This window comes from Populus nigra, chromosome 9, assembly GCF_951802175.1.
Source record: "Populus nigra chromosome 9, ddPopNigr1.1, whole genome shotgun sequence".
Taxonomy (NCBI): domain Eukaryota; kingdom Viridiplantae; phylum Streptophyta; class Magnoliopsida; order Malpighiales; family Salicaceae; genus Populus; species Populus nigra.
The window spans coordinates 1,830,392-1,899,593 of record NC_084860.1 but is presented as its reverse complement, the minus strand read 5'-3'; the positions used below and the strand labels follow the sequence as shown (position 1 = coordinate 1,899,593).

At 33.0% G+C, this 69,202-nt stretch overlaps 12 protein-coding genes across 12 annotated transcripts; 5 read left to right on the top strand and 7 right to left on the bottom strand.

Annotated features, from left to right (window-relative positions):
- The first annotated feature begins 1,265 nt into the window (after nucleotides 1-1,265).
- Nucleotides 1,266-2,476, top strand: LOC133703564 (polyubiquitin). The gene has a single exon (XM_062128163.1). It carries the CDS (start codon nucleotides 1,437-1,439, stop codon nucleotides 2,352-2,354), a length of 918 nt encoding a protein of 305 aa, XP_061984147.1. The 5' UTR covers nucleotides 1,266-1,436; the 3' UTR covers nucleotides 2,355-2,476.
- A 7,218-nt stretch (nucleotides 2,477-9,694) lies between these two features.
- LOC133703565 (MYB-like transcription factor ETC1) lies at nucleotides 9,695-10,693 on the top strand. Its single transcript, XM_062128164.1, has 3 exons — nucleotides 9,695-9,850; nucleotides 10,066-10,150; nucleotides 10,236-10,693. The coding sequence occupies exons 1-3, from the start codon at nucleotides 9,799-9,801 to the stop codon at nucleotides 10,321-10,323; spliced, it is 225 nt and encodes a 74-aa protein (XP_061984148.1). The 5' UTR covers nucleotides 9,695-9,798; the 3' UTR covers nucleotides 10,324-10,693.
- Nucleotides 10,694-13,243: 2,550 nt separating this feature from the next.
- Nucleotides 13,244-14,205, bottom strand: LOC133703886 (major allergen Pru ar 1-like). The gene is made up of 2 exons (XM_062128610.1): nucleotides 13,935-14,205; nucleotides 13,244-13,816 (listed from the first exon to the last, which is right to left on the bottom strand). The coding sequence occupies exons 1-2, from the start codon at nucleotides 14,116-14,118 to the stop codon at nucleotides 13,521-13,523; spliced, it is 480 nt and encodes a 159-aa protein (XP_061984594.1). The 5' UTR covers nucleotides 14,119-14,205; the 3' UTR covers nucleotides 13,244-13,520.
- A 1,693-nt stretch (nucleotides 14,206-15,898) lies between these two features.
- LOC133703979 (major allergen Pru ar 1-like) lies at nucleotides 15,899-16,735 on the bottom strand. The gene is made up of 2 exons (XM_062128738.1): nucleotides 16,527-16,735; nucleotides 15,899-16,413 (listed from the first exon to the last, which is right to left on the bottom strand). The coding sequence occupies exons 1-2, from the start codon at nucleotides 16,708-16,710 to the stop codon at nucleotides 16,118-16,120; spliced, it is 480 nt and encodes a 159-aa protein (XP_061984722.1). The 5' UTR covers nucleotides 16,711-16,735; the 3' UTR covers nucleotides 15,899-16,117.
- A 1,792-nt stretch (nucleotides 16,736-18,527) lies between these two features.
- On the bottom strand, nucleotides 18,528-19,625 carry LOC133702606 (major allergen Pru ar 1-like). The gene is made up of 2 exons (XM_062126915.1): nucleotides 19,190-19,625; nucleotides 18,528-19,075 (listed from the first exon to the last, which is right to left on the bottom strand). Exons 1-2 carry the CDS (start codon nucleotides 19,371-19,373, stop codon nucleotides 18,780-18,782), a joined length of 480 nt encoding a protein of 159 aa, XP_061982899.1. The 5' UTR covers nucleotides 19,374-19,625; the 3' UTR covers nucleotides 18,528-18,779.
- Nucleotides 19,626-27,664: 8,039 nt separating this feature from the next.
- On the bottom strand, nucleotides 27,665-28,570 carry LOC133703894 (major allergen Pru ar 1-like). The gene is made up of 2 exons (XM_062128628.1): nucleotides 28,304-28,570; nucleotides 27,665-28,189 (listed from the first exon to the last, which is right to left on the bottom strand). The coding sequence occupies exons 1-2, from the start codon at nucleotides 28,485-28,487 to the stop codon at nucleotides 27,894-27,896; spliced, it is 480 nt and encodes a 159-aa protein (XP_061984612.1). The 5' UTR covers nucleotides 28,488-28,570; the 3' UTR covers nucleotides 27,665-27,893.
- Nucleotides 28,571-32,189: 3,619 nt separating this feature from the next.
- Nucleotides 32,190-33,182, bottom strand: LOC133703878 (major allergen Pru ar 1-like). Its single transcript, XM_062128594.1, has 2 exons — nucleotides 32,887-33,182; nucleotides 32,190-32,772 (listed from the first exon to the last, which is right to left on the bottom strand). The coding sequence occupies exons 1-2, from the start codon at nucleotides 33,068-33,070 to the stop codon at nucleotides 32,477-32,479; spliced, it is 480 nt and encodes a 159-aa protein (XP_061984578.1). The 5' UTR covers nucleotides 33,071-33,182; the 3' UTR covers nucleotides 32,190-32,476.
- Nucleotides 33,183-36,159: 2,977 nt separating this feature from the next.
- On the bottom strand, nucleotides 36,160-37,202 carry LOC133703898 (major allergen Pru ar 1-like). The gene is made up of 2 exons (XM_062128633.1): nucleotides 36,904-37,202; nucleotides 36,160-36,787 (listed from the first exon to the last, which is right to left on the bottom strand). Exons 1-2 carry the CDS (start codon nucleotides 37,085-37,087, stop codon nucleotides 36,492-36,494), a joined length of 480 nt encoding a protein of 159 aa, XP_061984617.1. The 5' UTR covers nucleotides 37,088-37,202; the 3' UTR covers nucleotides 36,160-36,491.
- A 572-nt stretch (nucleotides 37,203-37,774) lies between these two features.
- LOC133702566 (probable xyloglucan endotransglucosylase/hydrolase protein 8) lies at nucleotides 37,775-39,622 on the bottom strand. The gene is made up of 4 exons (XM_062126877.1): nucleotides 39,293-39,622; nucleotides 39,035-39,135; nucleotides 38,653-38,855; nucleotides 37,775-38,306 (listed from the first exon to the last, which is right to left on the bottom strand). The coding sequence occupies exons 1-4, from the start codon at nucleotides 39,483-39,485 to the stop codon at nucleotides 37,898-37,900; spliced, it is 906 nt and encodes a 301-aa protein (XP_061982861.1). The 5' UTR covers nucleotides 39,486-39,622; the 3' UTR covers nucleotides 37,775-37,897.
- Nucleotides 39,623-49,430: 9,808 nt separating this feature from the next.
- Nucleotides 49,431-50,805, top strand: LOC133703514 (probable dolichyl-diphosphooligosaccharide--protein glycosyltransferase subunit 3B). The gene has a single exon (XM_062128093.1). The coding sequence runs from the start codon at nucleotides 49,480-49,482 to the stop codon at nucleotides 50,539-50,541; it is 1,062 nt and encodes a 353-aa protein (XP_061984077.1). The 5' UTR covers nucleotides 49,431-49,479; the 3' UTR covers nucleotides 50,542-50,805.
- A 4,875-nt stretch (nucleotides 50,806-55,680) lies between these two features.
- On the top strand, nucleotides 55,681-56,300 carry LOC133703515 (nuclear transport factor 2B). Its single transcript, XM_062128094.1, has 2 exons — nucleotides 55,681-56,061; nucleotides 56,142-56,300. The coding sequence occupies exons 1-2, from the start codon at nucleotides 55,696-55,698 to the stop codon at nucleotides 56,214-56,216; spliced, it is 441 nt and encodes a 146-aa protein (XP_061984078.1). The 5' UTR covers nucleotides 55,681-55,695; the 3' UTR covers nucleotides 56,217-56,300.
- Nucleotides 56,301-62,915: 6,615 nt separating this feature from the next.
- Nucleotides 62,916-65,573, top strand: LOC133703700 (pectinesterase). The gene is made up of 2 exons (XM_062128306.1): nucleotides 62,916-63,912; nucleotides 64,703-65,573. The coding sequence occupies exons 1-2, from the start codon at nucleotides 62,931-62,933 to the stop codon at nucleotides 65,392-65,394; spliced, it is 1,674 nt and encodes a 557-aa protein (XP_061984290.1). The 5' UTR covers nucleotides 62,916-62,930; the 3' UTR covers nucleotides 65,395-65,573.
- The last annotated feature ends 3,629 nt before the right edge of the window (nucleotides 65,574-69,202 follow it).

The following is a 69,202-nucleotide window of genomic DNA, read 5'->3' as shown; positions in this document are numbered from 1 at the left end:
ACTTGGTTTGACGAGTTAACCTGAATTTTATTATTTTTTTTGCTTTTTTTTTCTTTTTAATTATTTTTTTCATTTAGTTTAGTTTGTTAATGTTAAATTTCTTTCTATTTAGTTTTTTTTCTTCTTAGAGGTTTGTTTTCTTTTATTTTTTCTTTTTAATTAATTTAGTTTATTAATGTTAAATTTTTTTCGAAGTAGTTATCGGCTGATGCCTTTAGTTTTTTTTTATGCCTTTGACTGTGGACTTCACAGTGCAGTCCACAGTGAAAAGGCTGATGCCTTTTGTTTTTCTTTTCTTTTTAATTAATTTTTTTCGTTTAATTTAAATTGTTAATGTTAAAATATTTTTCTATTTAGTTATCAAACTTTCATTACACGGATTCCGGGTTTGATAGGTTAACCTGGTTTGACGAGTTAGCCTAGTTAATTCTGGGTTAACCCATTAATTTGTTTTTTTCTTTTTAATTATCAAAATTTCATGATGCGAATTCAAGGTATGACGAGTTAATCTGGTTTGAAGGGTTAAGCCAATTAATTCATTTTTTTTTCTTTTTTTCATTATTTTTTTTGTTCTTGTTGGTTTTTTTTTCTTTTTAACTAATCTATTTAATTATCACACTTTTATAACACGACCTTGCAGCCAGACCCACGTCTAATGCTATTGGGTCTGGTATTGCAGTCCAGACACTTTTATGCTAAAGGTTAACCCAAGTTTAATATTATTATTAATATTATAAACATTACTCTTAGTTCAGGCGCTGCAACTAAACCTGAGACTCTTGAGTATAACTTTACAAAAAAATCTAACACTTTTAGATCTTGACTATTTTTAAAATATAAAAAATAATTGACCCGCGGCATCGTGCGGGGCATGTAACTAGTTGATTCTAAAAGTTATTTGGTGGTAAAATTTAGAATAGTAAATGATGAGGAGGGTATTTTTAAAGATTTCCTTTTCTTCTTCACTTTTCCTTTCCCAACTCATAATTAATGAATAAAAAAAAAAGCAACTTGCATATAATTATATGCTTAGGCCCACCAATACTGGCCGAAGCCGAACCCATAATTAGTTTCCTAAAAAATCCAAAAACAAACGTCTTCCCACTGTTACAATCCACCGTCACGAATCCCTGTGATAAACCCATCCAAATACAAAACGGCCACCAAATCCCGTCAAAACCAACTTCACTCCGTCAAAAATCGGTCACCAAATTCTTTGCAGAAACGAAAGGCTATCCTATATTCCAAACCTTGCCGTCTCAGTTAGGCTTAACAACACGTGGACCAACCCCATTAGCTCTTTCCATCACCGCCTCTCCTTTGCCGTAACCATCTGGGCTTCCTTCACTCCTATAAAAATCGGTCCGCGGACTCTTCTTCTCACACAATTGCACCCTTACAAATTCTTCTTTCTTTGAATTTTCTAAAGAAAAAACATGCAGATCTTCGTGAAAACCCTCACCGGCAAGACCATCACTCTGGAGGTGGAGAGCAGCGACACCATCGACAACGTCAAGGCCAAGATTCAAGACAAGGAAGGCATCCCACCGGATCAACAGCGTCTAATCTTCGCTGGAAAGCAGCTCGAAGATGGCCGAACTTTGGCCGATTACAATATTCAGAAGGAGAGCACCCTCCATCTTGTCCTCCGTCTCCGAGGAGGTATGCAGATATTCGTCAAGACCTTGACCGGGAAGACCATTACTCTCGAGGTCGAGAGCAGCGACACCATCGACAACGTTAAGGCAAAAATTCAAGACAAGGAAGGAATCCCACCAGACCAACAACGTTTGATCTTCGCTGGGAAACAACTTGAGGATGGTCGGACTCTAGCTGATTATAATATTCAGAAGGAGTCGACCCTTCATCTTGTGCTCAGGCTCCGTGGAGGGATGCAGATTTTTGTGAAGACCCTAACCGGAAAGACTATTACGCTGGAGGTGGAGAGCAGCGACACCATCGACAACGTCAAGGCGAAGATTCAGGACAAGGAGGGGATCCCACCAGATCAGCAGAGGTTGATTTTTGCTGGGAAGCAGCTGGAAGATGGCAGGACTCTGGCGGATTATAATATTCAGAAGGAGTCAACCCTTCATCTTGTGCTCAGGCTGCGTGGAGGGATGCAGATTTTTGTGAAGACATTGACGGGGAAGACCATTACTCTGGAGGTGGAGAGCAGTGACACCATTGACAATGTCAAGGCGAAGATTCAGGACAAGGAGGGGATCCCACCGGACCAGCAAAGGCTGATCTTTGCTGGGAAGCAGTTGGAGGATGGAAGGACTTTGGCTGATTATAATATCCAGAAAGAGTCCACTCTTCACCTTGTCTTACGCCTTCGCGGTGGCATCTAAGGGTCTCTGGTTCTGCTCAATGTTTTCTATTATGTCATGTGTGATTGGCCATCTAAGGCCTTAAGAATACTGTTTTTAAGTTTCCTAATTATTGAATAAAAGTCTCAGCAATTTCTGGTTCATATTGATTTCTATTCATGCTCCTACGATGATTTATCTTAATGTTATAAAAATCCAAAATTGTGTTGGACTTTTAGTTGGACCTTATAGAGGATCTACACATATTCTTTTCATCTACAAAAAATCCTACTTGGATCCCTGTTTTTCCCTTAACTGGAGTTTGAACTGTCCAGAAAACCAGATAGAATCCTGCAATTATAATATAGTAATTTAGTCCCAGTTATATATTTGATAAATTTCGAGTCTTGAATGCAAACCATCTACAAAAAGAGGGGATCGTCCTCCAGAATGGAAATCAAGGGAGCTGGATCTCCGAGAATCCTAAGGTCGAATTCTAGGTCAGAGTTTGTTTGTGTGTGATGATGATAAAGAGAGAATCTCACCAACATAAAAACAGAGCTGTGGCGGAAAGCCATATTTCCATTTTCTCACTTGTCTCAAGATCAGGTACTTTTTTTCTCAGATTAAAATCGTTACTTTTGTTCTAAGGTTCATTTGGGCTATAATGTTTTCATCTTATGCTTTAACATCTATAATGTTTATGATACTGTATTTTATTTACCTGATTGATGTAAGAACAGTTTAAATCAAATACCAAGAAGAGTTTATTATTTCTCTTGTTATTGAATGAAGAATACATGTAAATATATATAGTACTGGATCAACAATTCTGCCTATAATATTACTCCTGTAACTAGGAAAAAATTAGTGTTGTTGCTATAATCATTTTATCCTACAATATACATTAATACTATAATTAGGAAAGAATCATAAAAAATCCTGCAGAGGAGGAAAGAATCATAATATTTCAACTAGAACTTCGTCTTTATTGAATCACTCAAGTTTTTTTGTGGCCTATCATCTAGTGGTTAAAATTGCATGGACTGTTAGAAACAGTTGATGGGGTATTTTGTTGCCAGGAATTTGGAAATCTCAGTCCTTGGAATACGGTTTTGCATTAGGTATGCATTCGTGCAAATGAATTGTTAAATACTTGGCAAAGGGACAAAAAAAGACTTGTAGATTGTAAGCCAGTGTAGGCTTTGAAAGAAATCCATTAATCAGGAGGTTTAATCATTTACCAATTTCTATATAAAACTTGACAAGAAAAGATCTTTTTTCCCACTAGAAGATTCGTTGTTCCAGGCATGGGGCTCAAAATTTGCAGAAATTGCAAAGCATTGTTTTCTGCTGACAGAAATGGATGTGTGCTATTTCTATTGAAATCCAAACTTTATCTGGATTATGTGTGACCTTAGCCATGAGTTCCTCTTTGAAAGCATGAGTAAAGTAACACTAAGCAATAGAATAGGTCGATGGTCACAGCACATTCATCTCGGATCTATCAAGGTTGGAGATGGTTATGCCATTATGTCAAATGCTGAAGTATGTTCCTTCTAGTTATCATTCGGAATGCACATTGACATGGTCATCAAGCGAACTCTCATTTTGGATATAGGGGAGTGGCCATTGTCTACATCTTACTGTTTGCATTTATTTATCACTTCGGTAAAAATATTGGTGAATTCATGTCACTGGGGAGCTAAATGGACTAGTTTCTTTTACTTTATTGCAGCAGGGAGTGTCTCCTTTTATTTAAAAGAATATGGCATATTTGCTACTACCCTGCAGCTGCTGACAACCAAGATAATGTCTGAACTTCACATTTCTGACTCGCTATCCTTTTGGTATGTCCTCCTCTCCCTATCATTCATTTTTGCTGGTGCATGAAAACCAATGGCAGGCCCTTATCATGGAGCACATGTATGCCATCCTCTTAAATTCAATCCATGCATTACTACTGCCATTGTTTTGATCTCAGCCAGAAAGGGAAAAAAATTATCAGCTAAAAGAACAATAACAGTCACTTTTGCCATGACAGCATAGATAATTTGACCTTAATCAGGAAACCCATTTATCAAAGTCAAGGATAAAACGAGCATGCGGTATATCCTCTAAGGAATCAGCTGAAGTAAATGCTAAGGATTCAGGTGCGGGGAGCAGGGAATATGAGCGTGCTTCATCCCTCGTATCCATTAGCTGAAGCATATTGATATTGCAGGAGGAAGTTATGCAACAACAAACAAAGAAAAAACACATAAATTTTAATAAGCAAAAGAGACTCCAAATATGAATCAAGTTTACGAGTTTTATTTTCTCTAGAAATAATAATTTTTAAAAGTTACTTTATAAAGGGTTAAATAAATCAAAAATTTTATTTTAACTCGAAAACAAAATAAAAATTCAAAATTATAAAGAAAAGAAGCATAAAACCTAAAATAACAAAGAAAATCATAAAAATTTTCAAAATCAGAACTTTGAGGCAAGATTTTCAAAATCTAAAGATCCGACAAGTAGCGTTTCCATAAAATCTATAGGAAAATAGTCTTTGAAAACTACTATAAAAATCTAAACGTAGTCCAACGGTTAAATCAAAAGTTATAGTTTTTTTTAGTCATTATTCTAATTTAGCACGACCTCCTCTTGAACCTCTACTTATCCCACTAGATTATAAATATATTTACTAAATCATTTATATAATTTGTTAGAAACAAATCCTTATTTAATTATAACATACCCACACCTAACTATTCAAAATCATTCATTATCTCAAACCCAGGTAGATCACAAATTATATGGTTTCAGGAGCGGAGAGCATGAAATGTGAGCGTGCTTGCATCCAGTGTTAATGGTAGGAAAAGCCTAACAACCATCAAGGGTCTTAAGATAAAAACTTGGTTATAATAAGACCAAGAGTTCTTCTGGAATTGTGTCATGGTCCAGGAAATCCTTTGCTGCTATTGTCTGTAATATCACAATCTTCCCTTTTCTTGTTTCATTTTTTACATGCAAAGGGAAGAAAGGCAGATCCTCATATTCATGGCTTTTAAGCAACCGCGACAGCCGCGCGGAATATGAGCGTGCTTGCATCCACCGTGAAATGGTGGGAAAAGCCCAACAACCATTCAGGGTTTGAAGAATGAACATAGCTATAATAAGACCAAAAGTCCTGCTGCACCATGGCCCAGGAGCTCCTTTGCTGTTATTGTCTGTTATATCACACTCTTCCCTTTTCTTGTTCCATTTTTTAATATCGAAGACAAGAAAAACAGATAATCAGATTCATGGTTTTTAACAATATATTTAGAATTTCTCGAATTGAATTCAACTTCGATATTTTAATAAAATTTCATGTTTAAAAACTTTCTAAGTGTAAAGAATTGAATTTCAAATGAAATTTAATTTAATCTCTGAAAATTAATACTACAAAAGTAAGCTAGAGGGCAACCTTTCTAATTTATAGTTTCCCTTTTATTTAAAATTTCAAAGTGAAGATATTAAATATTAAAATTATTTTAAAAAAATATTCATTTACTCTTTTTTATATATATATTTGATGAAAATAATAAAGATAATATAGAGATCTCCATGCATGTGATTCTGCCATTGCTGATACAATAAAGTTTTAATAAAAGATTGTATGGACTCTTTGACATTACCATCCCTCAAGCATTACATACTGCTGTTGACCTCATAAGTTCTAGTTTAAATTTGTTGCTAATCTTAACACTTTTTTTTCTTTATTAGATTCCATCCTTAAGACATTAGCCTTCGTGAAAGGGAACTGTTTTTTCCCTTATTTCCATGCGATGATTATGTATATCAGTGCAATTTTGTGTTTGGTTCTACTGTTCTAGTACCATAGAAGTCTGTAACTTAGGTTGAGTTAATGATCTGAATAACTAGATTAAGTTTGGCTCATAAGCCTGTAAATTCTATCAAATTATGCTTGAGCTTATTGAAAATCTTAGTGCTATGAACGTATCATCTTTACAAATTGAGATGTGATTTCAGTTCGCAGCTTGTTTTCTAAGTATAAAAATGGAGACGGGGCGCCTGGTCCGTGCTGAAAATGATGCGTCGAGCAACTAACTAGCAAGATTGATTTCTTCGTCGTTGATGGCCTACAACAAACTTTCAAGGTTGTGATGAGAAGCTAGGTTAATAATTAATTATCGAGAGGAGAAAATAGTCAATGTGAAAGTAGGAGTGAAGGATAAAAGGGGTTTATTATTTGTATTAAAATCTTCAAAAACTGACAATGGAATAAATTTTAAAATACTTAATTTTATTTATTTATATTCTCGATTGTTATAACATAAGAAAAACTAGAAAATCCTAAAATAATAAATAAAAAAAAACTAGAAAAGCTTATGAAAAATAAACTAAAAAAATATATCTATTTTTCTAAAAACCTGAACATCAAGTTCAGTTTTCAATTAAAAATTATCATCTATTAAAAATACTTTTTAAGTGTGAGTTATTCTATTATGGGTTCCTAATATATTTATATATGCCACCCTATTATAGATTCATAACACATCAGTTATTATTGTTCTGTAATACACAACAAAGCAATAATCATCAAGTATAATGGAACTCTAATATTAATTGACGTAGATGAGAGTATATGATAAAAGTGTTTATTACATATTAAAATACTAAAATATCAAAAACACCATAATATAATATAAAAAGACTCTTAAAATATTTAATTTTATTTATTTATATCTTCACTTTCCACAATTTTATTACAACCTTTTATATATATAAAAAAACTAAGTTTCTAAAATACTGAATAAAAAATATAAACTAAAAAAGGTATTTCCTTAGAATAAAAAAAAACTAGAAAAATATAATAAATAAATAAAGTAAAATTAACTAAGAAAAACAATTATTTTCCTAAAAAATATCATTATATGTGCCTCGTTCATCTTCTCTTCCAACACTTACGATGAAAAAACCATTCGCAATTTGTGGCTACATTTTTGTTTCATTGATTGGTGCGGGATACGAGTAAGAATTTATAAGATTTTAGCAGAATTCCAGGCTAAAGTTTAGTTGCTTTCGGTGATTTCAATAAAGTCATGTAGAAAGTGATCAAGCGTGCTTCAATTGCCTCTTTATTCAATTATTTATCCACTGTTGTCAGGTAAGAGTAATATGATGTTTAGATTTATACTTAGATTTGTGATTTAACAATAAACATTATATTATATTAATAATAATAATAATAAAGGTTATCTTCAATAATGATGGAACTGTGATTTTCAAAAACAGTCTTGATTCTATATTATCTTTTAAATTGACTAAGTTTAATTACTTATAAGTTTTTCATGACTGGTATTGGTTTAATTATATGATGTGAAAGTATTATAGTTTGATCTATCAACATCAAATCAAGATTTTAAACATGTTGGATCAGCTTCTTCAAACCTGATGTCCTTTCTCTTTTTTTTTTTTTTTGGTAACCCGAGGTGTCCGGACCAACTTACACGCACCACAACTAATCCCCGGACACACTGAACACCCTGCAAGCCCAGTAGACATGTAAGACACCGCGGAGGTAACAAGCGTGCACGCTAGGGCTCGAACCCAAGTAACAGAGGCAAGGAAACCTTACCTCTACCACTGGGCTAGAAAGCTTGGTGCATGATGTCCTTTCTTTTACTTATATTTATTGTTTTTTTCCTTTTTTTGTCTGTTTTCTGTTTTTATGATTTTTTATTTCTACTTCAATGTTTTTTTTTATCTTACTTTTGCGTGCCTTCCATCAGCCCCTTTAATATATCAATTATTTCCATAATAATAATAATAATAATAATAATATGCTCAGAAAGTTGATTTCTGAAAAATTTTAATCCTGATTGGACTATTAAATTTGAATAAATAATAAAAATAATTCGTTAATGGTAAATCTATAGTCTTCGCGATGTTGACATGACAGCGGTTTTGCTGTTAGCTTCATAGGACCATATCTCGTATCAATGTGCAGTAAAGTTAGATTTTCCTTCTTAAGGAAATAAAAACAAGGCTGAAACTGAAAACTTATTCTCATGTCTTGTACTGTTTGTTTTTATATTTGAAACTAGTTTAATTAAAAAAATATTAAATTGATTTTTTTAATATTTTTTGTTATAATTTTGATGTGATAATATTAATATTAAAAAATTTTAAGAAATATTTTTATATTAAAAAAAAATTAAAACACAGTAACACAGAAACTTATTAGCTGGTGATTTCAGTAATCAAAAGAAAGTAAAAAACTGGCTGTTCTTTTATCTTCCCAATCCTGAAGCCTGGAAGTTTCAGCATGACACTAATGATTTGAAGTATAAGTAAAGTATCCATGGCGTGACCTTCCACTAGCTGCCATGAAGAAGTCTCGAAATGATGCTCACATGTCTACAGCTGGTTTCTTAATTTATAGCGACCCAGGATCTATCCATTTCCTTCAAATGATACGGGAAACGACAGAAGTATTTCCAAGGATATTTACGAAAGAACATGTCCTTATCTTTACAGGGCTTGTACAAGATTGATGCAATTGATAGGTTGTGGGCTGATATTATCTTTTTTTAGTAAAATATTTAGATGATGCAAGGGTGTTTTTTTACCAATAGCTTGGATTATAGTTTTATATAATTAAATAAATTGATTTTATTTGAATTATATAGCTAAAAAAAAGACAACGAAATGATCGCGATAAAAAAAAAACTTTATCTAAAAGCAAAACAATAAGTCATTTATCTAATTGTGATTAATAAATTTATTTATTAAAATTAATTTGCAATATAAATTGACACATATATAAAATTTATTGAAAAAATCAAAATGAAAAAAAATCAATATTATGCCATGTTGTATATATTAAAAATATCATAAAAAAATACTATGTCATGTTGTGCATATAAAAATGAGACCATACGTTGTGAGCTTGGTAAACCAGGCCAAGCATCTAGGCCACCAAAAAACAGCCCGTGCATGGGCCTGCAAGTCCAAACACCCACGCATGACCTATATTTTTTTAATATAATAGGCCAAACAACACGTTGTCAACCCCTAATCTTTGATAAAAAAAAAAATTGATGCATCATTTATAATTTCCTAGATGAAACAACAGTGGCTGTAAAACAAGATTCTTGTTTTGTCACTGAAAAACATATTTTTAACCTTTTTTTTAAGCAAAAACATTTAGGAAATACTCTTGGAACCTTATAAAACCAATCTATTACCTCACAAAAAAAACCCCTAAAACCTATGATCAACTCGAAATGTAGCGCACAACAACCAGTCATCGCATCTTGAGCACCATCCATTCTTTGTTTTGTATTGTTTTCTTTTTAAAAAAAAATAAATAAATAAAAGAAAACGTGCCATCCTTTGCTATTAATATATCGGTACTCTAATCCCTTTAATACTATCCCAGAAGCTTTACTTCTATTGTTTCTTCACTAAATTCCTATTGGCAACGTCGTTCCCTATGGCTGACTCTGAACATTCTTCTTCTGATGAAACTTTTGTGTACTCGAGAGGTACTGTACTGTTGCCACTCACTTTGTGGTCTCTTCTTCCTTACCTACACAGCTTGTTGGTAAAAATATTAACGGTATTTTGTCCCTTCTAAGTTTTGTTACCTTTTGCTGCTTATACTTGAAATGTTTGTTCAAGACAAGGGTGGGTGTTTCTTTGTTGGACTATTTGTTCAAAACTATATTTGGGTTTATTGATTTTGGGATGTTTTGTTCAGAGGAAACAAGTAAGGAATCAAAGCTTGCATTCTCTGAGGATGAGGAGACACTTATAATTAGGATGTTTAATCTAGTTGGAGAGAGGTTTGTCTGTTGCCCTTTTGTTTCTCTATTTCAATGAGCCTTCAGATTCAAAATATCTAACCTCAAGTTTTAATAATTTGATCAGGTGGTCTTTGATTGCTGGAAGGATTCCTGGAAGAACAGCTGAGGAAATAGAGAAGTACTGGAACACTAGATACTCTACAAGTGAATGAAGCTGTAAAAGCATGAGTTCTGCTTTCTTTACCTCTGCTAGAGCAAGTTCTGGGTCTGTCATTCATAAGCAGAAGATGATGGGCTAAGTTGAGTCTAGCTGTTCTGTAGCTATGCTGTGTTTCATGCAACTGTTGTCTTTGATTGCTGAAGGAACTGCAATCATTTAGTAGTTGCTATTAGATTAGTGTCCATTGTGAATATCACCAAGTTTCTATGCTTCCCTTTAATTTTTTTTTAACTGTTTCTATGTTTTTCTTGTGCATCGGTAAGTTTTGATGTACCATATCTTGTTACAAGAAGTGGCTTGATTCATTGGCCATTTCTTGATTTTCAGCTAAGACTTTACTCCTCCCCTGTTCTTGTTCAAAATCTCTAATGTTTAGGGTTTTTCTACTATTACGAATTTATCTTTCCATGAAAACGGAAGGTAACAGTAAAAAAGAAGTTGATAGATAATATGATGGCTTTTTTACCCGGATGTTCTTTTATAAAAGAGTTACTAAAAATAAGATAATAATCCTGATATATACAAATTTGATGAGTTATCCGAGATAATATTCTTTATTTAAGTTAAATATTGTAAGATATATATATATATATATATATATATATATATATATGACAAGTTATTAGGTTTATTATCTTTAAATTCAGTTAAGTATTGAGCTATCTTTTTTAACTCTGAAGAATCTTAGATTTCATGATTATTCTAACTTATAAGTTAGAGATATTTTACTTAATATAGATATTTATTTTAATAAGTCAAAAAAAAAATATTACTTACACTTTAACAACTTTTTATATATATATATATATATATATATAAAAGCCAGATGGGCTATTAAAAAAAATCAAGATCTCTCTCCACGACAAGGAGGTTCTCCTTTTTCTTCACTATTTATTGTATATCTATTTATTAGAATTTTTCTTTAAAATATTTTTATATTTTTTCTTAAACAGTATTTAATTAAGTATTAGAAAGTCTTTAAGTTTATAAAAAAAACATTTTGTAAGTATTATTCATTAGTCATTTTAACTAGGAAGAACGACTTAAAACATCATAAGAACTAGGAAATTAAACCAATATCCAAGATATTAAATTAGCTCTGAAGCGTATTAGGTAAATTTGAACCTCATTAGAATAATTATTAGAATCAGTTTGAAATTTGACTTAACTCAAGATTTAGGTAATGGGTTAATCAAGTCCATTTAAATTAATCTTAGAACAATATTATTTGAATTTTTGTTAATGAAAATAAAGTCATTTTAGATTAAAAAAAATTAAAATTAAAATTAATTTGAGTTGAGTTGATATGGTCAAATCTCACATTTAATCATAAAGATGGTTGATCTAACATGTCATCCGAATTTGGCATATTCACTGCCCTTTGATGGCGATGCTGATAACAATGGATTCTTTCAGTCCGATCGAGATTGAACAAACGAATATCAGAAGCCTAATGGGCTAATAGCACAATTTGCGTCTAAAGATCAGTCACTTTTTTTTTTTATTTCACGCAATTCAGCTAAGACTTTTTTATTTCACAACAAATTTTACGAGATAAAGTTTTAAATTATTGTTAAAAAAATAATGAGAGATGAAGGACTAAAATTGGCATAAAGAAAGCACCAAAGTCCATTTCCACATAAGGCACACAACTATAATTTGGAGCCTCAGGTTTAATCTTTTTTAATTTTTTTATACACTTTTATGGAAATAATTAATAATTTCTTAGAGAGGAGTGTATTCTCGTTGATTTTCCGGCCACGGCCTTCGGTGGTGTTGCTAGCTCCTTCCTTCCACTTATCAGGAACGATCACTTTAGCTAACTTCTTTTCACCTAATTAAACAAATTAAATCTCATAAATCAAACAAAATTAGAATAATTAATGACTGATTAAGTACATTGGGATGGGAGATTGAGTACAAACCCTCAGGGTTTGTTTGGCGGTGTGATTGCGGTTACTTTTCAAATAGTTTTTCGTGCCAAAATATATGTTAATAATATTTTTTTATTTTTTAAAAATTATTTTTAACATCAGTACATCAAAATGATTTGAAAACACTAAAAATATATTAATTTAAAGTTAATAAAAAAATAAAAAAATTTAAATTTTATTAAAAACGTTTTAAAACGCAGAAACAAACATGTCTGAGAGACTTACACCTCTCGCAAACCATTTTTGCTGTTTTTTCTCTGATTTGGGGATTATAAGATTCAAGTCGTTGCTTTGTATGCACAGAGTTTCTGGATTGGACGATTTAATTGACTAAAGTGTCCTTAGTGCGAAAGGGAATTTCCAGCTGCGGCAAGTAATGTATATTTTTTAAATACATATATTTTTATTTTTTAATAATTAAGACGTTCAAAGCCATCTTGAATTCAAACTAATAACCTGGAATTCAAACTAACACACACACATAACAAAAAGAATATAAACTTATCTAAAATAATTAGACATAATTTTTTAAATAAATATTTTTATTAAATTTAGTTTGATTCAACAAGTTAACTTGAGATAGTTGATTCTTATAAATAAAAAAAATTAAAAAAAAATTAAACCAACATGCATTTATAAAAAATCTGAATTGACATGCATGTGATCCAAATAATTTAGTTAAAATTTATTGATTTTGAAAAAATTAATGTTTCCAAAATAATAATATTTTTTTTAAAAAAAAAAATTTATCTCGTACCAATCAATTCCAATTATCACATGACTTGTTATAAATAAAATGATAGCCCATCCTTGTGGATGGATGAAAGATGCAGCCTACCTGCACCTAAGAAAGATTTTATGAAGCTTCATTATTCCTAGAAATTGGTATGCATATATATTATCATTTCGAGGGTTAAAAAAAAATAAGGAAAGAAGAGAAAAGTCTATAAACTCAAGTCATCTCTAAAAATATATATTAAAAAAAAAACTCGATCTCAAGTTGATTTTTATTATGTATATTGCAAACAATACAATAATGTTTACTCGCGAATAGAAATGGTACATTACAAATAGGCAAATGACCGCTTCAACAAACACTAATTAGTAATTGTGGATGCTCTCACGTACTTGGAGCTTTTCCCAAATAACAAAACACAAAGAAAAAACTATTGCCAAGCAAAAGCCACCATTTTTGATTGAAAAGAAGAAGAAACAAACACACCAAGGAGACCATAAAGCATAGGAATTCTCATATTTAGGCATCTGGATTGGCCAAGAAGTAGGCTTCAACAGCCTTGAACAAGCCTGCTGTCTTTTTGCCATACACATCCTTGATTTGATCTTTGTTGATCTCGGCATCACCCTTGATGTAGTATGTGCTGGTTCTCTTGCAAATGGATCCTCCCTCAGGAGTTGGGACGAACTTGTGCTCGTAAGTCACCTTTTCAACTGCATCCTTCCAAACATTGGCTTCAATCAAGCTGAAGCTGTAGGTCAAGTTCTCTTCGTCAATTGCCTCAATCTTCTGCTTGGCATAACTGAGATCTTTTCCTGCAAGTGCAAAATCAATTTGTTAATTCTTTCTGCGGTACATATAGCGAGTGTTATGCTGATTTCAATATAGTTAATTAATATAATTACAAGTAATTGCAACATATAATATACTAACCTTCAGCAAAAGTGATCTTCCTGACGGTTCCAGGCCCTCCATTTCCTTCAATTATCTCAGAGCTCTTAATGTGCTCTGGTAGAATTTTAGGCAAAAGGGTGTCAATTTCAAGGCAGTATGCCTTGAAAAGCTTGGCTGGGGCGACAGCAACAGCAAACTCATTTTCCAAAGTGATGACACCCATTTTAACGTAAGATTTTAAAAGACTGAGAGGGGGGGGGGGGGGGGAGATTTTGTTGATTTGGAAGATTTTTTTTTTTGGTGCTGAAATGAGAGGAGGAGAGGTAGTATTTATAGGATGAAATTGAAGGTTAGTGGCGTGAAAGGATCGCATACATGTATCAAAGAGTAGCCCTAAATTCTTCATGCACTGTTCATGGTCATTCATTGTTCTAAATAATAGATGCACTGGTCAAATAAAACACCTATGAAACCATATTAAATTGTTAATTGACTATGTTTATACACTCTATCATTTATTCAATAAAGAAAAGGGAAATCCCAGCATATCAATTTCAAGGAAAAATACTTCGAGAAAAGGGGATTTGAAAACTTAAAAGTCAAGCCTAATGTTTGTATTTAAGCAATATTTTTCCAATTTTATTAATCTTCTTTCACTCCCCATATCGAAAAAAAAATGATTATTGAGAGATTGAAGGAAAGTCACCAGAATATGATCACAATAAAGAATGGCCATGATCATTATCAATTGTTCAAATGAAGCGCCTATCAATGTCGATGGTATAATAAATTAATAATTTGACAAAAAAAATAAAATCTAGAAGGTATAATTTGGTAGGCTTCCAAATAATGTGTGTGTGTGTCTATATATATATATATATATATATAACTAAGAGTGCTATGTAAAACATTACAGAGCAAGATTCGTTTAACTATGAGCTCTTTTAATATTATAGTAATAATTATTTTTAAAATATTTTTATTTAGAAATATTAAAAAAAAATTGAAGTAAAGAAAAAAATTATTTTTTAAAGAATACTTTTAAAATACAAAAATAAATAAACTTTATATATTACTATAATGTAATGATGATTTTGTTTTTCAGAGTGTAAGCTAATGAAGTGTAAATTGAAAAACAAAATAGTTTTTTTATAAAGCTCAATTGATGACATTATTAAATTGAATGAGATAAGCGAGTTTGTTTTTTTGTTTTTTTATAGTGAAATTATTAATTTATTTTTAATTAAAATACTAATTGTAGGCAAGGAGTGTTTTTGACCTTTTCATTTTTTAAAATATTTTAAAACATAATTATTATTACAAAATCAAATGTAAAGAAAGAAACTCTAAAGAGGCTTAGTTTGGTCACTCCATAAAAGTTTGGAGTAGGAATAATAATAGAATGAATAGAACAGAGCCAGTCAAAATAAGATGCTCCATAATTATATTAAGGCTGTATTTAATACAAGGTTAAAAAATTGAAGGTGAAATGTTAAGGGGGTGAGCTTTAAAGGCATATAAATTATCAAAGGGTGAATTGTTAAAGATGTTTGATAATAATTGAAAAACTTACGTGTTATAATTGGAGCCGTATTAGTCTTTAGATTTATAAATAATATTAATTCTCACACTTTCAAACAAATTAATATTTTAAAATATAATAAAACATAAAACCATACAAATTCTTTAAACATAATTCTTTTTTTATGTGCATTTATATCTATTGATTGACCAATGAAGTGTTGGTTTAGCGGTTAAGGCATTGTTATATTCCTGTAAAGGTGAGAATACAAGTTCGATCCATAGAAAGTATATTTATTAAGAGAGATAGTCATGAACCTCGAACGGGACTAGTCCCATCCTTTAAAAGAGTATAAGAATATCCGAATAAAAAAAAACTATTGATTGGATTCTACAATTGTTCTTTGATGTATTATCATTTTAAAAAAAAAAGGGAAAGAGAAGAAAGTTCCATAAACTCAAGTCCTCTCGAAAAAAATATATAAGGAAATAAAAAGCTTTTTATTTTGTATATTGCAAACAATACAATAACTTAATAGAAATGCTTTCATACAAATGACCACAAAATCAAATACTATCAAGGCAGAAAAAATTTATCCAAAAAAAGAAGAAAAAGCATTTGCTACACTGCCAAGGCCAGAGAAAAAAAAGAAACAAACAAGCCACACCAAAAAGACTATCAAACATGGGAATTCTCATATTTAGGCATCTGGATTGGCCAAGAAGTAGGCTTCAACAGCCTTGAACAAGCCCGCTGTCTTTTTTCCATACACATCCTTGATTTGATCTTTGTTGAACTCAGCATCACCCTTGATGTAGTATGTGCTGGTTCTCTTGCAAATGGATCCTCCCTCAGGAGTTGGCACGAACTTGTGCTCATAAGTCACCTTTTCAACTGCATCCTTCCAAACATTGGCTTCAATCAAGCTGAAGCTGTAGGTCAAGTTCTCTTCGTCAATTGCCTCAATCTTTTGCTTGGCATAACTGAGTTCTTTGCCTGCAAGTGCAAAATTAATGTGTTATTCTTTCTGCGGTATATACAGTGAGTGGTATGTTGATTTCAATATAGTTAATTTAATTAAAAGTAATTGCAACATATAATATACTAACCTTCAGCAAAAGTGATCTTCCTGATGGTTCCAGGCCCTCCATTTCCTTCAACTATATCAGAGCTCTTAATGTGCTCTGGTAGAATTTTAGGCAAAAGAGTGTCGGTCTCAAGGCAGTATGCCTTGAAAAGCTTGGCTGGAGCGACAGCGACAGCAAACTCATTTTCCAAAGTGATAACACCCATTATAAACTTAAGATTTTAAAAGACTGAGAAGAGGGGAGAGATTTTATTGATTTGCAAGATGTTTTAATTTGTTGGTGCTGAAACAAGAGGAGGAGAGGTAGTATTTATAGCATGAAATTGAAGGCTATGTGGTGTGAAAGGATCACATATATGTGTCGATGACCAGTGCTAATTAGTTCTTCACATTCTGTTCAAGGACATTATCTGGTTTAAATCATTTATGTCCTAGTCAAATAAAGCACCTACGAAACCATATAAAATCCTTAATCGACAATTCTCCATCATTTATTCAATACTACAAAAAAAAAGGGTGAATTCTAGAACATCAATTTCATGGTAGTAGAAGTCATTACAAAAAGAAGTCTTACGTTGTCATTATTTCAAGTGCCTGGTCGGAAGGAGGCTGAAAAAAGAGGCAGCCCTTCATGCCGGGCGCAGCCCCATTAGGTGGTCTTTTAAAAATCAATAATACAATAATAATAAATAAAAAAGGGCAGGGGATACATAAGAAAAGTAACAAGTCAAAACCCTTATCCACAGATCTAATTATATGTTCGATGCTTATAGAGATGGGCTAACTTTTTTTCACCCTATATATATAAGCGTGAAACATTAATTTCTCACAACTTTTATTGTAAGTCAACGTGCCTGCTCTCACAGGGAACTTCTCCTAAACCTATTTCTAATTAATTACCTGAAAATTAAAATAAATGTTCGTAAAAAGACAATAATTAAAATTAAATAAAAAATTATTTTTATGTAATTTTTAAATAAAAAAAATCATCTCAACCCAATATCTTAAACTATTAGGTGAGATCTTTCCCTTCAAGTGAAAGCCTTTAGACTTGAAACTTGCACAAACTCACATTACCTCGTGCTTAATTTTTATCAAATAAATGAGGATTGTAAGATTCGAACTTGAGACCACTTGGTCATCAAGACTCTAATATCATGTCAAAAAATCATCTCAACCCAATAGCTTAAACTGTTAGGTGAGTTTCCATTATATGATTTATATTATTCTTTAACACACCCTCTTAAGTGAAAGCCATTTGGGCTTAAAACTTGCACATGCTCACATTACCTTGTACTTCATTTTTATCAAATAAATAGGGATGGTGAGATTTGAACTCATGACCACTAGGTTATAAAGACTCTGATATCATGTCAAAGAACCATATCAATTTAATAGCTTAAACTATTAAGTGAGGTCTTGGGATATAATTTATATTATTCTCTAACAACTACCCCCATGGAACTCATAATTATAATATAAACTCATTTATATAAAAAATATTTATATATATATATATATAGTTAAAATGTGCTTAACGAGCACCTTTTTTTATGAGTTTTTCTTTCATCTCTCAGCATGCAGGGATGAAAGCATGAAAAAAAGAAGTTTAGGATATAGAATTAGAATAACTAATGTCGGATTAAGTAGATCGGAATGGGAGGTTGAGAGATTCACACTTTTCGCAAATCCTTTTAGTGGGTTTCCCTTTAATTTGGGGATTTTTCCCTAAATCGTGATTCCTTGAGAAGCAGAGAGATTGGAGAGATGAGTCGTCGCTTTGTATATATAGAGTTTCTGGATTGGACATTTTAATTGACTGAAGTATATATCCTTATGGAATTTCCTGTTGCGGCAAGTAATGTATATTTTTGAAATATTCATGTTCTTAATTTTAATTAGGAATTTTTACTCTAATAATATGGAATTCAAACAAATACACACACACAGAGAAATGAAAAAAAAAAAACGCTTATATACACTGTTGATAATCAATCAATCGATGTTCATAATAATACAAAGATAAAAAAACTTAATCACAAGTTGGATTTTATTTTATATTGCAAACAATACAATAATGTTCACTCACGGATAGAAATGGTACAGTACAAGTAACCACACCAACAAGGAATACTGGATGCTCGACGTGCTAGAGTTTTTCCCTTATAACAAAAATAAATAAACAAAAAACTATTGTCACCCCAAAGCCACTCTCCTTTTGATTAAAAACAAGCAAGCAAACAAAAGAGACAATCAAGCATAGGAATTCTCGTATTTAGGCATCTGGATTGGCCAAGAAGTAGGCTTCAACAGCCTTGAACAAGCCTTCAGTCTTTTTGCCATACACATCCTTGATTTGGTCTTTGTTGATCTCAGCATCACCCTTGATGCAGTATGTGCTGGTTCTCTTGCAAATGGAACCTCCCTCAGGAGTCGGCACGAACTTGTGCTCGTAAGTCACCTTTTCAACTGCATCCTTCCAAACATTGGCTTCAATCAGGCTAAAGCTGTAGGTCAAGTTCTCTTCATCAATTGCCTCAATCTTCTGCTTGGCATAACTTAGTTCTTTGCCTGCAAGTGCAAAATCAATGTGTTACTTCTTTGTGCGGTATATACAGAGAGTGGTATGTTGATTTCAATATAGTTAATTTAAATAAAAGTAATTGCAACAAATAATATACTAACCTTCAGAAAAAGTGATCTTCCTGATGGTTCCTGGCCCTCCATTTCCTTCAATTATCTCGGAGCTCTTAATGTGATCTGGTAGAATTTTAGGCAAAAGGGTGTCAATTTCAAGGCAGTATGCCTTGAAAAGCTTGGCTGGGGCGACAGCGACGGCAAACTCATTTTCCAAAGTGACAACACCCATTATAACTTAGGATTTTAAAAGATCACAAAAAGATTGAAAGGGGGAGAGATTTTGTTGATTTGCAGGATCTTTTTTTGGTGCTGAAATAAGAGGAGGAGAGGTAGTATTTATTGGATGAAATTGAAGGCTATGTGGTGTGAAACGATCACATACATGTAAAGCCATTTTACATTAGTTGGCATAATTGATGGGATTTGAGTGGGAGATGAGTTGTAATTGGTGGAGTGTGAGTGGAGGATGAGTTGGTATAATTGGTGGAGTATGAGTGGAGGATGAGTTGTTAGGCATATATTCCTCCTAAATTTATGACCATTATACCCTCACTCTTGCCTATAAATAGGCAATGCATTCAAGCCTAAATGCACACCAAGATAGAGAAGAGAAGAGTAGAGTGAAGAGAGAGTAATCCCACAAAATTGTGAGGTATTTGTAAGAGAGTAAGTGAGGTGTTTTCTCCTAATAATAGAGAGATTCTTAGTTGTTCTCCTATTATTTGAGAGAGGTTGTAATTCCCACATTACTTAGTAAAATCCTTCTATACTTGCCTGTGGACGTAGCCCAATTGGGTGAACCACGTAAATTCTTGTGTGTCTCATTTCTCATTTTATCTTATTCCTTGCCTTTTGTCTTGTCGGGTTTGCATGCCAGTATCCTAACAGTGGTATCAGAGCCTTCTTGGTTGGTGTTGTTAATACACAAAAGTTATTCGTGTATACAGTTACTATTCACGTCTACGGCACTATTCACCTATACGGCACTATTCACCCATACGGTACTGTTCACATAAGTTACTGTTGGCGTATATAGAAAGTCAGTGCGGTGATTAAATACAGTCTAGGAAGTTCTGTCTAAGGAGATTGGGTTTTAAGCGGGACCGTTTGTGACCCCTCCAATCTTTCCTGGGAACTTACTTAGTGAAGTATTATTCACACGATACTATTTCTGTATACGTTACAGTTCTGTGAAACGGTGATAGCTGAATAGATCACGGTGAATAAAATGGCAGCAAAGTACGAGATTGAAAGGTTTAATGGGAGCAATTTCTCACTCTGGAAAATGAGAATCAAGGCAATCTTAAGGAAAGACAATTGCTTGGCAGCAATTGGGGATCGACCCGCGGAGATCACTGATAATGCAAAATGGAATGAGATGGATGGCAATGCTATTGCTAACATACATTTAGCATTAGCCGATGAAGTATTATCAAGTGTGGCGGAGAAGAAAACAGCTAAGGAGATATGGGAGACTCTAACAAAGCTATATGAGTCCAAGTCTTTGCACAATAAGATTTTCTTAAAGCGGAGACTTTATACCCTTCGAATGGCAGAAACCACGACGGTGACTGACCACATCAATACAATAAGGACTCTATTTTCACAACTCACTACGTTGGGTCAACAAATAGAGGAAAGTGAACGTGCAGAGCTTCTATTTCAAAGTCTTCCAGATTCGTATGATCAGCTCATTATCAACTTGACCAATAATATCCTCACAGACTATTTAGTCTTTGATGATGTTGCAGCCGCCATCTTGGAAGAAGAAAATAGGCGTAAAAATAAAGGAGACAGAAATAGTTCAAACCAAGCAGAGGCATTGTTGGTGTCAAGAGGGAGATCAACGGAGCGTGGCTCTAGTGGGAGTCAAAGGCAAGGGAGGTCCAAATCAAGAAGTAAGAAGACTGTGAAATGCTACAACTGTGGCAGAAAAGGGCACTTCAAAAAGGATTGTTGGTTTAAAAGGGGTATAGAGAATACTGCAGAGTCATCAAAACCTCAAGGATGTGTCGCAAGCACCTCAGAAGATGGAGAGGTTTTATATAGTGAAGCAGCGACAGTCTCTACAGATAGAGAAGAGCTCACTGAGGTCTGGCTAATGGATTCAGGAGCAACATGGCATATGACTCCTAATCGAGATTGGTTCCATACATATGAACCCATCTCTGGAGGCAAAGTGTTCATGGGTGATAATCATGCTTTGGAGATTGCTGGCATTGGCACCATCAAATTGAAGATGTATGATGGCTTAATTCGTACTATTTTAGAAGTGCGGCATGTGAAAGACTTGAAGAAGAATCTTTTGTCTGTAGGACAATTTGATAGTCTTGGCTGTAAGATCCGAACAGACAATGGAATAATGAAAATTGTCAAAGGAGCGCTGGTGGTTTTAAAGGCGAGAAAGACAGTTGCAAACATGTTTGTATTAATGGGAGAAACACATCATGGGGCACAAGCGTCAATCGCATCAGCCAGTCCTGCAGAAGAGAAGACGATGATGTGGCATCAAAAACTAGGCCACATGTCAGAGAAAGGTTTAAAGGTTCTCTCTGATCAGAAGTTACTCCCTGGGCTTACAAAGGTTACTTTACCTTTTTGTGAGCACTGTGTTACAAGTAAACAGCACAGGTTGAAGTTTGGCACATCAACAACTAAGAGCAAATGCATCTTAGACCTGATTCACTCTGATGTTTGGCAAGCACCGGTTGTATCCTTGGGAGGAGCAAGATACTTTGTATCATTCATAGATGACTTCTCCTGGAGATGTTGGGTGTATCCAATTAGAAGGAAGGCAGATGTGTTCGCAGTCTTTAAAACTTTCAAAGCGCGGGTGGAACTTGAATCTGAAAAGAAGATCAAGTGTTTGAGGACTGACAATGGAGGAGAATATACCAGTGATGAATTTGATAACTTCTGTCAACATGAAGGTATCAAAAGGCAGTTCACAACGGCATACACTCCACAACAAAATGGAGTGGCAGAGCGGATGAACAGAACTCTATTAGAAAGAACAAGAGCAATGTTGAAGGCTGCAGGTCTAGAAAAGTCATTTTGGGCAGAAGCAGTCAATACCGCCTGTTATGTGATAAATCGATCTCCATCAACTGCAATTGAGCTGAAGACACCGATGGAGATGTGGACTGGGAAGCCAGCTGATTATTCTCGATTGCATATATTTGGAAGTCCTGTGTACGTGATGTACAATACACAAGAAGTTAGCAAACTGGATTCAAAATCCAGAAAATGTGTATTCTTGGGATATGCTGATGGAGTGAAGGGGTATCGCTTGTGGGATCCCACTGCCCACAAGGTAGTCATCAGCAGAGATGTCATATTTGCAGAAGGTAAAATGCAAATGGAAGAACATAATAGCATTCTAAAGGAGACTACAGCAGTCCATGTGGAAAATACTCAGAATCATGCTTCTTCTGAAGTTGTACCAGAGCATGAAGAGCAAGAACAAATAGAGACTGAAACTCCTGAAGTTCGGCGGTCGACTCGTGAAAGAAGGCCACCGACTTGGCACTCAGAATATGTTACTGAGAGTAACATTGCATACTGTCTTCTAACAGAGGATGGAGAGCCTTCAACTTTCCACGAGGCTATCAAAAGTACAGATGTATCTATGTGGATGACAGCAATGCAAGAGGAGATTGAAGCTCTACACAAGAATAACACTTGGGATCTTGTTCCGCTACCACAAGGAAGAAAGGCCATTGGCAACAAATGGGTTTACAAGATAAAGCGTGATGGCAATGATCAAGTGGAGCGGTATCGTGCAAGATTGGTAGTGAAAGGATATGCTCAGAAAGAAGGAATAGACTTCAATGAGATATTTTCTCCGGTGGTACGACTTACTACAATCAGAGTAGTCTTGGCAATGTGTGCTATATTTGATCTTCACTTAGAGCAGTTAGATGTGAAAACTGCATTTCTTCATGGAGAACTTGAAGAAGAAATTTATATGCTCCAACCAGAGGGTTTTGCTGAAACAGGCAAGGAGAACTTGGTTTGCAGGTTGAACAAATCTCTATACGGTCTCAAACAGGCGCCGAGGTGTTGGTACAAGAGATTTGATTCCTTCATAATTAGCCTTGGGTACAACAGACTCAGTTCAGACCATTGTACGTATTACAAGAGGTTTGAAGAAGATTTCATCATTTTGTTGTTGTACGTGGATGACATGTTGGTGATAGGCCCCAACAAAGATCGAGTCCAAGAATTGAAGGCACAGTTGGCTAGGGAGTTTGATATGAAGGACTTGGGACCAGCAAACAAGATTCTAGGGATGCAAATTCACCGAGACAGAAGTAAGAGGAAGATTTGGCTTTCTTAGAAGAATTATTTGAAGAAGATCTTGCGACGCTTCAACATGCAAGATTGTAAGCCAATTTCCACCCCACTTCCTGTTAACTTCAAATTATCCTCAAGTATGTCTCCTAGCAATGAAGCAGAGAGGATGGAGATGTCTCGAGTACCGTATGCATCAGCAGTGGGAAGTTTAATGTTTGCCATGATATGTACAAGACCAGACATTGCACAAGCAGTGGGAGCAGCTAGTCGATACATGGCAAATCCTGGTAGAGAGCATTGGAATACTATTAAGAGGATCTTGAGATACATCAAAGGTACCTCAAATGCTGCATTATGTTATGGAGGATCAGAATTTACTGTCAGAGGTTATGTTGACTCAGATTTTACTGGTGACCTTGAGAAAAGAAAATCCACTACAGGCTATGTGTTCATAATTGCAGGAGGAGCTGTGAGCTAGGTCTCTAAACTTCAGACTGTTGTAGCATTGTCCACAACAGAAGCTGAGTACATGGCAGCTACACAAGCTTGTAAAGAAGCAATATGGATGAAGAAACTTATGGAGGAGCTCGGGCACAAACAAGAGAAGATTCTTTTGTATTGTGATAGTCAAAGTGCCTTGCATATTGCAAGGAATCCAGCATTTCATTCAAGAACAAAACACATAGATGTTCAATATCACTTTGTTCGCGAAGTGGTGGAAGATGGAAGTGTGGATTTTCAGAAGGTTCACACAAAGGAAAACCCAGCAGATGCTTTGACTAAACCGGTCAACACTGATAAGTATTTATGGTGTAGATCCTCTTATGGCCTAGCAGAAACGTAAGCAGCATGAAGATGGCAAGTATAGAAAGGATAGAAGAAGAATCACAGATAATCAAGTGTAAAGACTTGATTAAATCATCAAAGTCTTCAAGTGGGAGAATGTAAAGCCATTTTACATTAGTTGGCATAATTGATGGGATTTGAGTGGGAGATGAGTTGTAATTGGTGGAGTGTGAGTGGAGGATGAGTTGGTATAATTGGTGGAGTATGAGTGGAGGATGAGTTGTTAGGCATATATTCCTCCTAAATTTATGACCATTATACCCTCACTCTTGCCTATAAATAGGCAATGCATTCAAGCCTAAATGCACACCAAGATAGAGAAGAGAAGAGTAGAGTGAAGAGAAAGTAATCCCACAAAATTGTGAGGTATTTGTAAGAGAGTAAGTGAGGTGTTTTCTCCTAATAATAGAGAGATTCTTAGTTGTTCTCCTATTATTTGAGAGAGGTTGTAATTCCCACATTACTTAGTAAAATCCTTCTATACTTGCCTGTGGACGTAGCCCAATTGGGTGAACCACGTAAATTCTTGTGTGTCTCATTTCTCATTTTATCTTATTCCTTGCCTTTTGTCTTGTCGGGTTTGCATGCCAGTATCCTAACAATACATGCATCAAAGAGAAGTCCTAAATTCTTCATATTCTGTTCATGGTCATTCTTTGTTTTAAATAATGCATGTCCTGGTCAAATAAAAAAAATTCTTAATTGACTATATATGTTCTCCATCATTTATTCAATAAATAAAAGAACGATGGAAAATCTCAGTATATCAATTTCATGGAAATATATTTTAAAAATGGGGATTTGAAAACTTAAAAGTCAAGCCTAAAGTTTAAAATAATTATAAGAGAATAGAGATGGAGATACGAGGGGTTAATTTGAGATTGATTTTCAATTTATTTTTTTTTAATATTTAATTTTTCAATTTTATATATTTTCTTAATGTTTCTAAATTATTTTGATATTGATATAAAAATATTTTTTAAAAATATAAAAAAATATTATTTTAATATATTTAAAAATATTAAAACACCCTGTATCTACTGCCAGAAAAGAAGGCAACCCCAAATCCACTGCAACAGGATAAAAAACAAAGAAGGCAAACAATCATCAGCAGATGGTCAAGTGAAGCGCCTACCAATGTAGAAGGTATAATTTGACAGGCCTCCAAATAAAATAATCGTCAAATATATAATAAATAAATAGTATTCCTTCTCTCTTTTGAGATAATTGAAAAGGGAATTCCAAGTTGCATTATTTTTAAAAATAATCTTGAGGCACGACTGCATCCAGCAATAATAATAATAATAATAATAAAAACATCTTAAATTAGTTTTCAAACTATAGCCCAAATCTCAATTAAGTTCCTGATTTTTTATTTTTTGTCTCAATTTAGACTTGTAAAGTTTTCTTTTAAATTCTCAAATAATTGTTTTATCTTTTTTTTTCAGTAATATTTTTTATTAAAAAAATTAATAATTTTTAGAATGATATTTTTCATTTATGATCTCATTTATTTGATATGGGAAATAATAAAAAGAATTATCACAGCATGTTTTTAGTGTCCTTTTTTATAATATTATTAGTGATTCCAATTTAAATAAATAGAGATGTGCTTGGATATTTTTTTAAATTAAACGATCCAATTATAATCATTCCTATCTAGTAATTTCATCTAATAATTTCTTACATTATTACAAGACACCTAGGGAGAACATGATTTTTTGATGGGGTGTCGTAGATTGTGAGACTAATAGGGTCACAGCTAAGCAAAGCCCTTCCCAAATCAATAAATTAATTTTGCTAAAAAATTAATACGGATAATACATATCTCTTCATGTATGGCACTTACTTTAATGTGTTGATTTCTTCGGGCCTACACACTCGAGATTTTTCATTTTATCACCATGGCGCACTGCACATATATTTTTATGGATGCTATTGCTTCACATTATTATTATTATTATTATTATTATTATTATTATTATTAATATTAACATATATTAAAAGGTTTTATCATTTTATTATTGTAGCAATGAATAGTAAAATGTCAAAGTATTTTTTACTTTAGTCCTCAAAATTTTTAAGGAATTTTTTTAATTTTGTGCTTTACTGAATGTATTGGAATTCATAATTTATTTTTATTTATTTATTATTATTTCTTGAATTCTTCATTCAAATCCCCTGTTCTTTCTCATTTCAGTATACTATAAGAAAATTAAATGAAATTTCTCTTGGATTCAATCTGGTTTTCATGATCATACAACAAATTTATTTGTTTGTGATAGTTAAGTCAGAATTATATTTTGATGGTTCTGACGACCGATCAGGTATGTTGCTTTGATAGATGCATGAGAAACAAACAGTGCAAAGATTATTACTTGGATCAACAATTCTGTTGAGCATTCCATATGTATGCGGTTGTTGAAGTATAAGACAACAAAGAAGGTTTGGGATCATCTGCAAAGATTATTCATGCAATCAAATTTTGCAAAGCACTATCAATTAAAAAATGACATAAGAACTCTTCACCAGAAGAATATAAACATTTAGAAGTTTTATTCTGCTATAACAGATCTTTAGGATCAATTGACTCTTACAGAATAGGTAGAATTAAAGGCATATAGTACTTATATTGATCATAAAAAGTAGTAATGATTGATACAATTTTTAACAGCACTTCGCAGTGATTTTGAAGGACTTAGAGGTTCAATTTTGCATCCTTCTCCACTGCCATCTGCTGACCTATTGTCAGTGAGTTATTAGCTGAAGAAATACGTTTTTAGTGTCTCAACTTGAGACAACAAAATCAAGTTTGAAAGTCTGGCAGCCAGTCACAATCTAATGCTCATACACTACCTAAGGGTTATAAACCACCACACCACAATACTGCAGCAGGAGTTTTCATCAGGCTCTATCACCAATTCTAGTACTCAGGTTGAGTAATTTCAGAAGTTTGTCTCCTCAATAAAAAAAGTCGTTTTTCCACTAACTTGCTTATATATAATCTTTTTTGTATTTAGATTAAAATTATAAACTTAAAAATATTGTGATTGATGAAATCCTAGCTTCCTTTTCTTTTATGTTTGTAATTTTCTTTGTTTGATTTGGATTGTTTAACAATACCCACTTACAAATAAAGTGAAGTTTAATAAAACAAAATTCTTTAACCATCTTGATCATATAAATTATTTTTTTAGGTGCACACATTCAATTGGTTGGATTCTACAAATATAAAATCTTTCCACATGGCCGGATAGTTGTGCATATAATCGACAAGACAAATGTTTTTGTTCTTCAATGTATTATCATTTTTTATTTTTTATTTTAAAAGGAAAGAAAAGAAAGTTCCATAAACTCAAGTCCTCTAAAAAAAATATATAAGGAAACAAAAAGCTTTTTATTATGAATATTGCAAACAATACAATAACTTAATAGAAATGCTTCCATACAAATAACCACATGACCACAAAATCAAATACTATCAAGGTAGAAAAATTTATCCAAAAAGAAGAAGAAAAAACATCTGCCACACTGCCAATGCCAGAGAAAAAAAAAAGAAAGAAACAAGCCACACCAAAAAGACTATCAAACATGGGAATTCTCATATTTAGGCATCTGGATTGGCCAAGAAGTAGGCTTCAACAGCCTTGAACAAGCCCGCTGTCTTTTTTCCATACACATCCTTGATTTGATCTTTGTTGATCTCAGCATCACCCTTGATGTAGTATGTGCTGGTTCTCTTGCAAATGGATCCTCCCTCAGGAGTTGGCACGAACTTGTGCTCGTATGTCACCTTTTCAACTGCATCCTTCCAAACATTGGCTTCAATCAAGCTGAAGCTGTAGGTCAAGTTCTCTTCGTCAATTGCCTCAATCTTCTGCTTGGCATAACTGAGTTCTTTGCCTGCAAGTGCAAAATCAATGTGTTACTTCTTTCTGCGGTATATACAGAGAGTGGTATGTTGATTTCAATATAGTTAATATAATTACAAGTAATTCCAACAAATAGTATACTAACCTTCAGCAAAAGTGATCTTCCTGATGGTTCCAGGCCCTCCATTTCCTTCAATTATATCAGAGCTCTTAATGTGCTCTGGTAGAATTTTAGGCAGAAGAGTGTCGGTCTCAAGGCAGTATGCCTTGAAGAGCTTGGCTGGGGCGACAGCAACGGCAAACTCATTTTCCAAAGTGATGACACCCATTATAACTTAGGATTTTAAAAGACGGAGAAGGAGGGGAGAGATTTTGTTGATTCGGAAGATGTTTTTGTGATGCTGAAACAAGAGGAGGAGAGGTAGTATTTATAGCATGAAATTGAAAGGATCACATAAATGTGTCGATGACCAGTGGTAATTAGTTCTTCATATTCTGTTCTTGGTCAGTATTTGTTTAAATTAAATAATATATGTCCTAGTCAAATAAATCACCTTTGAAACCATATAAAATTCTAATTGACTATGTATGCTCCCCATTATCTAGGAAAATCCCAGCCTGTCAATTTCATGGATGATAAATATTAATTTACGACTTGAATAATTCCAAACTAACGGGAATTTCTTCGGGTGGTTTACTTGAGTTATTTTGTATTTATATAGTTAATCCAATACCTTGATCCTTACTATGAGTGAGTTATTACTTTCCCTTTCAAAAGAACAAAAAGGAATGCGTTAGTATTATATTAAGTTGACAAATCTGAAACTACTTGGTAGTAAAACAAAATTTCTCATTAAGTTCGGCTGGATAGTGCAATTATCCTTTTGCAAAATTTTAAATTTTTTATTTTAAATTAATTTTTTTATATTTTTAGATATTTTAATGTTTTGGTGTAAAAAATAATTTTTTAAAAAAAATTAATATATTTTTAAATAAAAAACCACTATCATATTTCAAAATATACTGAAAAAGGCTGCTCTCTCATGTGATTGCAGTCTCATTTCTTACGGGGAAAAAAAAAACTTACGCAGGCGGCCTAAATTTAAGAAATTGAGATTGGAGAACATAAAAGTCAAACTCATGATCCCCCCATATCTACAAGTTTAAAGCTTACACAGGCGGCCTAAATTTTATATTTAAGCAATATTTTTTCAATTTTTATTAATCCTCTCTCTCTCTCTCTCTCTCTCTATATATATATATATATATATATATATATATATATAGGCTGAGAGAGTTGAAGAAAAGCCACCGGACGGGATGACAATAGATAGGGCCCAGATCATTAGCAAATGGTCAAATGAAGCGCCTACCAATGCAGACAGTATAAAAACTTGACAAAATTTGAAAAAACAATTTGAAAAATCTAGAAGGTATAAATAAATATATAGTATTCCTTTTCTCTTTTGAGAGAATTGAAAAAGGACTTATAAGTTGCATCATTTTTAAGAATAATTGTGGATGGACGACTGCGTACTGTGTAAATAAATAAATAAATAAAAGATATAACTTAAATTAGTTTTCAATCTATAGCCTGAATCTCAATTAAATACCTAAGAATTTTGTTGTGTTATAAAGTTTTTGAAAATTCTCAATTAATTGTTTCATCCATTTTTTATAATAATTTATTAAAATATTAATATTTTAAAAATGACAATTTACTATCCATTTATCATATTTTTCATTTATGATCTCATTTATTTTATATGGAAAATAATAAAAAGAATTATCATAATATGTTCTTAATGTCCTATTTTATAATAGAATTAGTGATGTCCAATTTTCAATTTAAGTAAATATTGATGTGCTTGTACATTTTTTAAATCAAAGGATCAAATTGAAATAATGAGAAGTGTTGATTAATTTTGCAAGTGCATGAATCATAACAAGTAATAAAATGATGAGTAGAGTATCTTTCTACGAGGATTTGTAAAAATTACTATTAATTATCAAAATCTTTTAATTTATGATCTATTTGAAGAATCAAATGAGATAGTTTACGAAATAAAAATTAATGATTAAAAACAAACAACCAACTAATTAAATATTATTGAACTCAATTCAACTGATTCTAGGACTTCTAACTTACTGTAACTATTTTTATGTGAATTTTTTTAATTGAATTAATTATTTCTAGCATTGACAATCAAGTTTTTCTAATTTAAACACTAATCTCTCTCGAGTATCAATGAATTATTTCGACAAGCAAACTTCATAAACTCTAGGAAATTTTTGAACTTGTCAAAATTTATTCAGAACCGTAAAACCTTTAACGATTACAAAATTTCATAGGAAATCTCTATCCTATAGATTTCTTAAGGTATTTTAAATATTGTCTAAAACAATAATTATTTCTCATTCTCAAATTGAACCCCAAACCATGCAAATGTTGGTCAAACATACACAAGTATTAAGCATAGAATGAAATACTCAACAACTAATGTAATAATTCAATCAAAGAAATTGTTCACATATTCATAGTAAGATTACATAAAAAATCACAAAATAAAAGTCTACTACATGGTTAAATTAAAGAGAAACAAACTTGATATGATGAATATCACTCAAAAGCAGAGAATGACAGTAGAATAGCTAGGTGTCTTCCAATCTGCTCTGATTTATTACCCCCTGTTTTTCTCTGTTTTTGACTCTTATTTTGTCCCACCTCTTCTCTTTTTTTTGGTGTATTGAAGGGTCTCTCTTTGTTTTTTTCGTTTCCCTAGCTAATCCTCCCTTTTTCTCTTATACTCTCGCCTTTTTACCCCCTGCTGAATTAAGAAAGTTCCCTTCTTTGTTTTGTATTCCTTCCTATCCTGATATTACGGGCTAGATTTGAGGCAGAAAATGTGTGAATTCAAAAATCTCTATTTCTGGAGAAATTGTAGAAAATCAAATCTTTTCTCTAGCAACTCTAATCTTGCAATTTTTGGACCTCTGAGACTTGAGATATGTGCCATAACTCAAGACAGTATTTGAAATGCAGGAATTTCAGGTCCGAATCAATCCTTATTTTTCGACTCGCTCTTTGGGCTTCAAAACAAAAAAACTGAGTTTTGTGCCCTTCGTATGTTTTGTAGATCTTCATCTTAGATTTTGAAAATAGTGATAAACACATGGAATTGAGTTGTATAACTTTCTTTATAGCCCAAAATCAATTAGTGTTCCACTTCATTGCTGGATTCTGCCTACTCAATAATCTAGTATCTGAAAACACATTAATTTTCCACGAGGTCAATAGTTCAAAAAGGGATTAAAATTCTAATTAACTTATGCAACACATCTAAAATATTTCAAAATCAAGCATGAATAGTAAAAAATATACATGCTATAAATTCCCTTATCAAGAAGATAATTAAATTGCTTGTCTATTTTGGATCAAAATGTATTTGTATGTTTGCGCATTATATGTAATGAGTGTAACATTTTCACTAATACTTCATTTCATACTATCTATTTTAGATTATATTGATGTAAATTACCAACAACTAATCTAATGATGATGATCGATGAAATTAAAAAATAAAAAATAAAAATGACCGAACCTAACCTAATTCAATTTTTAAAACTTTTGACACTAATTATGAAATCGGATCCCAACAACAAAAAAAATTTCAAAAATGGATCATGAGATTGTGACTAATTTGAAAATCTAGTCTTAAGAGCAGTCCAGACTTGTTTGAATGTGTTTAAACCATACACTATTCCAACATGATATAGACTATAGATCATAATATAATGCCCAATGGATCTTGTTCTTTCTTATACCACGTTGTATAAGATGGACTGGGTGAATTATCAGCATTGGTTTTCAGGGGCAAAACCTTTAACAACTAACTCTACAAGATCATTACTGTTTAGAATGGGCAGAAATTGGGACTGCCAGCTTAGATTATTTGATCCATCAAGTTTAAGGGATGGTGGTGGTAAGGTATGAGAAAGATTGAGGCATCTGTGAGCTATAATGGCTCCGATTCAATGTAAACACTTGACGACATGGTGATTTTTATTATGTATTTTGCAAACAATACAATAACATCAACTATTGAAAAGAACTGCTTCAATACAATTAACCAAATGTCCACAAAATCAAATACTATTAAACTAATAGAAGATATACTTCAGTACTCTCGAGTTTTTTTGCCAGTAACAAGGATGGAAATTTTACCCGAAGGAAGAAGAAAAAGCAATAACCACACTGCCAAAGACAACCAAGAAAAGGCCACACTAAAAAGAAAATGAAACATGGGAATTCTCGTAATTAGGCATCTGGATTGGCCAAGAAGTAGGCTTCAACAGCCTTGAACAAGCCTGCTGTCTTTTTTCCATACACATCCTTGATTTGATCTTTCTTGATCTCAGCATCACCCTTGATGTAGTATGTGCTGGTTCTCTTGCAAATGGAACCTCCCTCAGGAGTTGGCACGAACTTGTGCTCGTATGTCACCTTTTCAACTGCATCCTTCCAAACATTGGCTTCAATCAAGCTGAAGCTGTAGGTCAAGTTCTCTTCGTCAATTGCCTCAATCTTCTGCTTGGCATAACTGAGATCTTTTCCTGCAAGAGCAAAATCAATTTGTTACTTCTTTGTGCGGTACATATAGCGAGTGGTGTGCTGATTTCAATATAGTTAATATAATTAAAAGTAATTGCAACATATAATATACTAACCTTCAGCAAAAGTGATCTTCCTGATGGTTCCAGGCCCTCCATTTCCTTCAATTATCTCAGAGCTCTTAATGTGCTCTGGTAGAATTTTAGGCAAAAGAGTGTCGGTCTCAAGGCAGTATGCCTTGAAAAGCTTGGCTGGGGCGACAGCAACAGCAAACTCATTTTCCAAAGTGATGACACCCATTATAAACTTAGGATTTTAAAAGACTGAGAAGGGGGGAGAGATTTTGTTGATTTGCAAGAAGTTTTTGTTGGTGCTGAAACAAGAGGAGGAGAGGTAGTATTTATAGCATGAAATTGAAGGTTATGTGGTGTGAAAGGATATATGTGTCGATGACCAGTGGTAATTAGTTCTTCATATTCTGTTCTTGGTCATTATTTGTTTAAATTAAATAATTTATGTCCTAGTCAAATAAATCACCCTTGAAAACATATAAAATTCTATTTGACTATGTATGCTCTCCAACAATATGGAAAATCCGAGCACATCAATTTCATGGAAGATAAATATTAATTTACGACTTGAATAATTCCAAACTGACGGGAATTTCTTCAGATGGTTTACTTGAGTTGTTTTGTATTTATATAGTTAATCAAAAAACTGGGTCTTTCAAAAATCAATAATGGAAAAAAGATTTTAAGAAATGGAGATTGGAGAACATAAAAGTCAAACTCATGATCCCCCGGTATCTACAAGTTTAAAGCTTACACAGGTGGCCTAAATTTTATATTTAACCAATATTTTTTCTAATTTTATATGTATATATAAAGAGAGAAGCCACCGGTCAGGATGACAGTAGATAAGGCCCAAATCATTAGCGAATGGTCAAATGAAGCGCCTACCAATGTATAATAACTTGACAAAATTTGAAAAAACAATTTAAAAAATCTAGAAGGTATATTTTGATAGGTCATCAAATAATATAATCATCAACTATATAAAAAATATATATAGTATTCCTTTTCTCTTTTGAGAGAATTGAAAAGGGACTTATAAGTTGCATCATTTTTAAGAATATTAATATTTTAAAAATGACAATTTACTATCCATTTATGATCTCATTTATTATATATGGAAAATAATAAAAAGAATTATAATCATATGATCTTAATGTCCTATTTTATAATAGAATTAGTGATGTTCAATTTTGAATTTAAGTAAATATTGATGTGCTTGTATATTTTTAAAACCAAAGGATCAAATTGTAATAATGAGGCGATAGTTAAATTTCTTATCAATTTAGGATCAAATTGTATTTGTATGTTTTCGAAATATGAGTGTATCATAACACTTCATTTCATATTATCAGTTTTAGATTATCATATTATCAATTTTTAAATTATTACTAGACAGGAAATACACCACGAGCTTTTTTTATTGTAAAAAAAAATCAAGATGATACAAATATTTTTTAAAAAAATAATTTAAAATTATGGTTATTGACTCGAGATTAAAAAAATAATAATTAAAAAGTAATGAAAAAAAAACTCAATTCAAACTTAATAAACTTGTTGAATTCATAACTTAGAACATGATATTAGAATAATTTTATAGGAAAAAAAAAAAGCAAAAACAAAACAATACAAATTACCAACGAATCTAATAATGATAGATGAATTTAAAAATTAAAAAATAAAAATGATTGAAGCCAATCTAATTCAATCTTTAAAATTTATGATAATAATCATGAAACTGAATCACAACATGAAAAACAAATTTAAACAAGAATTATAAGATTGTGACTAATTAGAAAATCTAGTCTTAAGAACAGACTTGTTTCGATGAGGTAAAACCATACACTATTCTAACAAAATTTAAACTGAGAGGATAATATAATATCCTATAGATCTTGTTCTTTCTTACACCATGTTGTATAAATTTTCAGCATTGGTTTTCCCAGCGACAGGGTCAAAACCTTCAACGAAACCCTAGAAGATCATTACTGTTTAGAAATGATAGAAATTGGGACTAACAGCTTAGATAATTTGATCCATCAAGTTTAAAGGATGATAGAAGTGAGGTATGAGAAAGACTGAGAGGGTTGTTGATATCATGTGAAGGTAATAAAGGAGACATTATGTGGAAGCAGAATCAAAGAAAAGGTATCTGTGAGCTATAATGACTCTGATGCCAAGTTAGGAGAAGAATGTTTTTGTATGATTCTTATCTGATCAACTTAAATATTGTAAATCAGTTTGTATTTATATATAGGAGTACATTATAGAAGAGTAAAAGAAGAAGATAAATGTGGAGCTAATTTAGTTTACAGTTGTACATAATCATAACAGATATTCTTAAGGAATTATAGCACTAGATTATGCAGGATTGACTGCAGATCATAAGGAAGTTTGATCTGAAAAACTTCCTGAATAGGATTTCCCTTATCAGTAACCTTAGCAGTATTGCGACTCTAAGTTTAGACATTCAGCTGAAGTGTGTGTGCGTATTACCTCACCATCCAAAATCTTAGTAATCCAAGTCCATGGATCGGATCAGATGAAGTCGATCGGTTAGTCATGAAGCCAAATTCTGACTTGAAATCTCACCAGCAAACAATTGAGGTAGCCCTCATGTTTTGTTTGGGATAAAATTACGAAGAAGGAGATTTAGATTTGTTTTATTTCCTCTTGTAATCAACTTGCAGATATATATATTTTTACTAAGTCACTTCCTACTATTTCGTTTTCTATTTTTCATTTTAAGTTTTGATTTGATTCTCCATCCTCTGCTTAAGAAAACATATAAATATATCTATATAGCAAATATTGTAAGCATATTGTATAGAAAATATTGTGGTCATGCTTTTATGTTGTAATCTCTACCATTATTACTGTATATTCTCTCTCTCTCTCTCTCTCTCTCTCTCTCTCTATATATATATATATATATATATATATATAAAAAAAAATGAATAACCAATAAGTTAAATCTTCTAATTATTCTCAATTTTAAATTCTCAACTTTAAAGAAGTTAGCTATATGTGATATTTAGGAACCAGCTGAGGGAGGAAGTGTTGAGATTATTATTTTAAAAATAAAATAAAAGAGAAAGCGAAGTTTGATTAAGAAAATCATTTATCCACCCCCTGGTCATATAAATTATTTTCTTACGTGCATACATTCTTTTCGTTGGATTTTACAAACATAAAATCTTTCCAAAACGATAGTTTATGTGTACATAACCAGCATGGCAAATGTTTTTGCTCTTCAATATATTATCATTTGAAAAAAAAAGGAGGAAGGAGGAGAAAGGTCAATAAATTCAAGTGCTCTGTAAGAAAACAAATTATGTATAAAGAAAACCTTCGATACATCGATTCAAAGTTAACACTTGACGACATGGTGATTTTTATTATGTATTTTGCAAACAATACAATAACATCAACTATTGAAAAGAACTGCTTCAATACAATTAACCAAATGTCCACAAAATCAAATACTATTAAAGTAATAGAAGATATACTTCAGTACTCTCGAGTTTTTTTGCCAGTAACAAGGATGGAAATTTTACCCGAAGGAAGAAGAAAAAGCAATAACCACACTGCCAAAGACAACCAAGAAAAGGCCACACTAAAAAGAAAATGAAACATGGGAATTCTCGTATTTAGGCATCTGGATTGGCCAAGAAGTAGGCTTCAACAGCCTTGAACAAGCCTGCTGTCTTTTTTCCATACACATCCTTGATTTGATCTTTCTTGATCTCAGCATCACCCTTGATGTAGTATGTGCTGGTTCTCTTGCAAATGGAACCTCCCTCAGGAGTTGGCACGAACTTGTGCTCGTAAGTCACCTTTTCAACTGCATCCTTCCAAACATTGGCTTCAATCAAGCTGAAGCTGTAGGTCAAGTTCTCTTCGTCAATTGCCTCAATCTTCTGCTTGGCATAACTGAGTTCTTTTCCTGCAAGAGCAAAATCAATTTGTTACTTCTTTGTGCGGTACATATAGCGAGTGGTGTGCTGATTTCAATATAGTTAATATATAATTTAAAGTAATTGCAACAAATAATATACTAACCTTCAGCAAAAGTGATCTTCCTGATGGTTCCTGGCCCTCCATTTCCTTCAATTATCTCAGAGCTCTTAATGTGCTCTGGTAGAATTTTAGGCAAAAGAGTGTCGGTCTCAAGGCAGTATGCCTTGAAAAGCTTGGCTGGGGCGACAGCAACAGCAAACTCATTTTCCAAAGTGATGACACCCATTATAAACTTAGGATTTTAAAAGACTGAGAAGGGGGGAGAGATTTTGTTGATTTGCAAGAAGTTTTTGTTGGTGCTGAAACAAGAGGAGGAGAGGTAGTATTTATAGCATGAAATTGAAGGTTATGTGGTGTGAAAGGATATATGTGTCGATGACCAGTGGTAATTAGTTCTTCATATTCTGTTCTTGGTCATAATTTGTTTAAATTAAATAATATATGTCCTAGTCAAATAAATCACCCTTGAAACCATATAAAATTCTATTTGACTATGTATGCTCTCCAACAATATGGAAAATCCGAGCACTTCAATTTAATGGAAGATAAATATTAATTACGACTAGAATAATTCCAAACTGACGGGAATTTCTTCTGATGGTTTACTTGAGTTGTTTTGTATTTATATAAACCGGGTATTTAAAAATCAATAATGGAAAAAAGATTTTAAGAAATGGAGATTGGAAAACATAAAAGTCAAACTCATGATCCCCCCGTATCTACAAGTTTAAAGCTTACACAGGCGGCCTAAATTTTATATTTAAGCAATATTTTTTCCAATTTTAGATGTATATATAAAGAGAGAAGCCACCGGATTATTAGCGAACGGTCAAATGAAGCGTATAATAACTTGACAAAATTTGAAAAAAACAATTTAAAAAATCTAGAAGGTATATTTTGATAGGCCATCAAATAATATAATCGTCAACTATATATAAAAAAATATGTAGCATTCTTTTTTCTCTTTTGAGAGAATTGAAAAGGGACTTATAAGGTGCATAATTTTTAAGAATAATTGTGTAGGCACGACTGCCCATCAATCCCATGGGCTCAATTTGCACTCCACTGGCAGTGCTGGGAATCTTTCAGTGTCTTTGCAATAATCATAGATCACAAGGTTTCTTTGGACCCAGGCATAGTCCATTTTCTGTTCATCTAAGAGATGCCAAGCATCGTATTGATCCCACCAGTATTTAGTCGTTGTTGATACACAGGCAGGGTATGGATCTTCCCATTGACAAGCTTCAACAGTGAAGTCCTTGTAAGAGGACACAAATGGGGCCTTTTTCCAGTCTGTCTTCTCTAGCCCTCCTCTAGTAGCCCAATCATCTGCGTTCCAGATACTTGAAAATAGGTACACGGGCTTCTCATTGCCATTGGGGAAGAAATTATTTGGTTCTCCGTTGTTCTTGTGCACCCTTATTGCTACTTTATCAACAAAAAACCTGCTTAGCGTATGAAAAATCCAAGTCAGTACTGTCACTGTCCATCTAACCCAAGTTGCAAGCAAATCTCATAGGCTTATTTATTGACTGTCCCCACAATGTTTATCTCTTCCTGCAGTAACTATTGCTTTTCTTGATGTTTTTTAAATACTTTTTTTATGATTTTGATGAGTTAATATAAAAATGTAATTTCGATATGTATTTTCAATGGATCACACCAGGAGGCAACCAGCCCTTTAATCTACTGTTTTTGCCATTTTCTTTTGCTTTTGTGCAAGATTGCAGCATGAAAACTTGAGTCATCAGGTGCCTTGATCTAGCTGTAGCATAGAATCGAGGGACTTACACTCTCTGGAGATTGTTCCAGAGAATGGAATAGGTGTGGTACTCCTCGGTAGGGTCGAACCAGAGCATGTGCCTCATTTCACGGTTACCAGTACCATTCTTGTATATATTTGTTTGTATCAAATATGGTTCTCCAGTTCTATTCCCCAAGAACTCAAAGTCCAACTCATCTCTTGTTGGCCCTGCCCCATTCTCTGTACACATCTGCAAACACAGATGAATCCACTTTAGCCTCCCTCCCTGATAATTTCCTGTACTTACTCTCAAACTAGAATTAAGTACAAAAAAAATAGTTTAAATATTTATGAAGTCTTTGATTAAGCTTCACAGCCATGAATCTTTAAGGCATTTTGAGCGTATGGGGCGGTAGAAGAAAGACTTACATAATAAGCTGTCACAACACCCGCAGAGTCACCTCCAACCAATTTCAGCTTCATGCTAAACAACCCAAATCTATATTTATGCTTGGTTTGAAATCCACAACCTGATAATTAAGAAAAAAGTGATTTAATAAGACTGCAAATCTTGAACATTAAGCAAGGAATATATGATATATTCATCCCATTCAATCAATGAACGAATAAAGAACTCTTTAGTTTGCTCTGATTGAAGATTATATAAATGCATAGAGATGTGTGTACCTGTTTCTTTGTCCAATGAGAGATACCAGATCTGCCCATCTTCAGATGTTTTGAAATGATCCTCAGACCACATTATGCTAAAGTTATCTTCAAAAGATGCTTTTGGTTGAGCTGCTTCAGAGGATACACGGGAAGCAGCCATGAAAGCTGCAGTGTAGAGAAGAGCTGCCATTGTAGAAACCCTTCTCTCCATTTTGCTTGAAGAAGGCAGGGAATGAGTTTTCTCAACTAGCAGCTGGATCTTTGTGATCAGATGATTTGCATCTAATGATAAGTATTGGAAATGCAGTGCTTCCAATATGAAGGCTAGAACTGGAAAATCAAGCTGACATTTCATTGTTGATAAATTATTTGATGATGATCACGTAATGCATTGTCTACTTACCTAGTTTCTGATGATGTCAAGTTAGGGTTTTTTCCGACTCAACAATTTATTTTTTTCATTTATTTTTATTTAAAAACATCTAATAAATATCTTTATAATATCAATAAAGTAATCTACCAACTCAAATCACTTTTAAATCATTTCAAAAATACAAAATCAAAATGGTAAAAAATTATCTCTCAACCTTAATCTATTTTTTAAAAAAATAAAATAAAAATAAAAAAATATTTCAATGATTATTCTCATATTAAATGAAATTCGCTAATACCAACTACCAAAATTGTGCTTTATTCTTATTGGAATATGGTTAATTGAACCTTTTCTTTTCTTTGTTATTTTTTGTGATGTTTTTTCTTAGATGTCAAATCTAATTAAAAAAATGAATTTTTAAATCAAAATTAAAATTTTAAAAACTTTAAAACTAGCCATGATTTTTTTTTATGTTTTACATTATTGTCATTTCTCTTTGAATTTTATCTTTCTGCAACTTGTTAAAACGTTATCTCATAAAATTTAGTCACAAAAAAGGATTTAATAAAAAACGTTTCAGGATGAAATTTAAAAAAGAAAAGAAAATATAAGAATGAAAAGAAAAAAGAAAGAGAGTACATTGCAATCTACGGGCTTTTCAATGTAATCACTTTGTTCGTTTCTGCTGGTTTGCTTCACTTTAACCTAGCAATGGAGGTTTATTCAAACTATAAAGAAAAACTTTTACTAGGAAGCAGAGCTTGCTTTCTTCGAAATAAAGAAGACCAGCATGCTAATAAGTTAATAAGAATGGCCAGGAAAGGAGGCAGATTATATTACACAGTGACAAAACAATATCCTGGATGGAATATTGATAGCCGTTTGATCATGCAGGCAACCAGTGGGATGCCCTCAAGTATGCTGAAGGATGGAATATTGATAGCCGTTTGATTACAAGTCAAATGCTTGAAACATTGGGTTTTAATGGTGCACACTGCACATGACATGCCTGGGAATTCTGAGGTGAGTTCATGGATGATGATAAAGGGTCCTACCCAATTGCTATTTTTTTTATTTTTTTTATATTCGGGTCAGCTTGCGTGCATGTATCTCGACTAATTTTACGAATCCTGAAATTAACGATCATATAAATTTTCAATAACTTTAAAGTTTATAAAATTCGAACTACTAACCTCTAAAATATAAACTTAAAATCTAACCAGTAAGCTATACCTCACCTCCTCAAGGTTTGCATTATTGTAGAGCTCGGTACTGGACTGATAGAGATAGTGAAGATTAATGAAGTATAATCATATCATGTAAAAGAAAAGCCACATGCAACTTTTCAATAGTTAAATTGCAAAGCATATTAGAACCTTTTCCTTTTATCTATTTTTTTATTTGAAAGGTAGCCAAGAATAGTAGTATTTTCAACTTGAACATTTTTTAATTTCACTATTAAAGTGTTCTTTGGGCTGACTTCTTGTGCCCCGTAAAGTTAAAATTCTTACTGAGTATTTGTTTTGATTAAAGTATTTTATAAAAAATATATATTTTTATTTTTCTTTCCTAAAGTATTTTAAAGAAATTGGTTTGTGTAAAATAGTGTATAATCAATCTTAAAAAATTTTATTTATTAAAAAATATTTTCATTTTATGAAATTTTACAAAATATTTTATAAACATTAATTCATTCACAATATTATCCAACAATTTTCTCCACCATTATTTTGGCACTCCAACACTACCACCGCTATAATCCTATCCTGACTTCACAATCACCACCGTCGCTTCATCTTCATTATAATATCAATCATATTTTTCATATCATTATCCTGAAGACTTCTTAAATATTTTACTCAAAATAAAAAAGGTACTCTGAGTATACAATTCTAGCCACTTTCAATAAAAAATCATATGGGAGAGCTGAGATTTATACATCTTCAATAATAAAAACACAAATTAAGCAAAGGTGAAATTATTTTTATAAATCAAGGACCAAAATAAAAAAAAATTATTTTCAACCTCAAAACCATTCTAGCCAGATTTTTTAGCAAAGTTTAAACAAATTTCTTAACCCATAAAAAATCAATTAAATAAATCAATTAATTAATTTTTATTTTTAACAATACACCTAAAATCAATCACTAAACTTTAAACTCATAATAATCATGAATCAATCTTAATAGCATAAACTTAAAATCTTTATAAACCCTTCCATAAACAAACCTTAATAAAAAGTAACATAAGAGAGAACCACTTACTTGCTATGTGTATCTTTTTTCAACTCAAAAACTCAAGATCAAAAACTAAAATATTTAGTTTAATGAAGAGAGGGTTACGGTAGCTATAAGAATTAGAAAAGAGAAAACACTTCTCTTACAACTTCCCTTTATACCTAAGTTTACTTAGGTTGGATTTAGGCTAACTTGAGTTTGAGTTTTACAACATCCCTATACATTTATGTCATTGTGTATGTGTGTGTGTTTTATGTCGTATTTAAATCAAATTTGACAATATCTATATTTTATTCATACCTAATCTAAAATAATATTTATTTTAAAAAAACAATCCTCTTATTTAAACAACTCTGGATGAATATGAGTTAAACCAATAAGTACTTAGATTGCGCATCTTACAAATTTCCTAAATTTTTCTCAATTCTCTTACGAAGACATAACTAGAAGTGTTCATGGATATATTTAGGTTGAGTTTAGGTTCATAATTGCATCAAACTTAAATTCTGATATTTTATAAATTTAAAACTTGAGCCATTAAATTTTTTTTTTTTTGCCCTAAGCGGGTTTGATATATCAGGTTGGGATAATATTTTTTTAGATATTATAAATATTCACATGTTGAACTTATTTTGTTAATTTTTATTAGTTGGGCTTAATTAGAACTAAGATTTGGGCTTAATAAATTGACAATCAAACAATGTCAAACACATACTAAACCAAAGATTTTATCATCTTAATCACTAGCATCTATTAATAAGAAATTAAATGTTGGATAATTTGATTTCTCAGTAATAATAAAAGGGTTATGTCAGAGTAATATAAGATTAGTTGTGTTATTTTTTTACAAGAAGAAAATGTATATTAAATATAATAAATCCATTGCATTATATGATTCTCTTTGAAAATATCATCTTTTTTTGGTTGTTGTAAAAAGAGTAGAAAAAAATTTGTATCTAATAAAGAAAAGGTTACAAACTAGCCTTGTTGTAGAAGATTAGATCTTTTGACTGAGCTATCTTGAATGTGCAACCCTCCACCTTTGCACACTTCATGCATGTTTGTTTGTGACTTGCAATTGAACATAAAAAAAAGTTAAGAAAATAATATGGCAGCATATAAATTCGAAAGAGTAAAAAAATAAAAGGATGATGAGTTATGTTAAAATAAAAAAATTGAAAAAAATAGAGAGAAATTTAACTTGGGAGAGAGTTTACGGTTAGGATTTTGATTTTTTAAAAGGTTTGGTTGACAAGAGCTTGATGGAGGTTTGTCGAAATCAAGTTAAAGTTTTTGGTTATAAGAAAAAGAGAAAGGGATTGATTTTAGTTTGTTAAAATGATGACTAGAAGAGGTTCCCACTTAAATTTAAGGTATATAAGTTGAAAGGGAGATGAGAAAACGACGAGAGAAAAAAAAACTAAGAGAGAGAAAGAAAAATAGTATTTATACCAAGTAAACTGTATAAGATATATGTATTGGGTTGTGTTTATTGAGTTTCAAGAATCTCGACCTATCATCCAACCCATGATATTTATGTTTTAGATTTTTTAACCCATTATTATCTGTAATATTTATATTATTTGATTTTAACGAATTAATGCAAATATTATGAATAGATAGATTTTCTTTTAACACCCCTAAACATAACTAGGATTCACTTCTCCAAAACCTTAACCTCACCACAAAACCAACTCCTTATCTCTTTTACAAAATCCTCCACAAAACACAAACTAACCCTCAAATTTCTCTGAACCTTTTCAATCGGGTCCAAATCAATGGGTGTTTGGTATTGAGTTTCAACATGTTGTTTTATCAAAATTTAATTTTTTTTGCTTCAAATTAATGTTTTTTAGTGTTTTTAGATTATTTTAATGTGCTAATGTCAAAAATAAATTTTAAAAATAAAAAATATATTATTTTTTAACAAAAAGCCCTTTGAAATGCAATTATTGTCATACTCTCAAACACCCTAAGTTTAAACCAGACCTTAAATCCTATTGTTGCTACCTAATTTTTGACCCAATATTTTTTTAAAAAAACAAAAAATAGGAAAAAACTATGAAAACCCAAAACAAATATGCTCTTGATATATTAGCATCGTTTTTAGTATTTTCATCGTCGTCTCAAAAGAATTTAAATTTTTCAAAGTCTTTTGAACGAGTTTGACCTTTAACGCGTCATTTTCAAAGTTAATGATTTTTCTCATTCGAGTCGACGTTTATAAGAAAAATCCAAAAAACAAGAAAAATCAAAATTTGCAAAGAAAAAAGAAAAAAAATTAAGGAACCAGTTTAAAAACCTAGCAACATTTTACCTATAAATATAAATCTACACAAGACAAAGAGGGGGGGAATTAACAAAGAAACAATTTTGGAGGAAGGGGTAAAAGAAAAGGCCAGAAGGGAACCCTAAAAAAGAAACTTCATCTTCTCTAAGCCAGCTACCCCTCATATTTTTGAGGTTTTTGTTTTTTCTTCTCCCGAAGCCAAAGCTTCGTCCCTCCCTTTGCCAAAAACAAACTAGAGAACTCCATTAAACCCACCGACCACCACTTACAGGCCTTCCCTCTCTATCAACACAGCCCCCATAGACCGGCCTCACACTATCCCTTTCCCCAGATGTTCTTCCCCCAACCACTGAGAGCACCGCCTCTGTCTATTAGCCAAACCATAGTCGCCGCCCACTGATATAGGAAAAAACTATGAAAACCCAAAACAAATATGCTCTTGATATATTAGCATCGTTTTTAGTATTTTCATCGTCGTCTCAAAAGAATTTAAATTTTTCAAAGTCTTTTGAACGAGTTTGACCTTTAACGCGTCATTTTCAAAGTTAATGATTTTTCTCATTCGAGTCGACGTTTATAAGAAAAATCCAAAAAACAAGAAAAATCAAAATTTGCAAAGAAAAAAGAAAAAAAATTAAGGAACCAGTTTAAAAACCTAGCAACATTTTACCTATAAATATAAATCTACACAAGACAAAGAGGGGGGGAATTAACAAAGAAACAATTTTGGAGGAAGGGGTAAAAGAAAAGGCCAGAAGGGAACCCTAAAAAAGAAACTTCATCTTCTCTAAGCCAGCTACCCCTCATATTTTTGAGGTTTTTGTTTTTTCTTCTCCCGAAGCCAAAGCTTCGTCCCTCCCTTTGCCAAAAACAAACTAGAGAACTCCATTAAACCCACCGACCACCACTTACAGGCCTTCCCTCTCTATCAACACAGCCCCCATAGACCGGCCTCACACTATCCCTTTCCCCAAATGTTCTTCCCCCAACCACTGAGAGCACCGCCTCTGTCTATTAGCCAAACCATAGTCGCCGCCCACTGATATAGGAAAAAACTATGAAAACCCAAAACAAATATGCTCTTGATATATTAGCATCGTTTTTAGTATTTTCATCGTCGTCTCAAAAGAATTTAAATTTTTCAAAGTCTTTTGAACGAGTTTGACCTTTAACGCGTCATTTTCAAAGTTAATGATTTTTCTCATTCGAGTCGACGTTTATAAGAAAAATCCAAAAAACAAGAAAAATCAAAATTTGCAAAGAAAAAAGAAAAAAAATTAAGGAACCAGTTTAAAAACCTAGCAACATTTTACCTATAAATATAAATCTACACAAGACAAAGAGGGGGGGGAATTAACAAAGAAACAATTTTGGAGGAAGGGGTAAAAGAAAAGGCCAGAAGGGAACCCTAAAAAAGAAACTTCATCTTCTCTAAGCCAGCTACCCCTCATATTTTTGAGGTTTTTGTTTTTTCTTCTCCCGAAGCCAAAGCTTCGTCCCTCCCTTTGCCAAAAACAAACTAGAGAACTCCATTAAACCCACCGACCACCACTTACAGGCCTTCCCTCTCTATCAACACAGCCCCCATAGACCGGCCTCACACTATCCCTTTCCCCAGATGTTCTTCCCCCAACCACTAAGAGCACCGCCTCTGTCTATTAGCCAAACCATAGTCGCCGCCCACTGATATAGGAAAAAACTATGAAAACCCAAAACAAATATGCTCTTGATATATTAGCATCGTTTTTAGTATTTTCATCGTCGTCTCAAAAGAATTTAAATTTTTCAAAGTCTTTTGAACGAGTTTGACCTTTAACGCGTCATTTTCAAAGTTAATGATTTTTCTCATTCGAGTCGACGTTTATAAGAAAAATCCAAAAAACAAGAAAAATCAAAATTTGCAAAGAAAAAAGAAAAAAAATTAAGGAACCAGTTTAAAAACCTAGCAACATTTTACCTATAAATATAAATCTACACAAGACAAAGAGGGGGGGGGGAATTAACAAAGAAACAATTTTGGAGGAAGGGGTAAAAGAAAAGGCCAGAAGGGAACCCTAAAAAAGAAACTTCATCTTCTCTAAGCCAGCTACCCCTCATATTTTTGAGGTTTTTGTTTTTTCTTCTCCCGAAGCCAAAGCTTCGTCCCTCCCTTTGCCAAAAACAAACTAGAGAACTCCATTAAACCCACCGACCACCACTTACAGGCCTTCCCTCTCTATCAACACAGCCCCCATAGACCGGCCTCACACTATCCCTTTCCCCAGTTGTTCTTCCCCCAACCACTAAGAGCAGCGCCTCTGTCTATTAGCCAAACCATAGTCGCCGCCCACTGGCCCACTGATATAGGAGACCAGCCCCACAGACGCCATCTCCAGCTTCCCCCATCTCTGCTAAACCGAGACCCAACTCTCTCTCCTTCAACCAGCCTTTAGTGACAGCCAAAACATAGTAGTGCCTACAGACTTGCAATTGTCCCACACAAGTTGAACCCTTTTCCTCCTCCTTACCACCAGCTACCTGAAGCGGTGGAGAAGAAGACAAAACCCATAAAAAAAAACAAATATGCAGTGAAGCAAATCTTAAAAAAAAAAAGGAGAAAGGAGAGAAGCATATTTGAAAACAATGAAGGAAAATTAAAACAAATTGTTTGTTATATTTTTAGGTGTTTTGCAGGTCACCGTCGCGCGTGGAGAAGACACACCACCACTGTTCCTACATTTCTAGAAGTCTTCCTCTGCAATTCCTAGAATTTTAGGTGTCTGTTTTGTATTTTTTACATGCTGGAATATGTATTTAAATTACTATTATTTTTTTAAATTTTATGTTATGTTGTAAACATGCAACCATGAGAAAACTAGTGAAAAGTGGTGTGTGTGTGTATTATTTTTTTGTGTTTTTGAATGATAAAACCAAAAGAAAAAAAAATAAAAAGACAATAAGAATTGAATGTTTTGATTCGCTCACGATTAAGGATTACAAGCTTATATGTAGGATGTATTTCTGATATTCGATGAAAAGACAAAACCTTTCAAACTTCTATAACTTATCAAAACCACGAAGCAGCTTATTTCATGTAGAATGTGTTAGGGATACTAATACTTTCCCTAACTACAATTAGTTTTTTATTCTTGAATCTCTGACAAGACCAGTACACTTGAACTTTCTAATAATCTTGAACTAAATATTAAATGATGACTCCCAAATTAATAAACTAACGAACGAAAATCATCATTGACGCCGCATGGGCACATGCAACACCTATTGTTACCTCATCAATGTCGGTGTCAATTCAGGTCTCACTCAACCTGTGAGACCCACCTTGGATTCTTTGGTGAAAACACATCATGTGTCCTTGGAGAGGCCATGATTGATTCTTTTAGAGGTAAGAGTTTAAAGTCTGATGCTTTAAGTTTTGTTCTTGAATGTTATTCACGGGAGGATGTTTATGGAAAGTTTAGAGATGTATAGGAAGATGAGGGGTGATGGATTTATTGCTCCTGGTTGTGCTTGTAATGCAACTCTTGATGTTTTGCGTAGAGAAAATGAGATTAATTTAGCTTGGTGTTCTCATTGTGCCATGATTACAGATGGGGTTATGCCTGATAAGTCAACTTTTTCGTTGATTGCGCAGATTCTTCGTATAGATATAATGCTGTAGTAAAAGAGGTGATTTTGAAGCTGCGTTCGAGAGGTTAAATCAGATGCGAGGGAGGGAACTTGGCCCTGGTTTTGGTACTCATAGCGTAATACTTGATCTTGGTTGTAAACAAGGGAATGATGAAACTTGAATCTTCCTTAATTTATCGACCTAGCTGATGCTAATATTTCCCTCCATTGATCTTCCCATTGAAGCTCCAATTCCCGTTATGGTGCTACTATAATTGCCAATATGAGCACGCTGTTATTCTGCTATAGTGCTGCACATGCAATTGTCTGCTGAGAACATGTTTTACGAGATGTTCGTAGGCAAATTACATGACATTTTTTCCCTCTCTCAAACAAGTGATGAGCTTCAGATACCTCAAAGGTAGCCATGTTGCCAGTACCATACGATCGAGCTTCTCGATGGTTTAGTGTAAGAAGAGAGGATTTACAGAAAGGAAGAAGACAGGTTCGATGAACTTAACGAGTCGATAGTGCAAACTTTATGAAAACAATCTGCTGGCCTTCCTACTCACAGGAACTGAGAAAAGCATTGAAACCACACCATGAATTGTTGTTGAAGATAGTTGAATTAATTTTTTAAAATGATATTAAAATTTTGATAATTAAATGGTCAAGAGTTAAATCTTATTATTTTTATATATTTATTTAATAAAAATTAAATATAAAATAATATTAAAAATAATATAAATTATATTTTTAAATCTCATTTATCTCCCAGGCCAAGTGTATGGAAATTTTCTTCCTCACATCACTTTCAATATTCAAATTCCATTCCAGTGTATGAGCTATCCCCGCACTCTCAATTAGCAACCTGCAGCAGCGATGCATGTAGCCACCATTTTACATTACAGTTCGTATGTTTTTTAAGTTATTTTTTATTTAAAAATAATAAAATTAATGTTTTTTAAAATACTTTTAAATTATTTTAATTTGATATATTTTTTAGATGGAAAACATTTTAAAAATTTATCAACTAAGTAAAATATGTTAGAGTAGGGTTAAAGCTCTTCCTTCCATAATTATATAAAAAAATATTCTATATTCTTTATGCTTCTTATATCCAATTATTAGGCATTATAAAATAAATTATAGTTGATATTTTGTTGATTCAATTTGATTAGGATTTATTTTAAATCTTTTTTCTTATCATAATGATGTAAAAATACTCTTAAATAATAATATTTTTTAAAATATCTCTTAAATAATATTGTTTCAATTTTTTAAAAAAAAAATATGCACAAATAAATAAATAAAAATATAAATGAGTTGATTTATTCATGCAAGTTTAATATTATGAAGCAATATATATTTTTTTAAAAAAATTAATCTAAAAAATTTAATTTTTTTATTTGTAATATTAACACATTAAAATTATTAAAAAATTATTATAAATTAAAATTTTAATATTTGTTTTAATATAAAAACACTTTTAAAAAACTTATGAAAACAATACACACTTTCATACAGTCCAAAGGTGTGCCTAATCAATTCGTTTACTCAAACGCACCAATAAGAAACAAAGAAGTGAGTCACAAATTCACACTTGTCACTTTCTCATTGGCCACTCTACACTCCCTAAATAAACCCAAACGTTGAAGTCTTCCCCTCTCCACCTCGCTCCACTCTCACCCATTCCAGAATGGCGATCTCACCAGCTCTCCTCCTCCCTCTCCTCCTCTTCACAACCTTCCTCTCCGTCTACCTCCACCACTCCACCGCAGACTCCTATTCTGACTCCGACTCCGACTCCGAGACCTCTGACCTAGTCACCGAACTCCTCTACCTCCGATCTCAATCCAAATCCGGCGTCATCCACTTAAACGACCACATAGTCTCCCGTTTCTTAACCTCCACCAAAACCCCTCGCCCTTACTCTCTCCTCATCTTCTTCGACGCTAAACACCTCCACTCCAAAACCGAACTCCATCTCCAAGATCTCTACACAGAATTCTCCCTCTTATCCTCCTCCTTCATCTCCAACAACGATGCGTCGTCTGCCTCCTCCCTCTTCTTCTGCGACGTCGAATTCAAAGAATCCCAGAACTCATTCGCCCTCTTCGGCGTCAACTCCCTTCCCCACATCCGTCTTGTGGGGCCCAATGTCAAGAATCCGAAGGATTCAGAGCAGATGGACCAAGGTGATTTTTCGCGGATGGCTGAATCAATGGCGGAGTTTGTTGAATCCAGGACAAAACTGACTGTGGGTCCCATTAATCGGCCGCCGATGTTGTCCACCAATCAAATCGCTTTCTTGGGAGTGATTTTGTTGATCTGGGCCTTCTTTTTTATCAAGAAACTTCTCACTAAAGACACTTTCTTGCATGATTGGAAAGTTTGGCTGCTCGGCGCAGTGTTTGTTTACTTTTTCAGTGTTTCTGGTGCTATGTTTAATATAATTAGGAAAATGCCGATGTTTTTGGTAGATAGGAATGACCCGAATAAGCTGGTGTTTTTCTATCAAGGGTCTGGAATGCAGTTAGGAGCAGAAGGTTTTGCGGTCGGGTTTTTGTATACGATTGTTGGCTTGTTGTTGGGTGTTGTTACTCATGTTCTTGTGAGAGTGAAGAATAGGACGGCGCAGCGGTTTGTTATGGGTGTTTCGTTGGTTATTTCGTTTTGGGCTGTTAGGAAGGTTGTTCATTTGGATAATTGGAAGACTGGTTATGGTGTTCATGCGTTTTGGCCTACAAGTTGGAGTTGAAGAAGTTGTTTTGAGTTTGGAGGGTAAGAGGTTATGAACATTTTGCTGCTTTTGTTGAAGTAAGCTGGTATAAGAATCTGATTTATTAGTGTACCCTTACAAGAATATGAGTACTGATTAATGCTTGTTTTTACGCAATGTAGCTGTTTGTTAAAGGATTTTGTTTAGGGCGATTGGAATTTTAATGAGTTTACCCTTAAAATGATTCTGATATGCTTAGAACTGAACTTGAAATTACAATATAAGTGGCATGAAATTCCAGGATGTTTTTAATCGTGATGGAAATTTTGATTAATATACGTGGTTGTGTAGTTGTTTGAGTAGCTAGCTTATGCTTGCGACAAGTTTCTTACTTTTAGATATAATGGTTATTTTATATTTGCTTGAAAGGAAATGTAGCTATATGCTTAGTAAAATTAGTTGTATAATCTTGACTGTAAAAACTAATTAGTTTGTGAATGAATGGCCATTTGTTGTGGGATCCAAATGGCTATGTTAAGGAAATACCTGAAACTTCATTGTAAAAGGTTTTGGGCTATGCAGAGTTGATGTTATAGTTGTTTCCTTTAGTTTTTTAAAGACATGCTCAATTTCTGCTAGTAAGATTGGTGCCTCCCTATTGCATATGCAAGCAAGTACTTGAAAAGGATTTTAGGTGCTAGACGCAACTTACTGGTATTTAGACAATCCATTAGCTGTAAGGTTGGTGCAGCTGTATGATGACAGGGTTTTACTTTGTACAGTTCAACATTTTACAAGTTTCTATCTGGTTTAGGTACAGAAGCCAGCTTTTGCTGTTGCTTGTCATTAGTTTGTGTTTCTGTTAGTATTATCCATTTAAGAAGCATACGAAGCTCTCTTTTCTTGTTGATAATGAAGTTTTTGGTGGAAGAATAGGTGCTTAGTTCCATGTAGTTGAGACCATTCCTAAGGTTGTTGGAAGTGATGACATGGGTTCTGAGGTTGGAGAGCTGTAAAGTATGATTCATATATTAGTTAACTTTGGAAGTGGGTATTGATTAATGTTGATTTTGCACAAAGAAGCTGTCTGACCATGACTGCCAAAAACTAAAGACGCTATTCTCACATGGATGACTAGCAATTTGACATAGGTGTGAAATGTTGTATTCAAGGAGAATTCCAGGCACTTCATTGTCAAATATTTTGACTTGCCCCTATAATTTTGGTTTATGATTAGTTGACATTGAATGATAGTCATTTTCTTTTGTATTTTAAATTGCTCTATGCTTAATTCCTTTAACTATATCTTCAGTGTCCTTTTGCATCATGCATGCACAATCTTGAATTTTAACTTTTGGAGTTAGATGCATTTAGGGACACTAGCTTTGGCTAGTTGATAGTTGACTATAGGATTTGAAGGTTTCTATGCAACTTAAATACATAGCTCTGCTTTAGTTTCTTGAGTGTCATTTGTCTTTTGGATTTCCTAGAATGGTACATTTGAATATATCTATGCATCTTAGAGAAACAAGCCTGTTTTTGTTTCCTGAGCGTGGTCTGTCTTTTGCATTTCCTAGAATGACACATAAGAAGTTTGGGAAATTGAATTCATACTGTACTTTAGAGCTCGGGTGAGATTATGAAGTTTATCAAAAAAAAAAAAACTTGTTGCTTAGATTCTCTGGTTCAAACACATACCGTGTCAATTGTTGGAATAGCCATGCTTGATTCTTCTAGAGGTAAAAGTTTAAAGTCTGATTCTTTAAGTTTTGTTCCTAAATGTTTTTCACACAAAGGTATAAGGGTGAAGAGTAAGGTCAAGCTTGAGTTGGAGAGCTAAAGGGCTATGATGTTATTGTTAAACTAAATTGCTGTTGAAGTGTTGATGTATTAGTTCACCTATAGATGAATATAAGCACCGATTAATGTTTTTTTGCACAATATAGCTGTGTGCTAATGGATTTTGTTACAGTGATTGGAATTTTGATTAGCTTATGCTTTAATGGGATTCTGGTATGCTTAGAACTGAAAATGGAGTAGGCTATCTGCATGGGCTAATGGGTGTCAGGGAGTGTTCTATGTATGTGCCTTGAGCTGAAAAAATGGAGTAGGTTATCTGCATGTTTCTCATTCATTCCTGTTGTTCTAACTTTGTGGAAAAAAATTTATCCTCTAAATGATATTGTCAGCTTGCTTTGTTGAAAGGCTTGAATTTGAAATCAAGCTATGTTATTAAGGGTGTTGGATGCATCATTCCTACGTAAATTCTCTTCAATTGAACTGTTTCCAAATTGATGCTAAATATCCATGTTTAATGCGTACATTTGTCTTGGAATAGAATTCATGGAAACCCTTGTTGTCTATTGTTGATTTCTAAAATTACAGATGCTGTTATTTTTGTGTAAGAGTGGTAAATACTTGCCATGGGGCCAAGCGTATTATTCATTGAAAGAAATTTTTAGCTCTATATGTTTTGGGACTTTGAGTTGTTGAAATTATAGTCGCTTTCTGTTTTCTAAATGACATTTATGCTTAATTCCCAAAAGTATAACTAAGGCGTCCTATTGGGACATGCGTGTGCAGCTCTTAGATCCAATATTGGGTGTTAAGAGCTGCTTGCTGAGGTTTGGGCGTGCCTGAATTCGTCTCTAGTCTTTGCTGATAGTTTATAATATGATTTAAATTTGTCTATTCCACACTATTAGAAGTTTTCTATTCAACTTAGATGCAGAAGCCTGTCTTTGGATCTCAACTGTGGTTTATGTTTGCTCTTTCTACTTTTTGTCTGTAAATAAGGAGCTTGAGAAGTTATAGTTCATTTGTCGTATCCAGCTTGATTCAGAATAGTTGCTTGATAGTAAGCTGAATAACAGGCTGAGGGAATTTGGGGATTGTATGTGATTTAGGGCAAAAAAGAATGGCTCAGCCGTGTGGCAGGAAAGGCTCATGGTTGAGCAGGTAGTGTACATGTTTCTCATTTGCGTTTTCTGTCCTAGTTTTTGGAGAACTGGTATGTCTTCATGCTCATAGTATAGAATTTTTCATTTCATTCTTTGGAAGTCAACTTTCTACTCAAGCCTGTGGCTGCTAGGGGTGTTCACGGTTCGGTTCGGTTCGGTTTAGACTCAAAAAACCAACTGAACTGAATTACATTAATTTTGTGAAATATTAACCGAACTAGACCGAACACCGGTTCAAACCGAACCAATCCGGTTCAGTTAGATCCGATTTTTTTGGCAAAAAACCGGGAAACCTAATCCCATCATCTAGACTCCCCCAAATCCCCTCCTCCCAGCTCTGAAAACCTGAACCCTGACCCACCAACCCAAAACTCCACCTGGTCCTTTGGCTGTCTCATCCAAACCTTAGCAATCAAATCTCAATCTGACATCGAAATCTACAAGAAAGACCTAGACAAGCTATCAGTATCCTCCAAACCTTAGCAACCAAATCTCAATCTGTCATCGAAATCTATAAGAAAGACCTGGACAAGCTATCAGTATCCTCCATGTGGAAAATCATTGTCTCATATGGCTAGAAAACAGAAACTATTTTAATCTTTTAGTGGAATTGATCAAATATGTGCCAAGTTTCCAGTTACTTGAGATAAAGATGACTTCAAACCTTTAAATATTCATTGCTAATCTTGCAAACGGTAAACAGTAAAAGCAAAAGGAGATTGATACGCAAAGGGCATTTGATCTCTTTTATGGTTGACCCACTATTTTTTATATGTATATAGTTGCTTATCTATGTCAAGAAACAAGGAAAGGAAGATTGAGAATTAATTCAGCTTGATCTCTTTTATGGCTCTCCCATTATTTTTTGTATATATGCAGTTGCTTATCTATGTTAAGAAACGGGGAAAGGAAGATTGAGAATTAATTGAGAGGGGAAGGAGGCGGTTTTTGTGTGAGGTAGGAATGTGATGTTAATTGTTAGGGTTAGCTAATTATTTATACCAAAAAATTTTGTTAATTGTTTAGTGGGTCTGGTTCGGTTTGGGCCGGTTTTTTGTTCAAAACCAAAATTGAACCGAACTTGTTAAAATTTATGGTTTTGAAAATCAGTTTAATCGGTTTTTTATTTTGGTTTGGTTTTTTTGGTTAATTTTTCTTCAGTTTTCTCAGTTAATCGGTTATTTTGAACACCTCTAATAGCTATTGATCACACCTGGTCATTGGACTAGAAGTTGCTGTTGACTTCTTATAATCAAAACTATAGGGATACTGTGTATCCTTTGTCTCTGATAATATAAGCTTGAACTGTGAACTTAATGAATCAAGTTGGAAAACCATGCTTTCAAATGTTACCATCTCTTTTTTGAGTTCCTTGAAAACTTTTGGATTCCTTGAATTCTTATGTTCTCTCAGGTGTTCCTCTCGATTTTATTTCTCAATGATTCTCTTCAGAGCATGTTGTTTTAGTTGACAAGTATGATGTGATTAGAGAATGTTTGCTTTAGATGAAGCAGAAAGAAAGCGATGTGTGCTTTTTATGCTCAAAACTGTAAATTACTCGAGGGTTATAGCTATTGTAGCTTTGGAATGCAAATACAAGTGGAGAGAGGATCCGTATGTTCTTCTCACTTGTCAAGTTCTTTCCCCATGCCTAGAAAGCCATGGTGCCAGTATGCGATGAATGCTAACACAGCTCAAAAGCCTTGCCCTGATGCTTCCTCTGAGCTGCTAAAATCTAGTTGGATACTTGGCCCTTTTTCATCAGAGGCCAACAGGGCTTTCGAAACTTTTCACGCATCGAAATGTATATTTTTCTTCCAGAACCTATAAGTTGTGTTAGTTTGTACCCAATTTAAGCTGATTGCAGAGAATGATTGGAAACCTAAAAGCCAACAAGCACACATTTGAAAAGAAGGAAGAGGTCCTACTATATGACACAAAAGGGTAATTTGGACGGCAGAAAAGCTTGAAAGTTATTGTGGATGCCAAGCATTACTTGCTCCAACATCGATCCTTTTCTCCATTTCAAACCCCATGCAACTTTGCGTAGGAATACAGCGGTTCAGATTGTTCCCAATTACCATAACACCCTCCTTTTCGCTGAATCAGATGCCATAACAAGGGTGTAATAGTCTTCTGGTGTCTATTTACGAGACAAAGCAATATCAAGTTCTCTTCCTTTTCCCCCTTTTTAGGCCAAAGCTCTTCGCAGCATATTCGTTTGCTTATATAAATGCCATGGCCTGGTGGTGGCGGAGAAGGGAATCACTTCAATACGGAGATGGAGAGATGCCATGTCCAAGAACAGGTTGAAGTGGTGGGGAAGGCATTTGTGGATCATTACTACAACCTTTTCGACAATGATCGACCCTCTCTTGCTTCTCTTTACCAGCCAACCTCCATGCTGACATTTGAGGGTCAGAAGATAGTTGGCGTTGAGGATATCTCCTGTAAGCTAAACAACTTGCCATTTGGTAACTGCAAACATATAATTAGCACCATTGATTCACAGCCCTCAGCTTATGGAGGGGGCATCGTCGTGTTTGTCAGCGGCAGCCTCCAGTTGCCTGGAGAGGAGCATCACTTGAGATTTAGCCAGGTATGAACATTAGTAGAATACATGCAAAAGAACTTGGAGAATATTGAGGTTAAACTCAAATTTCTTTGATGTTGTTGCAGATGTTTCACTTGATTCCAACACAAGATGGACGCTTCTTCGTGCAAAATGACTTTTTCCGGCTAAATTATGGTTGATTTTTTTCACTTTTCTGTTCACATGTTGCACTTGTAACCTTAATATTGATTGATGGAATAATATTTTGTATCTTCATGGTTCAAGTGATTGATTACTATAATGTACCTTCGAATTAACTTATAAATCAATCAAAATATACATTAATAGGGACGAAATCCCCTTTTCAAATGATTTTATAGATATAAAAATGAATTAAAACAAAAAAAAATGAATTATTATGGTAGATCTAATGGTTGAAATCAGGATGTTGTTAGCTATTGTATCATGGTTCTGAATCTTCAGATAGAATTTTAATTTTTTTTAATTTTTTTTAAGTTTGGGTTTGCTTCTGATAGAAATTTATTGTTTCTCATTAATCATGATACAAAAAATTTAAACCTTATTAATTAAGAATTAAGTTATTGGGCTACAAGCCACGACCAAGTCCAGTTCATTGCTCAATTGCTTACCTATGGCTAAGCTCCCCTCCACCTTTTGAATTCCAGGATAATGAAAGAAGCCCATTTTCTCTCAACAAAGCGGATTGGCCTAGTAGGAGAAACAAGCCCCAAATCCAATTACATTACAGAGACTAATCACTCAGCCTATAAGGAGGGTGAAAAAAAAAAAAAAAAAAACACCCGAGAGAAAGCTAAAACCATAGTTTTTAAAACTTACTGTGGGTCGATCCGGGGAAAGTATTGTGTCATGGATTAGATAGATTAGATGAGAAATAAACTATCTTGAATTAATTTAACTTTTTATATTTTATAAAAAAAATATAAATAATATCATTTTTAAATTTAAAAAAAAAAATTAAAAATTTTAGATTAAACTTTTAATTAAATCATATTCAATCAACTCTCATCTTATCTTATCTTGCTGAAACTCAACTCATGTTTTATATGAGATGTTATCTTATCTTGCTGAAACTCGACTTATGTTTTATATGAGATGTTTGTAGTTTTTTTGTGAAATTTTTTTCAACCTTATCCTTTTAAATCTTATCAATCACATTGCAAGCTCTCCTTGAGATGTTTTATATTGATTTTTGTTTCTTAGTTAAATTTTGTTCCTATGGAGAATTTGCAATGTTATTTTGTTGGAAAAGACCATGAACAATGGATATTACGCAATCGGTGATGCCGCATGCCCCTATTCTTGCCCTCCTTCTGTCACTTGTGTAAATATCATTTCAATGACTTTATTAATTCTCTTTAAATCATATCATAGTTGTCACCAAGTTAATGATTTTTTTTCTTAAATAAAGTTGTTTTTTTTTTGTTTTCTTGCCCACAATCTTGCTTAGAGATTATGATTAATAATTATATCAACCAAATCATACCAAATCTGATTCAGATCAATTAGGTTTTACTTGATAAATATTTTATTAATTTTAATTATAAACTTAACCACAGTTAAGTTTCGAGTTCTAAATTTCTTGGATTAACATGTTATTAAACCAGGCTCATGCTGGATTTAACAAGTATCTTTTAAACAACGTTAATTTCTCATAAAATATTGACCACTTGAAACCTAGATCTAAAGCATTTGGAAATGATGATTTGCGCCAAAAGAAGAACGTCCTCTGAATATATATAATCACGTGTTCTCATAAAATATAGATTACATGAAAACTGAAGTGGGTTTTGTTTAGTCTTTATTATAAATTATAATTTTTTTCCCTAGATCTAATAATTCAAAACAACCAAAGATTCTTTATAAAAAGAAGACTTTGTCGGCTGTAACACGTGAAAAAAGAACAAAAAGGAACACAACTGTAATTATACATATAAGTTAACTCATCCGGTTAGTTTACTAGTTCGAATCTCATAAATTTTAAGGTCATTGAAAATTTATATGGTCATTAATTTAAAAACTTGTAAAATTAATCAAGATACATGTAATCTAATCTAAACACCTACATTAATAATAATAATAATAAATTGACAAAACTGTTGTTATAGCCATCGCTTATCTAAAACTATATGTGTACAAGGGCTTAAGGATGTTAAAGCAAACAAGTAAAAAAGGGGCAAGAAAAATATTAATTTTTTTCTTCTTTTGATCATAATAGCTAAAATGGAAGCCTTTAACTTGATGTAGCTATTTTACTTCTATACCGTCGTCCTATCATGGTTCTAAATCGTTAATACCATAATTCTTAATAAAAATAAAACAAAAACATCATAGAGTTAGTATTATGGTTAAAAAGGTTTTATTTCTTTTCATGAATTTTTGGTTAAGATTTTGGAACCAACACTCAAATTTTTTTATTAATACTTATTTGAATGCACGATCAATGTGAATGTGAAAGATATATATGTATACCTTCAAAATTATTCGAATAAAAGACTTAATTTTGATTGATGCTCACTCAAGAATAGACTAATAATTGAATAAAAAAAATTATTCTTAAAAATATTTTTTTAGCATTATAATTAACTATATAATTCAAAAACATAACAATTACCTTTAGCTCTATATTCATAATTATTAAACTCAGTTTATTTAATCAACTTGGTGATTATTTGATCCGAGACTTGTCTTAGGCTAGGTTTGATCTTGAACTATTTAAGAAGTTGACTGGGTTTAGACTTAGATGACACTCGTTCTATTTTTAAAAAAAATTATTCTAAAATATTGTTTTAATTTTTTTTAATCTATCTAAAACAATTTTGTTTTGGACAAAAAAAATAAACCTAAATTTACCCATTAACTCACAAGTTAACTAGCATAACCTATAACTCAGGCTCACCATATATAACACCTTGTAAATTTTTAATGATATAAATCTTTCATTAGCCTTGAATTCAAGAAAAACTAAGTAAATCTAGACAAATATTTCTTTATATTTAAAACATCTTAATCCTATTATATTTTTAAAAATCTTTCAAGAAATTGATCTAATCATCTCGGATCACAATCATATCAACCATCACATTAAAATTATAGAGTAATACAAAATATACATGCATACATTTATGTTTACATAAATATTCTAAAAAGTTCAATATAAAACATGAGTTTCATTTTTTTTAATTTAAATAAATTTTTACTTAATTAAAAATAATTAATTAAAGATATGCCAATATCAATTACCCGACATCGTTAACCTTTAATTTTTAGATAATCAATTTTTTACTATACCAACACCGATGTTATTAGATTCTCAGTGTCTGTTTGGTATTGTAATTACTTTTGTGGTTATAGTTTAAAAAAATAGTTTAATAAAAAGTGTTTTTTGTTAGGTTCGTTTTAAAGTTTGATGTGCTTAATTAAAACTGCGGTTGAAATTGTGGTTGAAAAAAAACAGTTCTTATATTTGATTAATATATTTTTTGTATGAGGTTTAATTATAAAATTACCTAAACAAACATATATATAATGAAAAAACATTGTTGTTTTATAATTATGATTACATAACGAAATGAATAATTCATGTACATTAATAAAAAATATTTCATTATACATTAATAAAAAATTTTCATTATCCCTTCAAACTATTTGAAAAAAAAACACAATAAAAAATTATATTAACTAAAATAAAAACCAAAATTAGAATAAAAAAAATAAGTCAATGATAGTTCAGGTAACACAAGCAAATGTAAAATATATATATAAAAAAATAAACGAGTTTGAGGGGCAAAATAAAAAATTTGATCCTTAAAGATATTCAAGTATTTTTAATGTTCATGTAAAAAGAAAATTACAACATAGCCCTTGCACAAAAAGTTTTTTTTTAAAAGGTTATTTTAGTAATACCATTATTTAAAAAAAAGTAAAACAAAAACATTTGTGCCTCAAGTGATCTTTTAAAAGATATTTATGTGCCTGTTAAAAAATAAAAACACCCCCGGCCAGGGGTGTTTGGTTCTGCTGCTGCGTCTGCAATTGGAATCAAAAATTGTTTTAATTATGTTTGGTTAATACTAATATTTTTTTTTCACGTGGATTCCACTCACTGAGGACCAACCTCAGGTACAATTGCTTTTCGTTGCTGTGTTCTCCTCTCTCTCGTCAACACTGCGTAATTTTAATTAATTTTGCAAAACTTTCCCATGGCTGAGAGCTCATCTTTCCTTTTGTTCCCAAATTACTGCCATTGATCTCGACTCTCATTTTCTAACGAGTGGAGCAGCAGCAACATGGGCACTGAACGTGCCTCCTTCCTTTTGTCTTTCTTTCCTTTTTCTTTTTCTTTTTCTTTTTCTCCACAGCCATGCATGGAAATTGCAACCTCTCCTCCCTCACCTGTTTCTACTTTCCAGGAGACCATTGTTCTTTGCAGTTCTCCAAGGGATTAAAGAAGCTCCAAGAAGAATAATAATCAATGTCATGTTTTACAGTGTCGACAGCTCATTAAAATTAAAATTAAAATTAAAATTAAAATTAAAATTAATTTAAAAACATGTGGAAAAAAAACTGTGTATTCATTTTATTTTATTTTTCATTTTGCGCCTCTCGACGTAAAATTGTGCCCTGACTATAACCTGAAACAGCTAATTAATCACGTTTGTGTTAATGCTGATATTAACGTGATGTCATTGATATCATCATCAACCTCTACGGCAACAAATTATTTTTCTGTTTAGCTACATAACAATGACTAATTTTCTCGACTAAAGAATTTATTACAACACTACTCATCAGTATCTTACAACCTTTGATCTGATGTTCATACTGGGTTTTACACGCCAGGTCTTATATCTTTGTATTCTAGTCAACGAAGAGGGGCAAGGAGTAGGTGGAATGCCATTAATGAGCTAGCTTTATCTCAGTACTAAATTATAAAGATAAGCAATTATATCGCAACTTTCTTTATCCTCGGGCTGCTACAAATTCAGATTTTGTTGAAACTTGAATGAGAAACTTGGAAACTCCTAAGCAAGTGGATGAAGAAAACGATGATCCTGCACAAAAACAATATTTTCCGCAAAGTTGAAAACCGAGGTAGGTTTTGGCACTATCTTCATAACTTTGTTGGCTGTCTTATCTTTTTAACAAATTGCAATCAATATGTGATAACAATTAAATAATCAAAAGTTTCCAAGTAGGGTACATAAGTCACAGGCAGCCTCTAGAATATTAAAGATTATTTTTGTTATTGTTTTCAAATTGTTTTTTATTTAAAAATATATTAAGATAATTTTTTTTAATTATTTTTAACATCAATATATTAAAAGAATCTAAAACTATAAAAAACTAATTTAAAATAAAAAATTTAAATTCTTTTAAAAATATTTTTAAAACACAACCATATTTTGTAGAAAAAGTAATCGTATCGCACGTTGAAAAAGATTAAAGAATTCCATCATTTTATCCACTATGTGCTAATTATGACAAGTCCATGAAATGAATGAAACAACTTTCGTATATATATAAATTAATGTTTTAGCCAATGAATGAAACAACTGCCATGATTGCCTCGATATTCATAAGAAAATACCCACTTCCCTCTTAGTGATTCCACGTGAATGGCTAGAAATATGTGAGGTGTATGGCTAATCCCTCGAAGATAGATAAATAAATAAATAATTAGTAAAATAAGAAGGGTTGATCTGATCTATTAAAGGAATATATTCCTCCCATGGCTTTTACAATTTAAACAAAATCAAACCATGAAAATTACAGTTTAAAACCATATATTCTAAATTATTATAGATATTTTTCTTTGAATATATGTAGATATAGTCTCAATGTTTAAAAAGCCTGGAAAATGTTATCTAAAGGTGTGAAATATAAATGGAAATATCTCAAGTCTTTAGTGAGTTTATGTGTGCTCGTAGTTTTCGTGGTCTAAGAAAATTGATGGTTTCAAATTTAAACCAGTCAATATTCCACCACTGCAACTCTTTGAGAATGCAACGACTAATCACATGGAATGATAGCGATATTTACCAACTACAGAAAACGAAAACTAATCCTAGATATTGCTTCCTGTCGTCTATGAATATACTATATTATTTTACGGTTTTTATTCTTCTTAATTATTTTATTAATGTTGTTTAGTTTGTAAGTATTTGATATATATATAGAATGATAGCATATTTTTTATACTATTTAAATAAATAAAAAATTATAATTGGAACAGACTGAAATAGAGTGAGATATATATGAATATAGTTTTGATTCTGAGATATGATGAGAGAGTTTTTAAATAGATATGTGGTATGATGTGGATGTGTCAAGGAAAGTTTCATTAATATTCATAATTTAATTTATTTATTATTTTGTATTGAGTGGAGGTATAATATAACTTAGAAGAATTTATTAATTTTTTTAAATGTATATATAGAGGATGCTTCTTTAAGATCATTTAAAAAGACCATTTAGTTTGCATTTTAATCAGTGTTTTAGGACAGAAGAAGAATAATATGTTTATTTAGAAGAATAAAGACAATAATATAAAGATAAAATATTTTTATAAGAATTTCTCTTTTATCCCAATAATCTTCATTTTTTATATTTTAAAATAGTAATTAATTTAATCTCAATGGTTAAAAAAATACGTTTAAAAGTAGCCTTTACTGTAGAATTTCTTTTTGCATGTATCAATGCATTTTTATAACTTATCCTAAAAACACACACATGTGACTTTTAGGTGTCGACAACTTCGATTTTAATACATTATGAACACAAACTAATTAAAGAGACTATTCTCTTATTGTTGTCTATTTGCTTTGTCGTATCTTAATTCATGGAGCACTATAAATACAAGAGAGGATAAGTCCATGGAGAAAGCAAACACTGCTACCATGGCTACAATGAATACTCCTCTATTAGCCACCCCCAAAACCTCTCGTCCCAAAACTATATGTCTAGTTCTCTCCATGGTTGCAATCTTAAGCTCAACCACACTAGTCACCATGCGCTATTACACAAAAACTGACCCCTCTTCCCCTCCTGGCCTATTGCAAAACTTATGTGACCATGCATATGACCAAGAATCATGCCTAGCCATGGTCTCACAAATAGCTTCAAACACATCCACTAAAATGAGCCAAGTCGGTCTACTTCAGCTCTTGCTAGGAAAATCCACACCCCACATACAAAATACTATTGAAAAGGCCAAGGTTATTCACAGTCGGATCAATGATGCTAGAGAACAAGGGGCTCTAGGAGATTGTGTGGAGCTGATGGAGATCTCCAAGTACAGAATCAAGGACACAATAGTTGCTCTTGAAAGTGTTACATCCAAATCCCATGTAAATGCTCTTACGTGGCTTAGCAGTGTCCTCACCAACCATGATACATGCTTAGATGGGCTAAATGGTCCTGCCAGGTCCACAATGGAGCCATACCTCAATGACTTGATATTGAGAGCAAGAACTTCTCTAGCCATACTAGCTGCAATTTCACCCTCGAAAGAAAATAATGACATCTTTCCATTGAAAGAAGATTTTCCATCATGGCTACCTAGTATGGATAGAAAGCTTCTAGTTGCTCTGCCAAAGGACATCAACGCTGATGTTACAGTGGCTAAAGATGGGAGTGGTAAGTACAAGACTGTGAAAGAGGCTGTGGCATCAGCACCAGATAATGGCAAGACCAGGTATGTTATTTATGTGAAGAAGGGGACATATAAGGAGAATGTTGAAGTGGGAAAGAAAAAGAAGAACGTGATGCTTGTTGGTGATGGCATGGATTCCACTATCATTACTGGTAGTTTGAACGTTGTAGATGGGTCTACAACATTCAACTCTGCCACTGTAGGTAAAGATCTTACTCCTCTTTCCTTTTCTTTATTTCTTCTACAAATCAAATCCAGCCCTTTTCTTATCATAAAATCAATGTCGATGGTTTTCTTTTTCCAATTATTATCTCATTTCATTTAGGAGCCCAACTAGGTAGATCAGAGGGCACATTCGAACACGCCACCATACAGAAAAGACAGACAAAGGGAAAATTGAAATATATCTTGAAGTTTGCCCTCTTTTGTTATGAAGGACAACAAGCCGGCTAATATAAATCAGTGAATGAGATTTCTTCAATGATTTGAAGTAATTACTTTTGGAGTGAATTCATTACTATATTATTTGGAGTAGATTTACTCATTTTGATGGAATTAATTGAATATTTATTTTAATATAATAATGATTTAGATAAATATTTTTAAAAATTACAATAAACATGATTTATTTGGATTAAAATTGTCCGATTGGAAGATAATATTTACATTATAATTCATTATTATATTAATTATTTATAATTTTTGTTATAATAGATTTGATTTTTCAATGGGTTTCAATATTATTGTATTATTTGTGTCACTCATTTCTCGAATTAGTGGATGTTTATTTTTGTGGTATAATTTATTTTTTAAAGTAATTTTCAATTTGATTTTCATCTAAAAAAGTATATGATGTATTTTTAAGGTCACCAATATTCACAAGCATGCTTACGAATTAAAAGGCTTGTTCCTTTCATAATTAGTTTCTTACAAATTAAATACTCGCCCACATTAGACGTCAAACCAACCAAGTTTTATGATCTATGAATGCAGCTGCTGTTGGTGATGGATTCATAGCCCAGGACATTTGGTTCCAAAACACCGCTGGCCCAGCGAAGCATCAAGCGGTGGCCCTCCGCGTCGGAGCTGATCAATCAGTGATTAACCGATGCCGCATTGATGCCTATCAAGACACCCTCTATACCCACAGCCTCAGGCAATTCTACAGAGATAGCTATATTACTGGCACAGTGGACTTCATCTTCGGCAATGCTGCTGTGGTGCTCCAAAACTGCAAGCTTGTACCACGAAAGCCCATGAGTGGACAAAAGAACATGGTAACAGCCCAAGGAAGAACTGACCCAAACCAAAACACTGGGACATCAATCCAGAAATGTGACATTATAGCAAGCTCTGATCTTACGCCTGTTAAGAGCTCATTCAAATCATACTTGGGCCGTCCATGGAAGGAGTACTCAAGGACTGTTGTAATGCAGTCCAATATTGGAGACCTTATTGATCCAGCTGGGTGGTCAGCGTGGGATGGGGAGTTTGCCCTAAAGACTTTGTATTATGGTGAGTATTTGAACCAGGGAGCAGGTGCTGGTACTAGTAAAAGAGTGAATTGGCCAGGTTATCACATCATTACTAGTGCTAATGAGGCCAAGAAATTCACGGTGGCTGAGTTGATACAAGGAGGGGTTTGGTTGAAGTCTACTGGAGTTTCTTATACAGAAGGGCTGTGATGATAGACCGGGGTCAATGTCTTCTCAAAACAAGTGAAATGTCGTGGCTTTTTTTTCTTTCTCTTTTTTCCCTTTGAGAACCATTTCGGTCGGTAGAAATGGGCTCAACTTTTTTTGTTCTTTGGACTAGAAATAATGGGTTTTGAGTTGTTAATAAGAGCTTTCTTCATTCCGTTTAAGCAATTCTCTCTGTGTGTGTATTATGATAGGGGGGAAATGCGTGATATCGATGCTTGGAGTATTTGATGATGTTATAATTATAAATTAATTTGAAATTATATAATTTAAATTTTAAATACAAGTAAAAAAATAAAAAGTAAATTAATATGACTCGATCAATTCAATGGATCCAAAAACAATCTGAATAACTGGTAAAAATATAATTTGATTATAAAAAAAAATCTAAGACTATTTTTAAAAAAAATATTAAAATGACAATATATTGGATCGACCCGGGTCTACTTAGGTTAGTCTTTCAAACTTGTGATCTAGATCATGAAATCATGAATAAAGCAAATCAAAACATATTATAAAGTTCAATTCTTAATAAACTCATTGTTAAATCATGAAATTAAAAAAAATAATTAATCTAAAAAAAGAACACAATAAAATGATATTTCTGAAAGAAATTACAAATTTAAAAAAAATTACAAAAATATCATTAATGAATCCAAGATTTAATTTTGTATTTTTATTCGATCATCGACAATCTCGTAAGGCTTTTCTGAATTTCGATTACCTTAAAATTTTAACTAGAAATACAATAGTAAATTTTGATTACCTTAAAATTTTAACTAGAAATACAATAGTGTGCCAATAAATTCCTCGTGAAATTTCAGTCTAATCCAACAATTGAATTAAAAGATATAATTAATATTATAAAATTAGATAATATTATTTTTAAAAAAAACACTATTTGATCATAACAAAACCAAAATGTTTTGAATGGAACTGGGCGGAACTTACAAAATGGATCGAGATTCTAAACGAGGAAAAATTTATTTTGTTTTTTAAACTGGAATAAGATACACAATCATTCTGGATAAAATATAATAAAATTAATAACCTTGCGTAACAGTGGCTCGAATCTCCACTTTGGTGAAAGAAAAATGTTTTGAATATATTTTTTCTTTTCTATTTCTTTTTTTAATAGTTAAACAAGAAGATTTTTTCTCTCTTTTAAAGATACAAATGACTAGATGAAAAAATTGATTAAAAAAAAATTAATCTCGATAAGAAAAGTTAGTTCACAAGTATTATCTAACACTAATATAAAAGTATATATAAATATCTCAAGTTTCCATTGAATTAACTCTATTTGTAGTCATAGTTTATATCGTTTGAAAAATAATCCCATTACAAAGTGGCAGTATTGTTGACAAGATAAATGTTGACATTATCTTTATATAGAAATAGATAATCAGTACATATTATTTTTCTATTTTAGTTCCTATATTGTAGCTGATTTTCCTGTAATGTAGTTCCCATTCCTAACTCATAGGAATTCCTTGGCTGTACAAATACATGACCTAAGGTCTGTATTCATTCATTCATTCAATATACATTGTTCTTCCATCTTTTCATGGTATCAGAGCATATTCAAAGATCCTAACTTTCCTTGATCCACCGTTTCCCTTCACTACATTGGCTACCCAGTATCTACTTTCCCAGTCACCATGTCCACAGAAAAAAATCAATTATCAGCCAACACAGGCATGAACAATCAAGCAGCCGTTCCTGCTGCTCCTACAGATCCCTCAAAATCAAACATCTCAAATCCTTTCTTTACTCATCACTCCGATCACCCAGGTCTGATTTTAGTCTCCAAACCTCTAAACGGAGATAATTATTCCACCTGGAAGAGGGCTATGACTTTAGCCTTAAATTCCAAGAACAAATTAGGTTTTGTCAACAACTCAATCAAAATTCCTTCAGAAGAAACTGATCCCGAAGGTTATGCAGCATGGTCTCGGTGTAATGATATGGTGCATTCATGGCTTATCAATGCACTCAGTCCAGACATCTCCAACAGTGTGATTTATTACTCTACTGCACATGAGGTTTGGGAAGACCTTAATGAGAGATTCTCCCAAAGCAATGCTCCTCGAATTTTCGAGATACAACGAGAAATTGCTTATTTCAAGCAAGAACAACTGTCTGTTTCTTCCTATTATACCAAATTGAAAGGACTGTGGGATGAATTAGCATCCTATGACAACACAGCCCATGGGGCACAGCAGGATCAACAAAAGTTAATGCAATTTTTGATGGGGCTGAATGATTCTTACAGTGCTATTCGCGGGCAGATCCTCCTCATGAATCCTCTTCCTTCAATTCGGCAGGCATATTCTTCAATTTCTCAGGAAGAGAAACAGCGAATCCTCACTTCATCGCATGCCACAATTGAACCCATCAACAGTGCAGCTATGGCTGTTCGAGGAAGACCCAACCCAGCCAGACATGGACGATTCAACCGTTCATACGGTTTGCAGGAACCACGGTCGCAGGAGAGACAACCAGAAAGTTTCAACCAAGACAGACGGAGACAGGGGACTTTCGCAGGTAGAGGACGACCAAATTGCTCCCACTGTGGAGAAAATGGACACTGGGTCCAGACGTGTTATGAATTAAATGGCTATCCAATGGGCCATCCGAGAGGAAGATTCCAGCCGGGCTCACGCAGCTTCAACAACAGGGCCAGGCCTGCGGGGAATCATATGGCCGAGAGTTCTTGGGCCAGGCCTGCAGTGAATCATGTGGCCGAAAGTTCTTGGGCCAGGCCTCCAGCCAATAGCATTACCGAGACCAATCCCAAAGTTGATGGCAGCCAGTTCATGGGCATTTCGGAGGATCAATTAAAACAACTTTTGTCACTTGTTAGTAAGAATGATGACTCTATATCTCAGGCAAATGCGGTTACCAAACCAGGTTTGTCTAAAATCACTTCCCGCGATTGGATCATTGATAGCGGGGCGACGGATCATATTTCTTCGTCACTTAAATTATTCCGTAAAAATAAAAGTTGTTCATTACATTCGGTAATACTGCCCAGTGGAGAGAAAGTCAATATTGTCGCCAAAGGATCGCTACCTTTGAACTCTGTTTATTATCTGCATAATGTGCTTTGTGTTCCTACTTTCAAAGTTGATCTGATATCAGTTAGTCGGTTGACGAGAGGCCTGAACTGCTCAATAACTTTTTTTCCCTATTGGTGTATTTTGCAGGATCTGGCTACAAGGAGGATGATTGGTTTGGGTAAACAAAGAGACGGCTTATATTATCTAACGGCACTTGTGACGAATAAAACCATAAACACCGCCTCCCCACCCACAAAACTGCCGACATGCAATCTTACCATTTCATCCACCGATCTCTGGCATCATCGCTTAGGGCATGCATCATCTCCTTGTTTAAGTTTCATTGCCAAGAATTTTTTAAATTTTTCAATTCGGTCAAATAATGCTTGTCATATATGTCCTTTGGCAAAGCAGAGTCGTTTACCTTTCAGTCCTAGTACTATTTCTTCAATAAAACCTTTTGAAATAATTCATTGTGATATTTGGGGTCGTTATCGACATCCTTCCCTTACTGGTGCTCATTATTTTCTTATCATTGTGGATGATTTTTCTCGTTTCACATGGATATTTTTAATGCGACATAAAAATGAAGCACAATCACTTTTAAAAAATTTCTTCAGTTTTGTTCGGACCCAATTTGAAACTCAAATAAAAACATTTCGAAGTGATAACGGTGGAGAATTTATTTCTTTACGTTCCTTTTTTCAAAATCATGGGGTTGTTTTTCAACA

Excerpts from the sequence above, each read along its gene's own strand:
- LOC133703564 (XM_062128163.1), top strand. The coding sequence starts at position 1,437 with ATGCAGATCTTCGTGAAAACCCTCACCGGCAAGACCATCACTCTGGAG.
- LOC133703565 (XM_062128164.1), top strand. The coding sequence starts at position 9,799 with ATGGCTGACTCTGAACATTCTTCTTCTGATGAAACTTTTGTGTACTCG. Across the intron at positions 9,851-10,065 it reads AACTTTTGTGTACTCGAGAG|AGGAAACAAGTAAGGAATCA; the intron begins GTACTGTACTGT and ends TGTTTTGTTCAG. Across the intron at positions 10,151-10,235 it reads TTTAATCTAGTTGGAGAGAG|GTGGTCTTTGATTGCTGGAA; the intron begins GTTTGTCTGTTG and ends TAATTTGATCAG.
- LOC133703886 (XM_062128610.1), bottom strand. The coding sequence starts at position 14,118 with ATGGGTGTCATCACTTTGGAAAATGAGTTTGCTGTTGCTGTCGCCCCA. Across the intron at positions 13,817-13,934 it reads GAAGATCACTTTTGCTGAAG|GAAAAGATCTCAGTTATGCC; the intron begins GTTAGTATATTA and ends TTGCACTTGCAG.
- LOC133703979 (XM_062128738.1), bottom strand. The coding sequence starts at position 16,710 with ATGGGTGTTATCACTTTGGAAAATGAGTTTGCTGTCGCTGTCGCTCCA. Across the intron at positions 16,414-16,526 it reads GAAGATCACTTTTGCTGAAG|GCAAAGAACTCAGTTATGCC; the intron begins GTTAGTATATTA and ends TTGCACTTGCAG.
- LOC133702606 (XM_062126915.1), bottom strand. The coding sequence starts at position 19,373 with ATGGGTGTTGTCACTTTGGAAAATGAGTTTGCCGTCGCTGTCGCCCCA. Across the intron at positions 19,076-19,189 it reads GAAGATCACTTTTTCTGAAG|GCAAAGAACTAAGTTATGCC; the intron begins GTTAGTATATTA and ends TTGCACTTGCAG.
- LOC133703894 (XM_062128628.1), bottom strand. The coding sequence starts at position 28,487 with ATGGGTGTCATCACTTTGGAAAATGAGTTTGCCGTTGCTGTCGCCCCA. Across the intron at positions 28,190-28,303 it reads GAAGATCACTTTTGCTGAAG|GCAAAGAACTCAGTTATGCC; the intron begins GTTAGTATACTA and ends TTGCACTTGCAG.
- LOC133703878 (XM_062128594.1), bottom strand. The coding sequence starts at position 33,070 with ATGGGTGTCATCACTTTGGAAAATGAGTTTGCTGTTGCTGTCGCCCCA. Across the intron at positions 32,773-32,886 it reads GAAGATCACTTTTGCTGAAG|GAAAAGATCTCAGTTATGCC; the intron begins GTTAGTATATTA and ends TTGCTCTTGCAG.
- LOC133703898 (XM_062128633.1), bottom strand. The coding sequence starts at position 37,087 with ATGGGTGTCATCACTTTGGAAAATGAGTTTGCTGTTGCTGTCGCCCCA. Across the intron at positions 36,788-36,903 it reads GAAGATCACTTTTGCTGAAG|GAAAAGAACTCAGTTATGCC; the intron begins GTTAGTATATTA and ends TTGCTCTTGCAG.
- LOC133702566 (XM_062126877.1), bottom strand. The coding sequence starts at position 39,485 with ATGGAGAGAAGGGTTTCTACAATGGCAGCTCTTCTCTACACTGCAGCT. Across the intron at positions 39,136-39,292 it reads CTCATTGGACAAAGAAACAG|GTTGTGGATTTCAAACCAAG; the intron begins GTACACACATCT and ends CTTAATTATCAG. Across the intron at positions 38,307-38,652 it reads TGGAACAATCTCCAGAGAGT|GTTTTTTGTTGATAAAGTAG; the intron begins GTAAGTCCCTCG and ends TACGCTAAGCAG.
- LOC133703514 (XM_062128093.1), top strand. The coding sequence starts at position 49,480 with ATGGCGATCTCACCAGCTCTCCTCCTCCCTCTCCTCCTCTTCACAACC.
- LOC133703515 (XM_062128094.1), top strand. The coding sequence starts at position 55,696 with ATGCCATGGCCTGGTGGTGGCGGAGAAGGGAATCACTTCAATACGGAG. Across the intron at positions 56,062-56,141 it reads ATCACTTGAGATTTAGCCAG|ATGTTTCACTTGATTCCAAC; the intron begins GTATGAACATTA and ends ATGTTGTTGCAG.
- LOC133703700 (XM_062128306.1), top strand. The coding sequence starts at position 62,931 with ATGGAGAAAGCAAACACTGCTACCATGGCTACAATGAATACTCCTCTA. Across the intron at positions 63,913-64,702 it reads ATTCAACTCTGCCACTGTAG|CTGCTGTTGGTGATGGATTC; the intron begins GTAAAGATCTTA and ends CTATGAATGCAG.